This window comes from Wyeomyia smithii, chromosome 3 (assembly GCF_029784165.1).
Source record: "Wyeomyia smithii strain HCP4-BCI-WySm-NY-G18 chromosome 3, ASM2978416v1, whole genome shotgun sequence".
NCBI classification, from domain to species: Eukaryota; Metazoa; Arthropoda; class Insecta; order Diptera; family Culicidae; genus Wyeomyia; species Wyeomyia smithii.
The window spans coordinates 134146948-134219036 of NC_073696.1; the positions used below are offsets into that span (position 1 = coordinate 134146948).

The 72089-nt window shown below is 37.4% G+C and overlaps 2 protein-coding genes and 1 long non-coding RNA gene across 4 annotated transcripts in view; 1 reads left to right on the forward strand and 2 right to left on the reverse strand.

Moving 5' to 3' along the window:
* Positions 1 to 12132: 12132 nt before the first annotated feature.
* Positions 12133 to 37051, reverse strand: LOC129731401 (complement component 1 Q subcomponent-binding protein, mitochondrial). 2 transcript variants are annotated; one of them, XM_055691380.1, is made up of 5 exons: positions 36720 to 37051; positions 12795 to 12945; positions 12546 to 12739; positions 12401 to 12489; positions 12133 to 12337 (listed from the first exon to the last, which is right to left on the reverse strand). In XM_055691380.1, exons 1-5 carry the CDS (start codon positions 36925 to 36927, stop codon positions 12182 to 12184), a joined length of 798 nt encoding a protein of 265 aa, XP_055547355.1. In that variant the 5' UTR covers positions 36928 to 37051; the 3' UTR covers positions 12133 to 12181. The 2 variants fall into 2 exon arrangements, with proteins under 2 accessions (XP_055547355.1, XP_055547356.1); XM_055691381.1 differs by lacking the exon at positions 36720 to 37051 and adding an exon at positions 36020 to 36162.
* Positions 37052 to 40961: 3910 nt separating this feature from the next.
* Positions 40962 to 42169, reverse strand: LOC129731403 (uncharacterized). The gene is made up of 3 exons (XR_008729005.1): positions 41949 to 42169; positions 41735 to 41864; positions 40962 to 41064 (listed from the first exon to the last, which is right to left on the reverse strand). It is a non-coding gene; the product is annotated as an uncharacterized LOC129731403 (long non-coding RNA).
* Positions 42170 to 66588: 24419 nt separating this feature from the next.
* LOC129731404 (centromere/kinetochore protein zw10) overlaps positions 66589 to 72089 on the forward strand; it is a 25816-nt gene continuing 20315 nt past the window's right edge. Inside the window, exons 1-2 of the mRNA XM_055691384.1 lie at positions 66589 to 66749; positions 66842 to 68453. Coding sequence (XP_055547359.1) covers positions 66854 to 68453 — 1600 coding nt within the window. The 5' untranslated portion in view covers positions 66589 to 66749; positions 66842 to 66853. The remainder of the gene's footprint in view (positions 66750 to 66841; positions 68454 to 72089) is intronic.

Sequence of the window (72089 nt, forward strand, 5' to 3'; positions counted from 1 at the left end):
TATTTAACTGAACAGAACATATTCTAAGCAGCTTTAGGAACCGCCTGTGTATTCAGACGAAATACTCGAAATGTATTGGGTGAAACTCAAACAGTAGTATACCAGTCTGTTCTCTATCGTTTTCTCTGTCAGAACTTGTTTCCAGATTGTAAAACTAAGTTAGCAAACTTTAACAATCATCAATCAAATTTACCAATCGAGGGATACTATTCCAATCACCCCTAACCTATTTTAAGCAGTTTCCATCTGTTTTGCAGTCGTTTTTTTTCAGCACCCGGTGGCTCCTGAATGGCTGCAATATAGGTCGATTTGTTTCAATTGCAATTGTTCGCAGATTTCTTTGTGACAGTCATCTTTGTTTGTGATTATTGGTATTTCTTATATTCGTAAGACAGATAGACAATCAGAGTTTTCGTTTCCATTATTGAAAGTCGATATTGATCAAAATGCAGGAGTTTGAGGCCTGTTTTCCTCGACTGATTAGAATAGGCGCTACTGCTTAAGCCTTTCCCTATTCTATATTTTTTTTACATATGACACTAAGAGCGCCAAGCCGTTCAAGGTCGTATTGAAAGGTCTCACCAACGATCAAACCGTTGATAAGATCAAACTTACTTTAACAGAATTACTTGGCATAGCCCCTACCCAAGTAATTCTAATGAAACAAAAATCACGAGGCGACAGAGTCAGAGAGCTGGAATTTCCCTTGTTAATTATTTAATTCATTTTAACCGCACTGAGGTTAACAATTTGAAATTTTTTGACAAAGCACATGCTATCTATAATGTGCGAGTGAAATGGGAATTGTATCGAAAGTTTGGCGGAGGTGAAAAGCATAACACCCAATGCCGTATTTGCCGACGTTATAACCATGGTTCAAAATTCTGTAACATGAACCAAAAATGCATTTGTGGAGACTCTTCTCACAAAAAGGACACATGTCCTGTGAAAGACAGTAAAAATTTTCGCTGTGCGAATTGTAACGGCAACCATATGTCAAATTTTTATCAATGCCCAGTCCGTTTAGCAATTGTTAAGGCAAGGCAAGGTAAACAAAATTCAATTTCCCATTCAAAACAAACTTCAAAACAAAATTCTCCAAGCGTACCAGTACCGCCCACTTCTTCTACTCCTTTGCATACTCGTTTAACATATACACAGGTTACAGGTAGTTCGAACATTCTACCGCCTAATGTTGGTAGTTCGAAAATAACCGTTAATATAGGAGGTAAGCAAAACACGGTGGAAAATAAATGTACACCTATTACCTAGCTAATATTACTACCGAAAATATTTTTTCTAATGTCAACTGCCTGGGGCCTATTACGGCAGGTAAACTTTCTTTTCTGCAACAAGCAATGTTCGATCTTATGAACGCCATGTTGCAGGCAAAATCAATGTTAGAAGCCATCCAAATAGGTACAAATTTTACAATTAAAATTGTTTCTAATTCAAAATTTAGCAATGATTTTAAATAAACCAATCAAAATTTTAAATTGGAATGCTCGCTCATTGAAGGCCAATGAGAATGAGTTCTTAATTTTTTAACAGTAAATAATGTGCATATTGCAATTATTACTGGAACATTTTTGAAACCTAACATCAAATTAAAATATGATCCCAATTACGTGGTTCATAGATATGATAGGATTCAGGGTTCCGGCGGTGGAGTTGCAATTGTTATTCATCGCCGAATCAAACATCGTGCTCTTCTCCATCTTGAGACGAAAGTTATTGAAACTTTGGGAATTGAAGTTCAAACTGGACTTGGGATTTTATTCATTGCCGCAGCATATTTACCATTCTAATGCACACGCGAGCACAAAAATTATCCTAAAGGTGATTTACAAAAACTCACCAGAAATCGTTCGAAATTTTTTATAATCGGCGATTTTAACGCTAAGCATCGATCATGGAATAATTCTCAAAGTAATTCCAATGGAAAAATTTTATTCAATGATTGTTCTTCAGAATACTATTCTATTTTGTCTCCGAATAGTCTTACATGCTTTTCTTCTGTAAGAAACCCTTCAACAATTGATTTGGTGCTAACAGATCAAAGTCATGTATGTAGTGATTTGATCACACATGCTGACTTTGATTTTGACCATCATCCAATAACTTTTTCTTTATCACATGAATCAGTTTTAAACCCTATGAGCTCTGTTTTTAATTATAACAAGGCTAATTGGGAAAGATACAAAACTCATATTGAGAGAAATTTCGATAATGAGCTTGATTTGCAAAACGAAGTGAATATTGATTCCGCTTTGGAAGCATTAAAATGTGCAATTGTTGATGCCAGGAATTATTCTGTTCCAAAGGCTCAAGTGAAATTTGGTTCACCAATAATTGACGAAAATCTTCAACTTCTAATTCGTTTGAAAAATGTCCGCAGACGTCAATATCAACGGTCTCGTGACCCTGTTTTTAAAACTATTTATAAAGATTTACAGAAAAAGATTAAACATAGATTTACTCTTCTGAGAAATCAAAATTTTGAGACTAAAGTAGAAAAATTGAAACCATATTCAAAACCTGTTTGAAGCTGTCGAAGATTCTCAAGAAACCTTCAAAGCCTATTCCAGTTTTAAAAGATGGTGAACGTTTTCTTGTATCCAATGAACAAAAGGCTCAAAAATTTGCTCAGCAGTTTGAGAGTGTTCATAATTCAAATTTGAATTTTGTGAGTCCAATTGAAAATGAAGTCACACGTCAATTTGATTAAATTTCTTCCCAGAGTTTTTTGCCTGCAGAAATAATTGAAACTAACTTGAATGAGATTAAATCAATTATTAAAAATTTCAAAAATATGAAAGCTCCTGGTGACGATGGAATCTTTAACATAGTAATCAAACATCTCCCTGAGAGCACAATGGAATTTCTGGTAAAAATTTTCAATTGCTGCTTCAAAATTGCATATTTTCCCAAATTATGGAAGAATGCAAAAATTACTCCAATTTTAAAACCGGATAAGAATCCAGCTGAAGTTTCAAGTTATCGACCAATCAGTTTGCTTTCTTCAATAAGTAAACTGTTTGAGAGAATTATTCTTAACAGAATGATGTCACACATCAACGAAAATTCAATTTTTGCAGATGAACAGTTTTTGCAGATGAAATTCAAATTTCGCCATGGGCATTCCACAACTCATCAATTGCTCAGAGTTACTTATATGATACGAGCTAACAAATCTGAAGGTTATTCCTCTGGAGCTGCTCTTTTAGACATAGAAAAAGCATTCGACAGTGTTTGGCATAAAGGTTTGATTGCAAAATTGCAAACATTTAATTTTCCTAATCAAAATTTCGAAAAATTATCTTACTGATCGAACTCTGCAGGTTGTCTATCAGTATTAAAAATCTGATAGATTTCCTGTCAGAGCGGGTGTGCCTCAAGGTTCTGTCTTGGGCCCAGTCCTGTACAACATATTCACTTCAGATCTTCCTGATTTGCCTCCAGGATGCACAAAGTCATTGTTCTGCGATGACACAAGCATTTCCATAAAAGGAAAAAGTCTTCGTGTCATATGCAGTCGATTGCAGAAAAGTTTAGATATATTTTCTTCCTACTTGCAAAAGTGGAAAATCTCTCCCAATGCTTCTAAAACTCAAATGATAATTTTTCCGCATAAGACTAGGGCTTCTTCCCTCAAGCCAAACAATAATCACGTTGTCAAGATGAATGGGGTTATTTTAAGTTGGTCTGACAAGGTACTTGGAACCAATTTACGATAAATAACTTATTTTCAAAGAGCACATTGAAAGTATACAAGCCAAGTGCATCAAATATACGTATCAAATCTAAACTTTGTTGAGAGAACAAGCTTTTGATTTACAAACAAATTTTTAGACCAGCAATGCTTTATGGTGTACCGATCTGGTCAAGTTGCTGTTCAACAAGGAAGAAAACGCTCCAAAGGATTCAGAATAAAATTCTGAAAATGATTTTGAAGCGTCCTCCTTGGTTTGGTACACTCGAATTACATAGACCTACTGGTGTTGAACCATTAGAAGCTATGTCAAATAAAATTATTAACAATTTTCGACAAAAAACGATGCAATCCTCAATTGCTACGATAAGCTCTCTTTATAGCCAATAAGTTAGCAATTAAGTTAGTTGTAAGTTTACTTCCCCTTTTCTGACAAGTAGGTTTAAATCCCTACGAATGATAAATCCTAATTGCGAAAGCAAACAAATTCCTAACAATTAAAATTACAAATTTCTAACAGTCACCATTTGTGATTGGACACACATACTCATTATTTACTAATATTTATCATAAATATTTGAGCTACTAACAAATCCCCCCCCCCCCCTTAAAATAAAGTATCACAAAAGTATGATCAGATCGCCACTCAAGAATTTCTTCCTGAAGAGGTACTGGAAAAAAACTTGAATGAAATACGATCTGTTATCAAGAACGTCAAAAACATTAATGCTCCAGGAGATGATGGGATTTTTATATCCTAAAAAGACTTCTCAAAAGCTCCTTAAATTTCTTGGTGAGAATTTTTAACACATGCTTTAAATTAGCATATTTTCCCTCAAAATGGAAAAATGCCAGTCATTTCAATTTCAAAACCTGAAAAAATCTAGCTGAAGTATCAAGTTATCGTCCAATTAGTTTACTCTCTTCTATAAGCAAACTTTATGAAAGAATGATTCTTAATAGAATGACGACACATATCAATGAAAATTCAATTTTTGCAAATGAGCAGTTTGGATTTCGCCATGGGCATTCGACTACTCACCAGTTACTTAGAGTAACTAATATGATTCGTACTAATAAACCTGAAGGTTATTCCACTGGAGCTGCTCTTCTAGACATAGAAAAAGCATTCGACAGTGTTTGGCATAAAGGTTTGATAGCTAAAATTTATTAGCGCTCCAATATAGCGGAGTAATGATTTTTCGTCGACTAGTTTGAAACGTTTGTATCAGCAAATAATTGTCAGGGTTACGTATGTCTTGAGTATGTGCCGATTTTCAATATTTTAGCAGTTTTAGAAAGAGGACAAATAGAGCTTTCAAAATATATACAGGTTTTTACTAATATCAATAAAATATGTTGAGTTATTTGAGTTTAAATCTAAATTTTTTAGATATTTTCACGCAATTTTTCAATTTAATTTGAAATTTGCCGTCTATTTTTGTAAGAAACATACCACAAATATACTATACTATAATTTTGAAAGTATATTCAATTTCGAATCAAACGAAAGTAGTTTTGTGAAAATCGGTTGATATTTGGCTAAGTTATATATTTTTTAAGAAAACCAGAATTTTTGGCTTCTATCGCACAGTTATTTCACGGTGCTAAAAATGATGCAAAAATGCAAGAATTTTTGATGTGGCTTAGTGTGGGTTGTAGCTTTAGTCAAGTGTTACTTGCGCGTTTACTTGAAGTTTTTCAAATGCCCCGAAAATTATAAGCTATAGTCAAAACCCTGTTTTTGCCTTAGCTCACATTGTTATGTTTATTACGGTTATTTTTCAACCGATTTTTATATTTTGGCTTTTTTGGAAAGACGAAAAATAGAGCTTTTGAAACATATAAATATGTCTAAAAAGTTTACCTATATATGATGAATAGATTTAAAATAAATAGGATGGTTTATGTTATTTTCAATTTTTTTCAAATTCATTCGCAATTTTTCACACATTTTTGTAATGAAGGAGCTTCAATTGCTGTAAAATTTGGAAAGTTCTTCTTAGTACCAAACGAAAATAATAGGTGTTGTTAATGAAAATCTGTTATAATTTGGCTGAGAAATGATTTGATGACATCTAAGTATGTGGTGGAAAACATCAAGTCATATCTCAGCGAAATTATAACAGATTTTCATAAACAACACTTACTGTTATCGTATAACTATATAACCGATTTCCACAAAACTACTTTCGTTTGATTCGAAATTGAATATACTTTCAAAATTATAGTATATTTGTGGTATGTTTCTTACAAAAATAGCCGGCAAATTTCAAATTAAATTGAAAAATTGCGTGAAAATATCTAAAAAATTAGATTTGAACTCAAATAACTCAACATATTTTATTGATATTAAAAAAAACCTGTATATATTTTGAAAGCTCTATTTGTTCCCTTTCTAAAACTGCTTAAATATTGAAAATCGGTTGATAAATGACTGAGTTAAAAAATATTATATGCGCTGAGGTCCAAAAAACCGTATTTTGACCATAACTTCAGATTTTGGGGGTGTTTGGAAAATTTCTAGTATGAGCGAATGTTACACTCAACAAGACCTACAACTAGGGATACCATCTGGTCGAAGTTAGAAATCAGGACACCTTTCCACGGCACAAATTTGACTTAGCCATTCTATTCTTCGATGTATGAGCAAATATAACACGTAATATATGATTTACCCTTTAAAATACAATAGAAAACTCTTTTATTTACTGTAAATTCAGTAAATTAGTTTTTTATTCAGTTTTTTTTACGCGTTGATACGTCCCTCGTGGAAAGACGCGGTAATTAAAAAATCCCTCGATTTAAAAATCCGCGTGAAAAACCCGTTAATTCGAGAATCCGTGTAGAAAAATACATAGTAAAAAAGCTGAGTGTATCTCTGACGAGTCACTTTCATCAAACCACTTTAAATTGTTACGCATTAGTAGATATTTTAAAAATTCAACACATGTAAACTGTTTCAACTTCAACTTAACAAATACCAGATGCTTAATGGTAACGGTCAACGCGTGAAAGATTCTTCTTATTACTCTTCTAAGATTCAACAAATGAAAAAAATTCGATCGCAGTGAGCGTTGCGACCTTGAATCGAAAACATTTCGAGAGAAACGATCTTTTGATCGATCACTTTCATTTAATCATCACAACTTATTAAACACCTTTTATGACACGCTATTTGCACGGGTCGATAGCGGAGGGATCACTCTAGCCTTCTGAACGAAAACCACGCTTGGGAGAGTTACTAAAGCTGAACCATTACCAAAATGAAAAGACGCTCCGGAAAAACGATGAAAGCAGATAGGACCTTTTGTAAAGTTTATCTAGATTTATTGAGCAATTTTCAAAAATTCTGCTCATTACCACACAACAAAATTAAATATCTTTAGAAAATCAGGACAAATGCTAAAATATAAAAAATAAATCAGGACGCTAAAATAGAACTTCAAAATCAGGACACGTCCTGCTAAATCAGGACGGATGGTATCCCTACCTACAACCTACACTTGGTCACTTCAGAAGTTCTAAATCGCTGTAGCACAGTGTAATCATTGCTATCTTGTATCACATTCCAGAAATAATAAAGCAAAACGTAACCAGTATTATCAAATGGTGTAAATTTTTAGGTATAATCCTTCAACAATTTTTCCAAGTTGATAAAACAGTGTATTCTATCTCCTGTGCATTATAGCCACGGACGGTGTTATAACCAGACTTCCCGTGCACGCGTTTTTTTTTTCAAGCGACGAGAGAAATCTTAGCGACGAGAGAAAGATAGCTTTTCGAATAATGAATGATTTGGGATGAAAAAACCCATATTCGAAAGAATAACACTTACGTCACGGTAGTATAGCCACAGAGAACAGACGTTCATCTTATTTTCAAAAGATGTGTAAAAACATGCAACCGTCATTTAACAGTAAGTGGTAATGCTCCCGCTATGTGGTGCTCGTGTCACTTAAAAACCAAGCACATATATCGATAAAACATCGATACAGCGATATTTATGCAGTGCAACTGGGGCACCACAAGACAGATGTCGTTAGTGTATTAATGTATTCGGATTCAAATTTTTACACACGATTTTCAAATTTCTTTATATGAACATGAATGTCTGTTCTCTGTGGTATAGCTATCACTCAACAGTTTGGTAGATTTTTTGGCAGAAATTTGTAAATAAGTATGTGAAAATTTATGCAGTTACAAAAAATCCGTTTTTAGATTAGTTATTGCACATATAACAGATTTCCAAGCTAGAACAAAAAACTCCAGAGATCGTGTGTAAGATTTTAAATTCTTACTCGTTTGGAATGCTAAGGACATCTTTCTGCAACTTGCGACTTTAACCACTTTAGTGATGGCAGCGCTGGATTATAGTCAAAGCTGCCAGACGCATGAAAATTCTCACAGATTATAGAGTCGCTGTTTTTGCATATAACACTATTTTGTGAGGTTTGTGTATTTTTTTCATATCAACACTAAAACAAACAAATTTATCGCAAATATAAACTGGGATTCAATAAAATTGTCGATTATGTACAAATTACGACTGCTCAAAATTTTTACATTAAAAAACGGCAACCCTTCTTATTGCAATAATATCGATAAGAGCTGGAAAACTATCGATTTTATCGAATCATTGACCACTAAGTGTTCTTAGCGCCACCATACTGCGTATTGCGACATGATAAAAAACCGTTGCGTCTTTTTACACATGAAGCAAAATTAGCTGGATGTCTGTTATCTGTGATTATCGTATATTTGAGCTGTACTGCATCAGTTTTTTTTGACTTCTAGCAGCAGGTGTACGAACTGTTTAAGAAAAAGGACTGTTCAAACTTTTCTAAAAACCTTTACCTTCGAGACATCAAATTAATCTTAGTTCATGGTAGATAGCAAACATCAATTGACCAGTTGGGACGAGGAGACTGTCATTTTCGTTATACCACAGATAACAGATATCCAAGCTAGAACAAACAACTCCAGAAACCGCGTGTAAGATTACAAAATCGAGTAATCGTTTGGAATGCTAACATCTTTCTGCAACTTGCGACTTTAACCACTTTAGTGCTGGCAGCGCTGGATTATAGTCAAAGCTGCCAGACGTATGAAAATTCTCACAGATTATAGTCGCTGTTTTTGCATATAACACTGTTTTTGTGAGGCTTGTGTATTTGTTTTTTCATATCAACACTAAAACAAACAAATTTACCGCATATATAAACTGGGATTGAATAGAATTGTCGATTATGTTCAAATTACGACTGCTCAAAATTTCTACATTGAAAAACGGCAACCCTTCTTTTTGCAATAATGGTGCTTATTACGGGAGTCACTTCACGGTGAAATATATTTCACGCTCACTTCACTTTTTTAGACCTATTCCCGATTCCACCTCAAGTGAAGTGACGAAAATTACCTCCATGAAGTGAGATTGAGAATAGAAAAAGTGAAATGAGATTGTATCCCAGCTCAAAAATTCCCAGAAGGTCGATTTTCCTCTTTTTAGATAACACCGGATCTTGACGTTTCCTGCAGTTTCAAGACATAAGACATCAAATCCAATATTTACCATTAGATCAAAAATCAATCAATTTTTCTGACTTATCTCATCTTCGGGGAATCATTTCACCGTTCAAAAATGTCGCGAAATAATTCCACGCGAAACGTCGCTTATTCCGTTTTCACTTCAGTGATATGACACTCACAATAACCCAGATTTCACGACAGATGTGACTTTGCGACGATTTTCTCACTTACGTGAGTCCAGTAATAGGACTGAATTCACGTTACTCTGATTCCACAGTGAAGTGACTCCCGTAATAAGTACCAATATCGATAAGAGATGGAAAACTATCGATTTTGTCGAATCATTGCCGCTAAGTGTTCTTAGCGCCACCATACTGCGTTTTGCGACATGCTGAAAAACCGTTGGGTCTTTTTACACATGAAGCAACATTAGCTTGGATGTCTGTTATCTGTGGTCATGGGCGCAACTACGGGGGGCTAGGGGGGCTTCAGCCCCTTCTAGAAAGTGTTTAGCCCCCCCTAGAATTTTCCAGAGAATGATTGTATTCAATATAAATACATTCCATACTACTTATCAGAGCATCAAAATCAACACAAATTGAGATGTCGTCATTCATTGGCTAAGAACTAGTTCTGCACCCAGGATCGTTTCTCAAGCCTAGCTCTCTTACTCATCTTACCAGTCAGACAATAGCTGTAGTAACTCGTGCTGTATCAAGAAGTTGTCGCCATTTTACTCGGTTTTGGGCTGTGTTTCACCAATTCCTGCGCCCCTTACTTTTTGGTGCCGGTAGGGTTTGCTGAAGAGAAGTGATTCCACAGGGTTGTCGTCCGGCATCCTTACGACGTGACCGGCCCACTGCAACCTATTGTCTTTCACCAGGTGCGCAATGGGGTTCTCTCCAAGCAGCGCTTGTAGCTAATGGTTCATGCGCTGTCGCCGTTATCCGTCGTCTGTTTGTACTCCACCGTAGATAGTCCACAGCACCTTTCGTTCGGAAACACCAAGAGGACTTCCGTAGAGGACTACCGGTTATATCAGGGTTTTGTAGTTTTTTGTATTGTATTTGTATTGTCATGTCCCATCAGCACTGTGATTGATGCGTACGTATGTAATGTCTGTGAAGAACGGGCCGTCGATGAGAACGTGGTCAATTGTTTTGCTGTACGTTGGTCGAGGAAAAAAGGGACTTTGGACTGCCAGCCCGTGGGAAGCTACGAAGTTGGTGCATAGCTGGCCGTTGTCGTTCGTCACGGTGTACAGGCTGTGCGGGCCGATCACCGGCTTATATAAGTCTTTCCTTCCGTTCATGTCCCCAATGACGATCTTGATGTCTCTACGCGAGCAGCTATCGTAAAGATTCTCCAGCGTGTGCGTAGAACGTTTCTTTTTCTGCATCAGGTCTTCCTTTGTGAGGGCAGTGCACATTGGGAATAGTGTAGTTGTAGAACCAGCCTTTTATTCTCAACAAACACAACCTGTCGCTGATTGCCTGCCACTGCATCACACGACTCTGCATCCTGCACAGCACTATAAAACCGCTACCAAGCTCATTGGTTGTGCCACCGCTTTGGTGGTACTGCCTTGCGGTCACAAATCCACCGTACCTTCTCTCCTTTCAAGCAAAGCTCCTGGACGATGTCGAAGTGGCGGGATTCTAGCTGATCCAGCGGAATCCAGTCGACATCCGGAGCGTTGAGCGATCTACTGTTACATGTACCGAGCTTCTAATCGTCGTCTTTATTTCGTCGGCTGGGTCATTGCCTATTGTTCTGGTTCGTTTTGAATTCTTGATTCTTCGTAGTATATTTATTTTAGTATGCTGCCTTACTAGGGCTGCGATGCCTAGTCTCGCGACGGGGCTGCCGCCATAGGTGTAGCTGGCGAGACACCGCATTTCATAGTTAAGCCGTTCGGTCCGGATCAGTCGCTGTTTGAGCCGCCCCTAGCCTGTGGGGTTCAGACAAGCTGCTCTCTAAGGAGAACAACTACCCCTTTCCTGTCAGCATACGACCAAGTTCCCACCTGTTCACCGGTTTTCCCTTGGCTGCTCGTATCACAGTCGGTAACACGTGGAGGTAGGAATAGGGCATTATGCCTTGAACCACACTGGGGTCTATTTTATTTCAGCTAGTACGGGTGTGCTGTTAAAAAGCACTGCCCAGCCATTTACCAAACCTGGCTCTCCTCAATATCAAATCAGTGTTGCTGAAAGAGGTTGGCGTTGACGCTGTGTTCAAGATATTTAGTACATCTTCGGAGATTCTATCCCGAAGTGATTTTTTCTGCAGTTACGACACTATTTTAAGCGTTATTAAATAAGCATATTAAAACTCTTTTTTCCGTTTTTTTTTCAAATTACATGAAAACTAGCCCCCCCTAGAAATTTTTCTTAGTTGCGCCCATGTCTGTGGTTATACTGATATAGAGAATGTCACAGGAAATAGGTCATGCCGTCTATGCTAGGCATGCTCGGATGTAATTGGTTGTGTTCGCGTAAATTTGTTCATGAAACTTTTTATCAATTTTTACCGCTGAGTAAAGAAATAATAATAACAAAAATTGTCCAACATTTTGTCAATCCAACAACATATTGGTTATTGTTATCCATCATGAGGTTATGTGTTATCGTTGGAAATCTGACGGAACAATTGCCAGTTTCATTTCCAATTTTATAGAATGTACCCCAGAGCATAGTCTCACGTCGAAAATCACAGATAAAAAACTACTCGAAAACACGATAATTTTTTCAGGGATTTTAACCGTGGTGGTCATTCGTCGCTAAGGAAAACACGATAATGTAAACAATACACTATCAAACACTTCTGGCGAACACTGGTTTCTAGATAAAATTATATAGGCGATGATGTCGAACTAAATAAAATAAATCTTACATTAAACTACTCCTTTATTTTATGATTACTACTTTCTCACGTCGCTTATTTATTTTCAGTGATAGTAAATTTCGAAATACCCTCCAGTAGCTGAATATACGAAGAATGTTCATAGTGAGTGCTAAAATCAGAAATTTTTTCAACAAAGTCATTGCTAATACCCTTTTCTTCTAAAAGATTCATCAACAGATCGTAGAGGTACTGAAAAAAAAACAACATATTATTGAGAAACTTTGATAGAATTTGACTAGACTGCATACATACTCCATCTAAAACGTCCCCTGCTACGGCATAAGTTTTATCGTTCCATTCTCCTTCGAATAACGTAATTTCGTCAATACCAAACACATCATCTATATTATGAAAAATTAGCATTTCATATAAGAACTATTGTACAAAATGAACTTACTGTATTCGCCTTCCTGAGCCTCTCCACGAAGAAATGAGCATGTAAAACTAAGCGTTCGAGAACCTCTCACAATATCAACTTCAAATTGTGGTTTACTTTTCATTTCGGCGAATTCTGGCTTATCTGCAGCGGGATTGATTTCCGCTTCATCTTCCGCATCAACCGTATGGTTAATGTTAAAAGAAATTATAATCCTTAAAATATTAAAAGCTACAAAAACGTTATAAAATTTTAACAATAAATAATCACTTTTCTTTTGAAGTTGTCTTTTGCATTTCTACGTCCGCCCCATTCAGTTTAATTTGAAATCCTTCAATTTCTGTAGGTATTTTCACTTTCTGTTGTACTTTTTTCTCAGCAACAATTTCTTCGGTTAAAAATTCCACAAGCTCTCGTTCACCTGTAAGTGTAGTAACAAGTGTGCTTAATGTTATCAACAGCTATCAACAAGAGAATATTTTGTTTATTCGTTATTAAACTCTCGTCTTTTGAAGACGAATGTTTTTTCCCAATTCAAACAACTTATAATTATACCACATATCAAGAAAAATATTAAGTTGTTTTTTTTGGATTTTTTTTCTTTCAGAAAATCAAAGTACCGTGGAATGGGGTGCAATTGATCAGTGGTGTGAAATTGATCACCTCAAAATTCGTGATAAAAAATACTAATCAAAAGATATTGCTCTTACAACACTAGGCAATGTTAACGTGTCCTTAAACGCAAGTTTTGCATGATTCACATACCTGTCAAACTTAACCCTTGCATGCCCGGTGCAATTTTTCATATTTTCGAAAAATTCTTCTAACTCAGTCAAAACACAATCAAATTTGATCAAACAGATTTCCAAATAACATAAAAAAGTATTGAATTTACTTAAAGTACTCTTAGTTGAAGGTTAATTACGTTAAATTTGGAGAAGTGAGTAAAGTTTGATAAAAGCTCAAAAAATGAAATTTTCAAAAATGATCATTCCATACCATTAAAGAAATATTGATGAATTCGCAGGAAACCACAAAGATTTTAATTTCAGAGCTAGTTTTTGAGCTTTTGCAACAAACCGAATTGAAATCGGTCTAACGACGATCAAATAAGAGCATATTTAGCAACAAGCAGCTCGTGAACCAAAATAAACAAATTTTAACCTGAAATATCGTTATTTACGTTTCCAAACTAGCTGTAAATGATATTTTTCAGTACAGAAATCATCATTTATCTTTAGTATATCGAAATAAAGCACATTGCCAAAAGAATGTATGGAATTCAATGGTGATTAATTTCACTTCAATTTACCTCATAGTACCTTATAGAATCATCGAATTTATTTCATGAAGATATTTCACCAATAGCCATAGAGGTTTAGTAGAGCACATACCAGTACTTTTTAAAATTATGTTATTTCGGGAAAAAATGTACATGAAGCTAGTTAATTGGAAATTGTTAAAAAAATTGATCAATTTCACCCCGTTCCATGTATTCTTAGTGTAGTTAGTGATAATGTTGATTAATTATTGTTAAGCGTGTTTTGCCATTGAACGAAAAGTTTTGATCGGTTGCCGTATGGATGCCGCAGTAAAGGGCCAAACACAATGAATACGTTGCGGCTGCGTTTGCGGCAACTTGACAGTTAGCCCATACAATTTCTGATAAATCAATGTTAACGCAACGCAAACGTATTTATTGTGCTTGGGCCTTAACTGTGTGAAGCAGTGCGACGAATTTGTTTTCCGAAGTAGGAGATTGAGAATATTGAATTTTTGAATGACATAAGATTTCTTCCCCCTATTCAAACTATTGTACTATTAAAAATTGTCAAGCCTTGTCACAACGCGAAATTCGACCTCTGATTGGTCGTTATGTGATTGCTTTCCAAGCAGGGTCGACAGAATTATAGACCTAGTAATTTGAATGTGCTATTTGTCCTATATAAGAGCCTGTTTCAACCGAAACCGCTCTCATAACATTATCATCATTCTCTGCTAGCTTGTTGAGCAGTACAGTAGTTTATTTTCGCTCCGTATGTTTTGTACGTTCGTTCGTAAGTTTGTGTGTTCGCGTTGGAAGCCGACGCTACGGTGAACCCTAATATGGGTAAATCAAAAACCAGTTCCAGTACGGGGAAAAGGCCCCGGCCTGACAATACGCCTGATCCTGCGGCTGAAAAGCTTTTGGCCAACAACAGATTCGCTGTCCTAGAAAACGCCACGGATCCCGAAGTAGTGAAGAAGGAGAAAATCCCGCTTTTCTATGTGAAAGGCTTCCCGGAAGGACTACGTGAAGCAATCGTGTTTTATATCGCCAAAGGACTGAAATGCACCATCCGCATGTGCACTGAGGGATACAAACTGATGGTTCCGTCGTTGAATCATTACAAGGCGGTGCAAGTGATACTGCAGAAACACGAGGTGGAATATTTCTCCTATGACATCGAAGCAGAAAAACCCCTCAAGGTTGTTCTCCGCGGTCTTCCTGACATGGAAGTTGACACCCTGTTGGAGGAACTGAAGTCAAATGGACTCAAACCAATCCAGATCCACAAGATGACGCGGCACAACAAAACTCGGAAGTACCGTGATCAATTATATCTCGTAAACCTGGAGAAAAATTCAACGTGCCTGGCGGACCTGCAGTCTATTCGAGCACTTTTTCACATCATCGTAGCCTGGGAGCGCTACAAACCAGTGCATCGTGACGTCACCCAATGCTCTAGCTGCCTGCTGTTTGGACACGGGATTAAAAATTGCCATATGGCGTACCGTTGCATCAAGTGTGGCCAAACGCACGCCCCCGATGCCTGCCAGCTGATGGAGACCGCCGATCCGGTGTGCGCCAACTGTGGGGCTGCCCACAAAGCAACCAGTAGAACGTGCCCGAAACGCGCAGAGTTCATCGAGATTCGTAAGCGGGCCTCAACCAGCAATCAACCAGGTCGCCGAAAGGTGCCCCCAAACAACACAAAGGAGTTCCCTGCCATTGGCTCCCGGCACCTCATACCTCTGCTCGCCCCGCTACCGCTGAAACCAACCACCAAACCAGTCACAGCTGCCTCTACGTATGCTGAAGCAACGAAATCCGGTAGCCGTTCACCGCCACCAGGTCTCCAAGGGAACTCGTCCGCGATGACTTCCTCCCAAGCTGCAACTGGCACAACTGGAAACGAACCAATGCTCACCATGGAGCAATACGTTTCACTGGTCGTGGAATGCATCAACACTTTTTGCAATTGCAAAAGTAGAGCTGAACAACTGCAGTCTGCGGTGATGATCGCTTCCAAATATGGACCGTGAAATCATCAAGTTTGCTAATTGGAACGCTTGCTCCATCAGGAACAAGAATTACGAGCTTGTTGACTTCCTCAACGTACACAAAATAGACATTGCAGTCATCACGGAGACGCATCTCAAACCTGAGGTGAACATCTTTCTTCCCGATTTCCGATTGATACGGCTGGATCGAGCATATTCTTCTGGAGGAGGTGTGGCTATTGCTCTTTGGCGTGAAATAAGCTGTCATCTGCTACCAAGTTTCCAACTCAAAGTCATCGAGGCCGTGGGATTGGAAGTAACCACTGGAGTCGGTCCCATTAACATCATCGCAGCCTACTGTCCCAAGCAAGTCAACGTAAGGGACGGGACGGCAACGAACCTAAGAAGCGACATCATCAAACTGACTCGGAGGCAGGGACAGTTCATCATTGCGGGTGACCTCAACGCAAAACACCAAGCCTGGGGCAACAGTCGACGCAACCAAAACGGCCTGATCCTCTTCAACGATCTACAAGTAGGCCACTACAACATCCTAGGTCCGGCCGCTCCCACCCGGTTGAGCAGATCCGGAGTACACGCAACCATCAACCTGTTCATCTCCAATATGGGCAACATCACTGACCCGGTTGTACACCAAGAACTCAGCTCAGACCATTTCCCAGTGGTAGTCGAAGTTGGATCCTCTGCTAATCGATTCCAAGTCTCTCGGCGTAACTACCATCGAGTCGATTGGGCGCGGTTCCAGCGATGTGTGGACAACGCAATAGACTACAGCGTCCAGCTTGAGTCCTCAGAAAACATCGACCAGTGTCTTCAGTCCATCGATGAGGCGTTATCCCAGGCTCTGGATCTACATGTGCCGGCTTCCAGTCTGGTGAGTAACTCTCCTAGACAACACAACCAAACGATATATCCAATTCCGTAATACTATTAGACGACAGTACCAGCGCTCTGGCCTGCCTCACCTGAAGACCAACAATATCAATCGTCTCAACAAAACAAAATCATCAAAGCCAGGCTGGTGGATCTAAGAAACAAACATTTTTTCTCAACATCTTCGCTCCCTCCCAGTCCGTGGAAAGCCGTTCTGGAGACTTACCAAAATTTAGAAAACCAAACCAAGACCTATTCCCCCTCTATCACCCCCAACACCAATCCCCGGTCATTTCCTTGGGTCATGCCATGGTTAGCCAGCATGAATCTAAAACATCTGCTGATGAGGTGTTAGCTGCCATCAAGCGCACCAAGAACATGAAGGCCGCCGGCGTCGATGAGGTCTTCAACCTTGAGTTGAAAAACTTGAGTCGAGAATTTTTCGAACACCTGGCAGCGATCTTTAATAAGTGTCTGGAGCTCAGCTACTTACCGTCTCGCTGGAAGTTAGCGAAAGTGAACCCCATCCACAAACCCGGTAAGGACCCTACCAACGCTAAAAACTATCGTCCCATCAGCCTATTATCGTGCATCTCGAAGTTGTTCGAAAAATTGATTCTTAGCCGCTTACTAGAATTCATCTTCCTTCCAGAATAACATCTTCCTCCCAGAACAGTTCGGGTTTAGACAGGGTCACTCCACCGTTCACCAACTGACTAGAGTTACTCAGATCCTAAGGCGAAACAAGTTCGTTATTAAAACATCTGCTATGGCATTGTTGGACATCGAAAAGGCGTTCGATAATGTCTGGCATGATGGCCTGGTGTTTAAGATGCAGCGATTCAACTTCCCGATCTTCCTCGTGAAGATCATCAAGAATTATCTGTCGAATAGGTCATTCCAGGTTTTCCTCAACAACATTCCCTCGGATACGTTTAACGTAGATGCTGGGGTACCACAGGGTAGCCTTCTTGGTCCCATCCTCTTCAACATATTTACCTCAGATGCTCCTCCCCTTCCGGGTGGTGGTATCCTGTCTATGTTTGCAGACGACACTGCCATTATCTACAAAGGTCGAGTGATTAGAGCTTTGACGCGTAGACTACAAGAGGGTCTGGATGTTTTATCCGACTATTTTAACAGCTGGAAGAGCTGCATAAATGCAGCTAAGACCCAGGCTATTATATTTCCGCATTCAAAATCAACTCGACTTGTTCCACCTGCAAATGTGAGAATCCATCCTAATAACACTACCATCGAATGGTCGAGTGAGGTTGTCTATCTTGGTCTCTCCCTGGACCAAAAGGTTCTATTTCGCTCACACGTAGAGAAAACTGTTACCAAGTGCAACATACTGACCAAATCCCTCTATCCTCTCATTAATAGAAAATCCACCCTTTCCCTCATCAACAAGCTTGCCGTTCACAAGCAAATAATTTTACCGGTCATAGAGTACGCTTTGCCTGTCTGGGAGGGCTGCGCTAAAACCTACCATCACACACTTCAGATTGTTCAGAATAAAATATTACGTATGATCCTAAACACCCCTCCGAGGACACGAAACTCTGAGATCCATCGCCTGGCTGGTCTTCAGGTGCTGGAAGAACGGAGAACAACATCGTTGACTATGTTCAGAGTCCTGCGCCAGGTCACCTCACCAGATCATTCGTGAGCTGGTACCTTAGTTTTAAGTTATTTTAAGTTAGTTATTCGTAGTTAAGTAGGTTATAAAAATTTATTTTTCAATTAAAAACAAGTCCTATAAAGGAAGAACTGTAAAATTCTACACAAATAATGTAAATCTATAGAAATAAGTAGCCAGCAAACCTCAGAACAAAGATGCAGAGCCTTGAAAGGCTTAACAATTATTATGTAAACCATATGTAACCATATGAAAATATGAATAAATATACTTTAAGTTAAAAAAAAAAGAAACCGCTCATATTAGTTCTAGACAGCAGTCCTCTCTTAAAAGCACCAGCTGTGCCAGCGGATAGCATCAGCAGCAGCAGTGGTATCAGCAGCGATATTGGGGCCAGCGTGCAGCGGAGCTTCCTCTAGTAAAAGCTGCCTTTGCGCAGTAGCGAGCAGCAGCAGTAGTAGGTACATTAGCAGGCACTTCCTCTAATGTGTATTCATATCACAAACCTTCTGTGTATTCATTCCGTCAATTAGAAGTAGACAATATACAATATTCTAATATTCTAATACAATGTTTACTTACAAACTATTTTTTTTAATAAGCGTTGCGATTGCAAAAAGCAAAGCCTTAGTGCTACATTCCGTATCGGAATTCGACCTTCTGTTTTACTATACACAGACTTCGCAGCCGACTGTTAAGTGTACAGGACAATTGCGGGGCTAGCGCTACGATCCTACTGACACTAACAGTCTCTCCCGAGCCGGGACTCGAACATACGACGACTGGCTTGTTAGGCCAGCATCGTACCTCGAGACCAGCTGGGAGATTATAAGCGTTGCGATTGCGTATTGAGCTAAAAAAGTGTTTAAGTTCATGCCGAGACATTGTAAAGTCAATGGTTTCGCAGTATTGGTTGTAAGTGGCCATCATACGATTCAAGGGTCCGAATTTTGCATAATTTGTGCGGTAATGATTGGTGGCAAACGTGTTTCCATTTCGAAATTGTCTAAGAGGTGCGTAGAAATTTAGCTTAGATAAAAGTGTAGCTGAATCAATGCGCTGCGAAACGATGTCGTTTACAAATGACACACGCGAATTCACGACGCTCTTTCAATGATTGTATGTTTATGAGCATGCAACGAGCTCCATATGATGGAAGAGGAAATGATGTCCAACCTAATTTACGAAGAGCATACAATAGAAATTGCTTTTGTACTGATTCTATTCTTTCTTCGTGTGTGATTGTATAGGGTGACCATACAATGCTGCAGTATTCCAGTATCGATCTTACATAGGCTATATACAATGTTTTGATGGTATACGGATCCTGAAAGTTGTAACAAAAGCGCTTTATAAATCCTAGCATGTTATTGTGCAGTAAGCTTTGTGGATTATTGTGTTGTAGTGGTCAATGAAGGTTAGTTTGGAGTCTAAGACAACTCCTAAGTCCCTAACTCTTTCACGATTTGCTACGGTTTGGTTTCCCAATGATATTGTAATGTTTGATGTTATTCTTTTTCGACAGAATTTTTTACACCATGTGTAGAATATGTATATTTCATTCTGGAATGTATTGATGTCTTCTTCATTTCTTATTTCCAAAAAGAGAGAAGAGGTCCTAAATGAGAGCCGTGGGGAACACCAGAAGTGACTAGAATCAGATTTGGGTTTTGTCCGTTAAATTTAACTATTTTTTGGCGATTGGTTAAATATGATTCGAGCCACTTCAGGAGTTCTGGCTCAAGTCCCATTTTTGCAATTTGAAAAGTAGCATTGGTATGTCTATGCGATCAAATGCCTTACTGAAATCTGTGTAAAGAGCTTCTACATGGTTTCCATTATCCATTGCATTCAATGAATAATTTATAAATTCAAGTAAATTGGTCGATGTTGAACGGCCCTTGAAGAAGCCATGTTGCTTCTCAGTTATTCGGTTTTTAATTTGGGAAAATAGTTTTTCTTTTACAATTGCTTCGAATAGTTTAGGAATGCAAGAAATTAGGGCTATTCCACGATAATTACGTATGTCGGATTTCCGGCCTGATTTGAAAATAGGCACTAGAAACGAGCTTTTCCATTTTGACGGGAAGCATCCATATTCCAGTGACATGTTGAAGAGCCAGAACAATGGAGCTGTAAGTTCCGTTACAAGATTTTTCATAAATACTGGCGGAATTCCGTCAGGTCCAGGACCTTTTGAGGCATTTAAGCTATTCAACGCCTGAAAAACTGAAAAATTCAACGCCTTTTGAGTTATCATCGGGAATCGACTAAACTGTTATCATATTTTATGTAGAAAAATTGAAATTGATACTTTTGTATGGAAAAACATGGAAAAAATACCAAGTTGTTTTTGTCCCATATTGAAAGTACCCGCATTACAGTCCCACTACATATTGGTAAAAAACGGCAAACATATAATTTTGCTCCAGATTAGTGTACATCGGATTATTTTAGGCATAGAAGTATGTCATTTAATTAACTAGACTTATGTTGTTTTTCTGTAGTACAATCTACGTTGCCAATGATACTGCCGGTTGCTGGTTGAATTTATATGTAATGGGACAAAATATGCGAGTACTTTTGAAATGTACCCGCATATTTTGTCCCATTTTGTCTTTTTTTCAAGTTATATAACGTTAAACCAATTCCATCCATGTTTTTTTGTTCTCAACGATAAACTTGTGCTGCCATGAAACTGTTATGGTCATTGGTTCTGGATGTAATTGCTGGAAATCCGAAAATTCACGGATAATAATAAATCGTCGTTTTCTCAACATGTTGTTTTTCATTATGGGACAGTCATCCGGGTACCGGCAGTATCCCTCGAGAAGTTTGGATAAAATGCAAAATAATCGTGGTCGCGATCCTCTTCAGAAAATGTTGCATAGATTTCCTGGAAAAATTTCGCAAAAAGATTGCAAATCCTTTCCGAGTTATCGCCGACGTTTTCGTCAAGATGCATTATAGAGGGAAAATTGTCAGATTTTAGTTTAGTTTTCACGTAACTATAGAAGTTCTTCTGACAGGATTTTATTTCAAGTTTAGTTTTTGCATTATATTCATCAAACGCATTACTGATGGCAAGATTCAGTTGATCACATATATCCAAATAGATTGCCAATTTTTCACTACTGTTGTGTCTTTTATAGATTTTATGTGCTTTTTGTTTACGGTTTTGCAAATTTTTAATATGACTATTATACCAGACAGGATTTTTTGTATTTCCAGTACGTCTCCTTGTCTTCAGGAGTATTTCCTGTTTAATATGATTAAACAAATAAAACTTCATAAAAAGTATCCACCGCCACGTCAACATTTCCTCTATTCTTAAGAATAAATTGCCAGTTAACATTGTTTAATCTATTGCGAATATTTTCATAATTTGCCTTTCCATATTCAAAGACTTCCTCGTTTTCATAGTCGTTGGGTTTTTGGTGCGCATGTATAAATAAAGAGTATTCGATTGCCGTGTGATACGCCTCATTTTTCCATAGAGGATTCAATGATTCAGTCACACAGAAATCATCTTAAATGTTCGTAAATAAAAAGTCTAAGTAACAGTTCTGTTGATTTTTGATGTGGTTGATTTGGTTCAGTCCAAAATTTGCGGTTTTGTCAAAAATAAGTTGCAGTGTTTCAGCTGCCGTATTTTGACAACACACAATCGTTTTGGAATGTTGGCTTTCAAAGTATATGGGCCGTCAAATTTTCAGTGTGAAAAGAGCTTTCAACTGTGTTATCAGAAGAATGCCTTAATCTCCTCTGTCGGGGTAGCACACATGCACATGCGATTAACATTATATCCGATATGAAATTGAACAACAGTCCTTATAAGGACAACAATAAAATTATTGAAAATATTTCTCGTTTTGCGCTGGAATTAAAAATGAAATGTTAATTTAATCTGCAAGCACTTTGACTGTTGAACCATGTTCAGTTGTTCAGTGACGTACCTATGTGCAAACTAAAATTCGGTAGCACTTCAACTCCTCTTTTGCACAAAATTTTAAACATATTCAATACAAGTAATGCAACAAACAACCTTATGTAGTTTTTCGTCATCCTTGCGGTCGTATTTCGTTAAGCGGTAGGGCTCAAAGGTTTCGTCTTCTCGAAAAAAATATCCTCATACAAAATTTCAGCTCAATGGACTTCTGAGACTGGGACTGGGAAATTTGGGACCTGAGAAACTCCCTCATTTCACTTGTCCTATTCTCATTTTCACTTCACTGTCAATCTCATTTCACGGAGCTAATTTTTGTCACCTCACTTCAAGTGGAATCTTGAATAAGTCTCAAAAAGTGAAATGAGCGTGAGAGTTAAATATATTTCACAGTGAAGTGACTCACGCAATAGGTACCATTATTATGCTCAAAAGAAAAAGGCTGACGTGTGTTGAACATGGCAGTATCATTCAGTGATTACGGATCATCTAACTACAAGTTTTTACGTGGTTTTAAAAACGATTGCACTTAGGTATTAGATTTTTTTATTCAACCTCCTGGTCTAGCTCATTACCCAGTAGCAAGCAGAGACTTTATTTGATTTTTTCGGATGCTGTGAATATGACAATGTTTCGAAATGTTGATTTTTAACGTAGAACTACGTGTCTCAGGAAGTTCGGCTGCATAGGGATGTGAAATGAAAATCTAAAACCGGAGAGTGAAAAGTAAGTCCAATTTCAAATGCTAATGAATCGGTTAGTTTTCGATGGATTTTCTTCGTTTTTGCAGCAATAGATTGGAAAATCTTCTACGATTCTTCTCAAATGCAGAAAATTGTAATTTTATTATTCAAACTATTGTACTATTGAAAATTGTCAAACCTTGTTAAAACGAAAAATTCGACCTTTGGTTGGTCGTTATATGATTGCTTCCCAAACACGGTCGACAGAATCAGAGACCTAGTTATTTGAAATGTACTATTTGGTCTATGTAAGGCAGCGATGCCAACCATTTTTTAAAAAAAGCTGGAAGAATTCAAAATAAAAAACTGGAGAAAACTGGATGTATAAATTTGAAGCTTTTACGGAAATTTATTTGATTTTCGGTTCAAAAATGCTGCACCGTATAATTGCATGTAACCAAAAAGGCTGAAAGAAAAGTTTTTACTGATGGAGATTATAGTCACTAGCATACTTGAAATTGAGTGGATTTCGATTAAAATCTTACAACCGAGGGGCATGAATGCACAAAATACTGAAAAGGCCATACATGTAATGGAATTGAGTTCAAAAAATGTGGTGATGAACAGAAAACTGGATAAAACTGGAACAATTTTCAAAAAACTGGAAATATTCAACCTTCAGCTGATTCGCTGGCGATTTCTAAAAAAACTGGAGATATCCAGGAAAAACTGGAGGGTTGGCAACGCTGATGTAAGGCGTTATATATATATATATATATATATATATATATATATAATCGCTTTAGTTAAACAGTTTGATAAGACCAGTAATTAATTTATGTAAGTCTAAAATGACAGAAAATTGTTCCAAAGAACGTTCAAAATAAATTAAAAATGTATGTGAAAACAATCTGAAACATAAACCACAAATTGATTCTAAGTTTTATCTCGATTTTAGCTGAGTGAAATTTTTAAAATTTTGAGAGAATGACATTTTCTGCACGTTACACGTTTCGAAAAGTCCAAGTGTGCCCTTTGTACTAGACACAAGATAATACAAGATAATACCTCGTTTAGGATTTACACAATTAGCCGAGTTGCATTCCTCAGGCATAAAAATTCTTTTACAAATTTATTTTGTCAATGAATAAACGTGGTTGAACTTATATGTTTATGCGTTTAAAAACCATGAAAAACATCAATTTCTAGCAGGAAAAAAACCGGGAATTTAAAATTGAAAATCGGCTGGCCACCCTGCAACTGCTATCCGTTGCCGTTGCCATATATTTATATATATATACATATATTTATACACAAATTTGGAATTTATTCAAAATTATTTTGGCTGCTGTTGAGCTTCGGAAACGACAAATCTTTGAAATCAGTTTTCTATCATTTCAAGCCTTGAGAAATTACGTCAATTGTTTTTAAGCAATTTTTTAGCTAGATTCTCCATTGCTGACATCATTTTCTCATTAGTGATGGGAAACTTATCGATACTTATCGATAATATCGATAAATGCTGGTCATCGATATTATCGTTAATTTTTTGACGTTAACGATAATTATCGATATTATAAGGGTGAGCACAAGTCAGTGCGGCTGGTTACTGGAGGAGACCCAAAAGAACCTACCCTACCCCAGGAGTTGCTTTTGCCGCTAGGTATTTGTTGGGTGCTGCTATTCGACAAGATTTAGCATTGTTGGGGGTGGTGTAAAGGTTCGCCCCGGGTGTCACTGAGTTTCTGAGAAATAATGGTGACTAAAAAGGTATTTATAGTTTTTAGTTTCCTAAGAACAGGTGAATTCGACAACTCAGCACTGGAGAACTTTAAAAAAAAATATCCAAACTTTTTGCACCATCTCATCAAAAGCAATGATACGAAATTGTAATAAAATGCATTTTCTTTGGCTTGCCAACTCTTATAATATGATGGACATGCATAGCGGCAGTCTATTGGCAATTCTCTGGTAATTGTTTAGTTTAACTTGGAATTGTTTAAGTTTAAAGTATCTGTTACCCAACAAATAATTTTTAGTTCCACTAAAAATCCAAATCAACGAAATTGTTGCGCCAAAAAAGCATCTTGATTTATACATGGGATAGACAAGATAATTGGGATAAATAAAATTCTCTCTAAGTTTAAATGGCCAGAACTTTACGAAAAATGAATCAATTTTGATAACCGGTTTCATTTCACTGGAAAACAGTATTATATTAGTATTACTTGGGAACTTGGTGTGACCAACCTACACCGAAAGTGTTTCGGATTTCAAGAGTGTGTGTCAAAGTGTACATTTTTGCAACGCATAGAACGTTTTAGGCAACTAAATTGTCTATCTAAAATACTTCATTAAAAAAAAACTGAGATCACCGATATTTTCTAAAATCATTTTTTGTTTTTAAAATAATATTTTTTTCAGAGTAGGATCTTTAACTCATTTTTTTATATTCTTGAAGGAAAGTTCAGATAATTTTTACAAAGATATATTGATTCATAAGAAAAAGGTTCAAATACAGTTAGGTTTTCTTACGCGGGGGTTACATGCCTCGTGAAAAAAACCATGTTATTCTTGATAAGCCGCTTTAATTCATAAATTCGCGTAAAAAACCACGTTAATTTGAAAATCTGCATAAATAACCTTTCAGAGAAAATCCGCGTGAAAATAATCTGACCTTTTTAAATGTTAATCCAGATAAATTTTCAAACGCAAATTCGCAAAGTTGCTTGGTTTAATAAGACCTACACACCCACAATGTTCGATTGAATTCTGCTAGAGTGCTGCATGCTCAAAGAAAACTAGTACCCAACAGGGAAAAAACCGCCAAAATCAACACCCATACTTAATAAATTCATACCTCATTGATTCCTTGGCGAATTTTCAATCTTCGGCTACCAATGAACCCGAAACAAATTCTGATTTATTGACAACATATAAACCTAAGTGAAACAGAATGTCAGAAAAAGTTCTACGCGTTGCAAAAATGTACACTTTGGCACACACTCCGGAAATCCGAAACATTTCCAGTGACCCTTGGTCACGTTCAGTTCTCTAGTAATACTGGGAAACTAGGGCAGTTTTCCAGTAAAATGAAACCTGTTTTGTCAGAATTGATTCATTTTTCGTGAAGTTTTGGACGTTTAAATTTTTGACAGAATTTTGCCTGCTTCAATTATTTCCCTTATTATACAACCTTCAAAGTGAACTTCGGCTTGAAACTACTCCATAGAAAGCACTCCCGGCGTAAAACCCGAAGACTTTCTAAAACAAACTGTTTAACTCGTCCGGTTGTTTGAATTTTCATTTGTTGTATCGTAAGATTTGTCATTCAAGGCCTTAACACAATGGATACGTTGCGGATGCGTTTGCGGCAATTTGACAGTTAGCTCATACATTCACTGTCACATTGACGTCAAAGCAACGCAAACGTATCCATTCTGTTTGAGCCCTCACTGTTTCTGTTTTAAACAAATTTATATAGCAAAATTGCATTTTTCGAATAACGTTTGCGGTAAAAAAATAGGCAAAAATTGCCAATTTTTCATGGGTTTCATGGCACTGACGAAACTACTCATGCATCATAAATCATAGTAACCCATGAGTTAGCGAAAAAAATTTGACAGCTCTATCAGTCAAACTCTAACTGTGATGGCGAAAAAAGTGAAGCTACTCCGTTCAGAAGTGTGCGCGTTCATAGAATGGTACCCCGCCGCGTCAAAAACGGACATCGTGCGGCACTTTGTGGACGCCGGGTATGCCGGTTCTGGCATCTACAACATCTTGACACTATTGGACAACGATCAGAGCATCGAAAGAAAGCCCGGTTCCGGACGGCCAACGACCCTGAGCGACAAGAAGCTTCAAAGGATGCTGAAGAGGAAGACCGAGGGAAAAGTGGCTAAATCGCAGCGTGCACTTGGCCGAGAGGTTGGTGCATGCTCTAAAACAGTGAAAAAGCATTTGGAGACGTGGACATACATGCAGGAAGCGGCAGTCCCGTCCACTGGTCTCGGAGCTGCAGGCAATGACGCAGCGACAGCGGTTGGATAAGATGGTCAAGTCGATTTTCCCGGCGAATCGCGACGCGGCAGTGGTATTGGACGACTAGACCTATCTCACCCTGGATGGCAACGACTAGCAGGGCTCTTCGTATTTTACCTCCCCCACGAAGGAAGTGAGCACCGAGGTAAAGTTTATTTCACAGACCAAGTTCCCCAAAAAATGTCAAAGTTGCTCTTCTTTCGCTCCGGGCTGGCCGTGAACGGGGAAATTTATAGTACGAAGTGCCTGACAGAAGTTGCGTCGTTCATCAAGAAATACCATAAGCGCGAAGATACGGTGTCCTGGCCAGATTTAACGTCGATCAACTACTCGAAGCGATCGTTGGAGGATGTGGTACCGAAGTCGGCGAATCTGCCCATTGTCCCCCACCTGCTTCCCATCGAGAATTTCTGGGCAAACTTGAAGCGCAAGATCTATTCCAAAAATTTTGTCGCGAAAACGGAGGAGGAATTAATAAAAAAAACGAAGAAAGAGCTTAAAAACATGGCTACACGCATGTTTTCGTCCGCCATGGCGAATGTTTCGGTTAACTGCCGGAAGACTGCACGCAAGGACGTAATATTTTTTTGTGAGGAAGCTAACATGGTAACCTTCCATGGGAAATTTATCCAACTCAACTATCTGTCATAGTTTTTTTTTCATCACCATCTGAAAACTTTTTTTTACCGCAAACGTTAGCTGTCAAATTATCGATACTTATCGATAATATCGATAGAAGCCCCGGATTTGTTATTATTGGCTTTAGTTTTTGCCGCACAAATAGATCACGTTTGCTCAGCCTACCCAAAGGCGTTTCATTCTTGTGCATTCAGACCGCATTAAAACATACTGTTTGTTTTGACTTTCTACCGATACTGATACCGATACCGTTATGGAGAAGAAACTGTGTGGTGAATGCAAACTCGAAATCAACGACATCGAGCCGGTTCAGTGTGGCTTTTGTGAGGCTTGCTTTCACATAAACCAGCAATGCTGCGGTTTTAACAACAGGATTTGCAAAGAACTGTTCGCACAGGGCAAAATATTGTAATAAATTAAACGGCCGATCGATTAACGCCTATGTAGCCGACGCACAAAACAGCCAATCTGCTCAGTCACTTCAGCTGATCGATCTACCTTCCCAAGTACAAAAATTATATTAAATGGTAGATGGATTGAACAGAAAAGTCGAAAATATGTCGCAGAAGTCGCTAAATTGTGATGGGTACGCTGGAACTCCCACTACTTTGGCAAGCACCGCTGCTTTGTCCACCACACCGATATGGCCCACTAGAAATCTAAAACGGCGCCGTGCGGACCATATGCCGGTTGAAATCGCTACCGATCGTGGCACTAATACTGTCGATCTAAGTGATCTTTCTGTGCCAACGGTTGCTTCTATAGTAGCAAAAAAATGCTTTTGGCTCTACCTATCTGGTTTGAATCCAGAAGTGACCGATACTGATTTGCAAAAAATTGTTTCACGCTGCCTGAATGAAACTGAACCTGTCGCTGTTATACGGCTCGTTCAAAAGGGTATCGATACGTCGAACTACTCTTACATCTCGTACAAAATTGGCTTGGATCCTGAAGTGAAATCTATTGCTTTAGACCCTGCTTCTTGGCCTTCTGGAGTTTTATTTAGAGAATTCATCGAACGTCCAAAAAACTAGGGGCCGGAGCCCACGACCAGACTACTACTTCATGTGCTGTTTTTGAAAATTCATCTCAATTGCGATCATTTCTTGACGGTGGGAGCCCACGGGTTCCCACCAAAGGCGAGTATTTTAAAGATTCTTTGGTGTCTCCTGTGCTGTACCACTCATCTTTTCAGCGTGATGATCGTGACAGGACCGGCGTGTGGGTGTATCAACAGAACGTGCGTGGACTTAGGACTAAAATTGACGAGATTTACCTGGCTACAAATGACTGCAACTACGATATCATTATGTTAACCGAAACCGGACTAGACGACAGCATTCTTTTTCTCCAGTTATTCGGCACTTCATTCAACGTCTTTCGATGCGATCGGAGTCCACTGAACAGTCAGAAACGCTCTTTCGGTGGTGTTTTAATCGCCGTCACACAACAACATGCAAGCACGATTTTCGAGACCGCTCACGGAGGGAATTTGGAGCAGGTATGCGTTAAAGTCACGATCAATGGTTTAAAGCTGCTGTTGTGTGCTATATATATTCCTCCTGACAAGAGCAATGATGTTGCTACTATAGATGCTCATATCGCTTCCATCCGTGATTTTTGTAATGACAGCTCTGCTGATAGTTTGGATAGTTTGGGTTAGTAGTAACGGCATTACTCAACATGATAACACTATTCAACTCTCTACTGCAAGTGCCACACTCGTTGACGGCATGGACTATTTGAACTTAAACCAGGCTAATTTACATCGCAACCATCTCGGTCGAGTGTTAGATTGAGTGTTTCACTCTTCGGGCACTATGTTGTCTGTTGACCGATGTGTTGCCCCGATACTGCCAGTTGATTCGCATCATCCGCCTTTGACGATTTGTATTTCCGCTAATCAGGAGGCAGTTTGTTCCTGTGATGATTTGGGATCCGCGATGCGGGAATTGAATTACCGAAAAATGGATTTCGCAGCATTCTCAGCTCATGTATCCAGTATTGATTGGGCGACTTTTTTGGACATGTCTGATGTGGATTTGATGGCCGAAAGGTTTTGTTCAGTGATCCGTTCTTGGCTTACCAAAAAATTTACCGTTTTCTAAACGACCTTCTTACCCTGCATGGACTTCTCGCCAATTAAGTGATCTGAAACGGAAACGAAACGCTTGCCTACGTAAACTGCGTCGCAGGCGATCAGCTGACACGATACATAATTTCAAACGTGCTAGCGATGCATATCGAAAGTTGAACTCAAGCCTCTATAAATCATACGTTATGAAGGTTCAAACTGACTTGCGGAGAAATCCAAAAAAGTTTTGGCGTTTCGTAAATTCAAAACGAAAGGGGACCTCAATACCTTCGAAGACCTGCCTTGATGATGTTGAATCCAACTCGATGACAGAGTCTTGCGAGCTATTCGCAAAGTTGTTCTCATCGGTATTTGCTTCAGATTCTGTTTCCAATGAACAAGCATGTCGCGCCGCTAACAACGTTCCTGCTGATCTCATTGATCTCGACATTTTCGAAATTACACCGCAAATGATTTACACTGCTGCAAAAAACCTTAATCCTCATTCTCCGCTGGTCCCGATGGAGTTCCGGCTGTACTTTTATGTCGTTGTGCAGAGATTCTAGCTACACCACTCTGCTGCATATTTAATCGATCGTTGGTGCAAGGAAAATTCCCCAAGGTTTGGAAGCACTCTTATATGTTTCCAGTATTCAAGAGTGGCGAACGTCGAAATATACGGAACTATCGTGGAATAACCAATTTGTGTGCGTCATCAAAATTGTTCGAGATTATTGTTAGCACTGTGGTTCTGAGCTGCACAAAAAATTACATTTCCTCTGATCAGCATGGATTTGTACCTGGTCGTTCCGTAGCAACGAATCTCATGGACTTCGCTTCAAATTGTATCGCTGACATTGAGCGTAAAGCGCAAGTTGATGTTATTTATACTGATCTGAAAGCCGCATTTGATCGTATCGACCATCGTATTCTTCTAAAGAAAATATCTCGATTAGGAGCTTCACCACGTTTCGTCACGTGGTTGAAATCTTTTTTGTGTGATAGAACGTTGCAAGTTAAGCTGGGTTCTGTTATCTCAGCTTCCTTTACGAACAAATCTGGTGTACCGCAGGGCAGTAATCTCGGGCCGCTACTTTTCATAATTTTTTTCAACGACGCTGCTAGTGCCCTAGGAATAGGCTGCAGACTTGTTCATGCCGATGATTTAAAAATTTATCTGACGATTCGTAATATCGAAGATTGCTACCGTTTACAGTCACTACTGGACTGCTTTGTGACGTGGTGTAAACTAAATGCCTTGACACTGAGCACAGCAAAATGTGAAGTGATCACATTTCACCGGACTCATTCACCGATAATTTTTACGTACGCCATTGACGGGCATCAACTGAAAAGAGTCGATCACGTAAACGATCTTGGCGTTATCTTGGACCAAAGACTGACTTTTGAGAGTCATCGTACGGCGATAGTTTCTAAAGCCACTAGACAACTCGGTTTTATCGCAAAAATTGGACGTGATTTCAAGGACCCCCATTGCTTGAAAGCGTTATATTGCTCGTTAGTACGTCCCATACTAGAAAATGCAAGCGTGGTTTGGACCCCGTATCAGCTGTCTTGGAATTTAAGATTGGAGCGTGTGCAGAAAAGATTTATCCGTTTGGCCTTAAAAGATTTACCCTGGCGTGATCCAGTTAATCTCCCTCCTTATCCGGATCGCTGTCGTTTGCTTGGACTTGATACGCTTGAACGTCGCCGCAAGATACAGCAGGCATTATTCGTTGCTATGATTTTAAATGGCGAAATAGATTCTCCGAAATTGCTGTCTACAATTAATTTTCGAGCTTCACAACGCATGCTGAGGTCTACTTCAATGCTACAAAATCCGTTCCACCGTACGAACTACGGTTACTTCGAGCCTGCTGCGTACATGATCAGAACTTTCACAAGTATTGAACAAGTTTTTAACTTCGGCGAACCGGCGCATATTTTTAAGCAGAAAATTGCTAGGCTAAGTTCTTTTTAACATTCAATTCATTAAGACAACTGTCAGATGATGTAAATTATTAAATAAATAAACCCATTTTCTAGTGTTCACACACTTTTCTAGATTCAGTTTTGAAATTGATTTTAAATTGATGTTGTTAGTTTCTTTCAGGCTTCAATACAATTTTATTGCTACTTAGAAACAAATTTTGCCTTTTTGAGCTAAATAAGAAGCATGTTTTGTTGTTTTCTGAATCCGCGTTCTAAATTTAAGAAATTTTCAACAAAAATCTATTTAAAGGAATTGAATTTATTGTTTTTGGTGCATTTCTGATTTCAAATCAAAATCTGATCGCTGACTTTTATCGAAAAACTTTAGAAACATTTGAACATATTTTTTATCTTCTTCTAGTCTCTGTAAACGTTTCATGGAATTGTGAGCTGAATTATGAACAATTGTGTGTATTTCTATCGTTCAAAATATTTCTTCCGTTTTCTTAAGAATCTCTTGAGGCTCAGTTATTGCCTCGATAATATAGAAAGGACTAATTTGATTTCGCTATAGAGCAAGACCGCGCCAAATGACCTATGGTCGAATATCGACCATTTTTGATTTGAATGAAACTTTGCACACGTATTTGGCTTAGTTTGCTAAGCATTTTTCACAGATGGAGAGATTTTTTACACCCATGAGTTACATTCTATGCCTTTTGGCATAGGTTTTATTCGAATCATTGTAGCCCAGAAACCGTTGGTTGTATAGAAAAACTGTCTGAGAATGAGTTGTAGCGAATCGAAAATGCATTATAAAAAAATATACACTGTAAAAAAAATGTTTTCTGACCAAAAAAAAAATTAAAAATAAACATTAAATTTCAATTAAAAAAAGAGTTGAATTTTTTTTTTAATTTTTTTCAAAGAAACTTGACGTTAATACGCAACTGTTTGAAAAAAGTCCAGGATGGAGAAATGAAAAATAATTTTTTTATGGTAGATTAATTTTTTTATAAAAATTCTAATTTAAACATTTTTCAAAATATTTGTATTCTGATAATTTTAAAAGATGCAGAGAGTCATTTTGAATCAAAAAGCTATGGGTAGTAAACATTCTTAAGGCATTGGTTTTCGAGCTATTTCTAATTTAAGCTCAAAAAATTATAATTATTTAGGAAAATACACGTTTTTCTTAATTTGTCCATGGTTCTCCAGCAAAAACCATACGTTCATTGGAATGCTTGATCAAAAATATACAATTCATTCTTTGACAACAAAACGATTGGATAAATAACTCAAGCGCTAAACCCTACGCTAAAGCCTACCTACACGTTCCCTTCTTGCCGAATGTTTTATAAAAAAAATATGTTTGTCGTGCAACACTACCTACTTGTTTACTAATAATAACTGTTTGTAAAGTACGCAACCAATAACTACTGGGTTACCTATAATATCTGTTTTCGTATATAAATACGATTGCACTACTCCAGATGTGTAAGTAACAGTTTGCATTTTGTGAAGATGAATAAAGTGAAAATGGAATACACCAAGCCCAAATGCTGTAAACCCTTTCCTGATCATCGGTGCTCATCAAGCTTATGCAAATTCAACGAAAACGTTATTGTAAAATTAAAAATATTGAACAGTCAAGCTCATTTTAATACGTCTTCAGCAATTTGTGATTCGTGTAGTTATTGGAATGATAGTCAAGCCACCATTCATCCTTTCGTTGTTTACTATCAGAATCTGGAACACTTAAGAATATCAGCTTCATCATAATATCGGAAGTACTCCATCATGGTACTGTTGCGGTTCAGGTGTTCATTGCCAAATTAATGAGTTTTTTGAAAACAACAATAGAGTTGAAAAAAGCGATATGAATGTCTGATGGAGCTGCCTCACAATATGAAAATAGAAAAAACTTTGCAAGTCTTTGCAACTTCAAAACAAAATATAACGTCGATGCAGAGTGGCATTTTTAGCGACTTTTGCGGTGGCATATTAAAACGAATGGCAGGAAATGCAAGTTTAGTTAAAGAACATGAACATCCCATCACAAGTGCAAAAGAATCGTATGATTGGTCTATTCAGAAAAGTAATAAAAATTCATCAAAAATGTCATTTAGTTGGGTATCATATGAAGAATATGAACAAGGAGTAACAGAATGGAGCAATATTTTCAAAAAATCTTTAATAATAGCTGCCACACAAAAGTATTACTCTTTTGTTTCGATTTCAGAAAATAAGATACAAACGAAGCTGTTTTCAAAAGATGACGAATCATTTACTTATGATGTATAGAAAATATAAGGTGAAACTAGTTCTGTAAAGTATCTATGTCATAAAAAAATATGTTCCTAAGTTAATAAAACTCGAAAATAAATATTTATTTTTATATATATTTATATCACTTAGAACATTTAATTCTTTTCTTGAGAACCGTTCGCCCAATCGCTTCGTTGTCAAAGAATGAATTGCATATTTTTGATCAAGCATTCCAATGAACGTATGGTTTTTGCTGGAGAACCATGGACAAATTAAGAAAAACGTGTATTTTCCAAAATAATTATAATTTTTCGAGCCTAAATTAGAAATAACTCGAAAACCAATGCCTTTAGAATGTTTACTACCAAGAGCTTTTTGATTCAAAATGACTCTATGCATCTTTTAAAATCATCAGAATACAAATGTTTTGAAAAATGTTTGAATTAGAATTTTCATAAAAAAATTAATCTACCATAAAAAAATTATTTTTGATTTCTCCATCCTGGACTTTTTTTTAAAGTTGCGTATTAACGTCAAGTTTCTTTAAAAAAAAATAAAAAATAAATTCAACTCTTTTTTTTTTAATTGAAATTTAATGTTTATTTTTATTTTTTTTTTGGTCATAAATTTTTTTTTTGTGCAGTGTATATTTTTTTTTATAATGCATTTTCGATTCGCTACAACTCATTCTCAGACAGTTTTTCTATACAACCAACGGTTCTGGGCTACAATGCTTCGAATAAAACCTATGCCAAAAGGCATACACCCTTTTAGAATGTAACTCATGGGTGTAAAAAATCTCTCCACCTGTGAAAAATGCTAAGTTTGCTAAGCCAAATACGTGTGCAAAGTTTCATTCAAATAAAAAATGGTCGATTAAATTTTCGCGTATTTCCAGGCAATTTGAAATGATTTTGCTCTATAATTTGGGCTTTGTAAGCTTTGGGCTTTGTCATTTGGGCTTTGTAAGTTTTTGTTGGCGATTTGTAACCTAAGAATAAAATCTTGTTTTTTTTAAATGAATATTTTTACATCAATTATGAATGATTCGGTACATAACTTTGAAATAAACTCAGACATAAATGACATTAGACGTTGATCCTGTAAAGTGGTGATTGTTTTGATGTTTGATCGCCACTTACTGTTAAAGCCCTAATCAGTGCGGATGAGAAGGAAGATAAATTAGAGAAAGACAATCGCAGCCAACTGTTAGTGGACAGAACAAATGCGGGGCTAGCGCTAGGATCCTATTGATTCTAACGGTCGTATCTCTTAGCCGAAATTCTAACATATGACGACTGGCTTGTTAAATGGTTTCTTGAGTCTTCCGGTGTTTGTGAAATGGCAGAAAATGTATAACACGTTGAACTAATACAACAGATCCCGAGCATGTAGTGAATGAAAAATAATGTTCAAAATAAACATGATAAATTTTTCCGGTTTAGTATTGAAATTCCCGGCTTTTTCCCGATTTTTCTGGTTCATTTTCGACTTCCCGGCTTTTTCCCGGTACGCTGGCCACCCTCCAGTTGCAGCGAGTATCATCATCGATAGTGGCATGGTCAGCCGATGCAGCGGCACTCCCTTTAATAAAATGCTGTCTTTGTGCGGTAGCGGACAGCATCAGTAGTAGATGCATCCAAACATTGGCCGGCACTTCTTTTAATGAAAAATTGACGTATTTTGACAACACACAAAAGTTTGGGATGCTAGCATTCAAAATGTATGCACACAGATGTGATCAACATTATATCTTATATGAAATTGAAAAGCAATTTTCCTTATAAGGACAGCAAAGAAATGATTGAAGATTTAATATTTTCTCGTTTTGCGGTAAAATGTAAGTAAAATGTTATTTTAATCTGCATGCACTCTGACTGTTGAACACGTTGTATAGTGTTTGTTCCATTCCTGTTCAGTGATGTATGTGCAAACTGAAATTCGGTAGCACAACTTCTCTTTTGCACAATATTTCAAACATTCAATACAAGTAATGTAACAAACAACCTTATGTAGTTCTACGTCAACCTTGCGGTCGTGACTTTGCATACAACCCTTGTGAATTTTTCCATTTTTAGCCAAGAACTATACAGCTCTGTTTCTCACCATGCATTAGTGAATATCATTTTTATAGATTTTTCACAAGGTACACAGTTTTAAAATATTACACCGATGATGATGTACAGGTTTAATGTTGGAATTCAAATGTGTAGTTGAAACTTCGAAAAAAAAACTCATTTTCTATTTTACACTTAATTACAACACTTTTCATCCACCCCTTACATCACCTTGTTTATTTACATTGCTCGATTGGTACCCCTGTTTGACGTTAATTTGGTTTCTCTGGTTTCAACTCTGCGCGACTCTATATTATAAACATAGACTCTAGTCTGCAGATGTTAAGCATCTAAAATACCTACTATACTTTGACGTAATCTAGTGCATTGATAATGCACTACTGAGCTCTAGAAAGCGAAATGCAAAAAAGTTGGTTCCACAGGGTTCTACCACACAAATTTTCACTCAAATTTGAAATACAATTCGCCAAGCGAAGACAAAACCAACTTCGTGTAAGTTTGGGGCCCCAAAAGAAACAAGAAAAACTTGGTTATGGAAAATCGACCTCTACCACATCACTTTGCGAGGTTAGGGTACGGTACGATCACTGACACTGACAACCTCCGCAGTTATTATTGCATACATACATATTGCAGCATACGACTAGCTCGTTAGACCAACTGGGAGTTGTTCAACCAAATATACTAACCGGTAACAGGTTACGCATTGAACAAGTTATTTCATTTACCTTTCGTGTGAACATGTTGCAGTCCAGAGCATCCACAAGAGCAGCTTACGGGCTTCAATAAATGTTGGTAGTATTTTGTATTAATTGTGTTTCCCATGCGGCACATGTTTCGGAACGTCCGGATAGACTCCAACTTACAAGCCATGCGATTCGTTAATGTTCCTATAACCGAGTGCGTCACTCGTAAAATATTTCCAGAGCGAAGCATGTTCTTATGATAGTTATTTAGTAGCGAATCACTCTTCTTATTGATTAAAATATATTTATTCTACATCAGCGTATTGCCGATAATCAATTGACAGTTCAAGTTCAAAGTAGCAATCAGAGCTGCCAGATGTTTTTGAAAAATGTCTACAACTGCTCGAAGAACCGGAAAAATCTGCTTAAAACAGAGATGCCCCATGTTTTTCAAAATGTCTGCAACTGCTCGAAAAATCTGCTTGAAATCTGAAAAAAATATCTATCATTTTTGGAAAACATTTTGCTCGCGCAGGCAAAGGTTTGCAAAAATCTGAACACATTTTGAAAAGTCTGCGCAAATACAAGAAGACTCTGACAAAAATCTCAAAAACTATGGAAAAACTGCAAATATATGCGATTCAATAAAACTCTGCACACGAACTTGAAAAATCAGCGTTTTGCAGACAAATCTGCACGTCTGATATCCCTGGCTTGGATACCAATACGGTAAGAAAGAAAACCCTATTCGCGTTGACGGTGTTGCTGATTTTTGTTCGTGTTTGATTTTTGCGTGCGAAAAAGAAGGAAGGAATTATTTTTGCTTTTGTCATCAGCATCACTCACATTTTGACTATTGGATTGTTTACAGCACCTCCCTGATACCGTAATCTCATTACCTATAGTTTGACAGCACCCCCATTATGCCGAACCCCTCGATGCCGAGCAGAGATGCCAGACTTTTTTTTGGCAAGTCTGTATAATCCATAAAAATGTCTGTATAAGTCTGTATACCGCTGCGAAAAAAAGTTACCGATACATTGATACCTAATTATTTGTCGACCTGTCAGATTGTTTTGTTTTATTGCTTGTTTTGATTGTTCTTTTTCGAGTCTATCATAGTTGGTCGATCAATCGATAGCTAATTTATCTTTTAAATCTAAGTAACACATAGAAGTAAGAGTCTTTCCCGTGATAAAATTCGTCGTTCGTCGTAATGTAGCTAAACTGATACATGATGGCAGAAGTCTCGCGGTTATAAAAATAGTACCTACAAGGTTTGGGACATTTTAAGCAATTCTTCAACGTTGGATATTGCTCCGAATAGAACAAACGGTCTTTTCACCAATATAACCTGCATGGCAATCGATCGAGACAATCAGCTGTTTGTTACTGGGGGCGAAACAGGCAGATTAGTGCCCACGGGGCCGATAAAAACCCCGATAGCCTGACTCGATTCCCGTTGTCATGATTTCACTCTCAAAAACGCAAGATTAATATGTTCAGCAAAGTGTTCAGTTCCTAGTTCACTTTTTCCAGCAACGGCTACAGTGACTTTTGGTTTTTGTGTTCGTTTTTTTGTGTATACTGGTAAAACCATTATGTAGAATATCAGATATCTGTGTAATATCTGTATTATACTAAATGTCTGTATAAAATCTGTAGGCTTATGCGTGTCTGTATCGCAACACAGAAAGTCTGTATAATACAGATTTGTCTGTATATCTGGCATCTCTGATGCCGAGCCCCAAACAACAATGGCCGCAAGGGAAGACATCTGACGTGCTCTTCACTCCTGTTCAGTGTTGCCTAATCTATCGAAGTTGCTGATTATAGCAGTGTGAAGCCAAAAACATCATATCAAGAAGACTGGGAACTATGCCTGAGATTGAGCGACAGTTTTAGCAGCGCAGTCTTTCGAGTAAAAGTGGCACTGACGCATGCTAGTGTGCGTGCTGGCGATGCGAATGCGAGCCGAACGCACAGGTTGGACCACCACATACGCCCACTCTGTCTTCGCAGCGATGCAAACCTCCACCTTTAATAGAGGGAGTGCGCTGTTTGATTTGACGCTTGTCATTTGTATGGGATCGATCCAAAGATGCCAGTCTTCTTGATATGATGTTTTTGGTGAAGTACAACAGTGTCACATGCCATCTCATTCCCGCGTATACAAAAGCACAGGCTACGAACGTGTCAGGGAGGTGGTTTACAGTAGAGTGCCTCCAAATTCCCGAAACCAGATTCAGCAATCTTTACTGAAATTCAACAATAAAAACCATATACTGAAATTCCAGCAATTTTAAAGTGTACTGAAAATTCAGCAATTTGTGTTGCTTTACTGACATTTAGCAATCTTTCCTTTGATTACTGAATATACGGCAATATACTGTCAAAATGAAAAACAAATGGTGCCTGTTGTCAATATTTTTAGTCCGCGCGCCTCAAAAAGACTTGTGCGCACGTAAAAAAGCGTAAAAAAGGCTTGTAAGCCTTGAACGCCGACCGTTGAGACGTGAAGGAAGTGTTTGGTGAGTGGAAAAATTAATTAATCTCGTTTTTCTTCAGTTCAGGGGAGGAAAATGGCGAAAGGACATCGGATTAACGGATCGGACTTGGGCGACACATTACTCGAGGATCAATTTTATCTTTGTGACATGGTTAGGGGTTAATAAATAATTATTAAATAATAAGCAAAAAATCGACTTCCAACGTGTTTTAAAATCTACATGAAGAATTCCCACTGAACTGATATTTCATTTCGGACGTTCGCTGGAAATTCAGTAATAGTCCGTCAAACATGATAACATTTCACATTGCTGAAAATTCAGCAAAGTACCGTCAAAAAGAATGACATTTCACATTGCTGAAACATTCAGTAATATTTCATTGCTGAAATGATTACTGAAGTTTCAGCGTGGCAAAATTCAGTAAAAGTTTAATTAATTTCAGTAAAAAAAATTTGGTGTGTATATATAACTATCACCTTAGATTATTGAAACATAGATATCCAACTCAACCAACAATACGGGCAACAAAAATGTGGCGCCCCTCCGAGTATGATGGCGGTTGGGTGAACTACATTTAATGAGCACACACAGAAAAATATTAAGGTAATTGCTATCTTTTTAGGCTTGGTCAGATTTGTGCGGTGTTTTTTACAGACTAATCTATATGGTCTAGATAATAACAATAATTCATTACAACAGGACTAAAATAAATGTCAATGTGTGAGATGACCATGATATAAATTATTTATTTTGATGATAGTATGACTAATCGTTCATAGTCGTTTCAACAATATGTTTTTAAGCATAACCAAAGATGACTAGTACACAATACGTTACTCTTGCAGTATGCAACGGACACGAGTTTCGCTACGCGTGAACGAAAATTGAACTAATTTGTATACTGTTAATTTGGTGATGACGACAAGGTGGTGAAAGGTGAAGCATGTTTTTCAATATCATTGTATGGTCCTATCATCTAATTTTCAATATCCTTATACGATATTGCCATCTTGTTTTTGTTTTCATCTAGCGGAATGAGCATGATAAATCGATTTTGCTAATAATCACAGTTTTAAGGTCATCAGATGGCACCGTTATAAAGGTGTTGCAAACAAAATGTATGAAGTCAGGTATCTTGCTCTAGTCATCATTAGCATAACTCATTTGTTGTTTGTACCAATTTTAATAATCGATTGAGAACCAAATCATCTAGATTATATTGTAAAGTCGATTGAAAACCGCCGTACAAATCTGATTGAAAGTAACATGATATTTTTCTGGGTGTGAGAATCTGGTCAAGCTCACTACTGAAATGATAAGGAATACCATGATATTTTTCCGAGTGGATATGCTTTAGTTCACCCAACGGCCTACAGATGGCAAGTTCAGAGTGTTGCCTTGAGATTATATGCAGCGAAGCCCAACTTGGATATCTATGTCTCTTTAGTCTATGCTATCACGCACATTTTTTTTACTCTAAAGTGAGTTAGATATCACCCACTTTTGAAAATAGTGGAGGTACCCTAATTAGGGTAATTTTACGGCTACTCACTTCTGAGTAAGGGCATCATACGTCAAAAACTGAGTAGAATCTACTCTGTTCATGCAAACCAGAAATTAACGAAAATGAGTACAAGTTACCCATTTTGCCTAAATACGGAAATTTAATGATTTCTGGTTTTTGTAAATCTGACTCAATAAATAAAATAAATTCAGAACAATAAAAAACACAGATTTATTTTTCATCGAAACATTAGAAAATTTACTAAATCATTCCCGTGTCTTCATTGAATGCGGCCTCCAACCGGTTGACAGCTGCCCGTGAACTGTGACTTACATTTTGTGCCAGATAATCCGTCATCATTCGTCACCTAATACTGCGAAGGATTTAAATTGCATCCATTGTTGGGCACTGTACTGCCGGTACCCGCATAACTGTCCCATACTGATTTTGGTCACTTTTGAGTTATCTTTGGGAATCGACTTAATTGTTATCATATTTTCTGGAACAAATTTAAAATTGATACTTTTATATGGAAAAACATGGAAAAAATTCCAAGTTGTTTTTGTCCCATATTGAAAGTACCCGCATTACAGTCCCACTGCATAGTGGTACAAACTGCAAACATATAATTTTGCTTCAGATTAGTGTATATCGGATTATTTTAGGCATATAGAAGTATGTCATTTAATTAATTATACTAATGTTGTTTTTCTGTAGTACAATCTACGTTGCCAATGATACTGCCGGTTGCTGGTTGAATTTATATGTGATGGGACAAAATATGCGAGTACTTTTGAAATGTACCCGCATATTTTGTCCCATTTTGTCTTTTTTTCAAATTATATAACGTAAAACCAATTCCATCCATGGTTTTCTGTTCTCAACGATAAATTTGTGGTGCCATGAAACTGTTATGGTCATTGGTTCTGGATGTAATTGCTGAAAATACGAAAATTCACGGAAAATATTAAATCGCCGTTTTCTCAACATGTTGTTTTTCATTATGGGACAGTTATCCGGGTACCGGCAGTGTACATCAATACAAATGTTTTCCTTTGTTATCACGAATAAAAGTCCGGCTTTAAACGGCATCGTAGAACACACAACATGCGGTTGTTCATTTTGAAGAGATCTTTTAGGTGTTTTCAAATCCTCTGCAATACTGATGTTGGGCTGAAATTATTATGGAATATTATACGTTGTTTGTAATGTAATTGATTAAGAAATTATTGATTTGATGAAAGATCAGATACTTACTGCTAGCCAACGATAAAAAAGCGACACCAATTGTTCTTCGGAAACCGATAACATTGCTGTTGAAAACTTTTGACATATACATATACTCAGGGTGAGTAAACATCATGAATAATAATACAGAACTGAGTAGACATGGTAATTATGAAAATTTGGGTTAATGTTACTCAATTGTCCAGTACTCGATTACTCACTTTTTGACATTTTGCATAAGAATACCAAACTGAGTAGATCCTAATCAGAATAGAGTTAAATTAAAGCAGCGTGAGAGTGGCGCCGTGTCATCCAAAGTAACGCTGGTAACACTGGTAACACTGAACATCCTTTCTCTTTTCCCCACACGTGTTTAATAGGTTGTTTGCTCAATTGGGTTGTTTAGCTATATCAGCTTTTTATATCATCTGAAAGATCTTCATTTTCTAAGAGCAAGCCCACCAGTGGCTAAATTGAAGTTTCTAAAGCTAGTTTGGCAACTCCCACCATAACGCGGCAACCGCACCGGGCGTTGCTATGTTGGTTTGGGAAATAGCAATTCCCACCTCGGGTAGTAGCGAGTTATTAAATTTGGCAACGCGATAGCAACGTGCCGCACCGTTGCTATTTGATGAATAATGTCAAACTGTTGTTTGTTTTGTTGTGCTCGATAGTAAATGTTCGTAACAATATTATGCAAATAATGAGTATTTCGAACATAATTGGTCGGCCCCGGAAGACGAAACGCTTTGCCTTGGTTAAACACGTCGTAGGACGCAAGTATCGGCGTGAACCAGTCTATTTTAATTTCGATTGAGCTGAAATTTTACACAGGGTGTTTTTTCAGGCGGATGAACGTTCACAGTTTTTTGGTCAACCATGTCATTATTTCAATAAACCTGGAAGGTTTGAGCGAATTGCTCGGGAGAATAACCGAATATTGCTGCTGACTCTTTTGAAGGCATGTTAGTCTCAGTTTCCCGTTGCGTCCGGTTGTTGAATAAAAAACCATTTTTCGCACCTACAGCTGTTTTAATCTTCGAAAACAACGTAAGACGATTTCGAAAGCAGCGTTGGAAATGGTCATCGGTATAGACAGGTGTTTCCAAAAAATAAAAACATTGTTAAAACGCTGGATGGCAAACTTCCTCAGCATAGCGGTCAATATTTTACCGTTTTCCAAGCTGAGAGGCACCCCGAATCTTTCCAAAAATCCTTTTCATACTCGCGTATAAAAAGATTTGTTTCGCGAAATCATTTTCTTCGTCACTAGAATCAACCAAATACTCGAGAACAATTTCCGCGTTCTACATTTAAATTTTGTTTGGCTGCAAATTTGCAAATATTAATAGCAAATTGTAGGAATCGAGACAGCACAAAGTACAAAATACAATTAATGACACTTCGCCAATTTTGAGTATAATAGTTATTGAAGGCAACGTTGCGAAACATTCCACGGTCTAACGCAATTACTTTAATTAAACATACAAGGATAAAAAAACCCATGCACGCACAAACGAAGAAACCTGCAACAGAATTGTGTTATCGAGTATTTGGGAGAGCGCAAACAAGGTTAAAACAGAGTTGCTTGAAATAAAGGGAATATTTCATGAAGCTGAAAGAACGCAGATCATTCCGGAAACAATTGACGGACAGATAAATTGGTTATTACTAGATGCGCAGAGCTTTTGGGAAATTCGACACACACAAACATTTTGCTAATGCTAGCTAGTGACGGTCTTTATAAATTAGCAACTGCCGGCGTTGAAAAAAATAAATGAATTGGTAATCCCCAATAGCAACGACCGGTGCGAACATCGGTTGCTATCCAAAATAGCAACGGCCAGCGTTGTTAAAATAGCAACTCAAATGGCAACTCACCGGTGCGCTTGCTCTAAGTAAAACGTAATTGAAAAAAATTTCTATCGTTGTCCTTCGCTTTTCAAATCACGATTTAAAACTGCTCGAAATCTGCTCGAAATTGCTACAATGACAGTTCGCCCATATACCAACTGTCATTGTAGCGATTTAGAGCGAATTTTTATTCTTCATTTAAAAATCTAAGGATGATGATATGAAGTTTTTAAAAATCATGTTTTGCTCAGAAAATTACACTCTTTCAGATGATATATGAAAATCGGAAATCCGTGAATAGCTAAACAACCCAATTGGAATGACACTGACAGATAATTTTCATTCCAATTTTGACAGTGTCGCCACTCTATATATATTTACAGGCCTCTAGTTTACAGCTAGCTGGCATCCCGCCATGTTTTGAGGACTAACATCTCAGCGTGTGTGTAAACGAGATAGCATATCAATGAGGTATACAAAGGTGAGGAAGAAGAAGACATTTGTCTGTATTAGTAACGAAAAAGAGGTAAACAGAAGCACGTGTTGGGGTAGTGACGTAGATCTCCAAAAACAAGAAAAAGCTATTCGGAATTGTGTTCTGCATTGTTTAACGGCGCAGGTAGGCATTTTCAGCCGTAAACTGTCATAACTTGTGAAAATTTCTTGAAAAAAATGTATCGAACACTGATTTTTGGGTATTGTTTTTTGACTTCTACGTCATCACTGTTAACAAAAAAGAAGCCCTTTAAACCCGAGACTCAAACCATCTCCGTACCTTTCTATATTCCATTGATAGCATATCACCGCCACTTTTCATACGCATAACATAGCATCTGTCAATGGGGCCCGCAAATCGCGGATCCGCTGCGATGTTAGCTGCGATGAAACAAAGCAAATAAAATAGATGCCAGCTAGCTGGTTGTTTAGCTATAAGGGCATCTTAACAGTGCGGTACCATTTTAGTTGTTATGGCGGGTGTGTACAGCGCGGCTATTTTGCTCACTCACCCGTTTTCACACCGGTCGTTGCTATCGTTTCAGTTTGACGTTTCATCCAGCAAAAACCGTTAGCAGCGCTGTTATCGGGCTGCCAATTTTGAGAGCGCGATGCTTCCCGGAAGGTCGGCTACTATTTCTCTACCGCGTTTAGCAGCGACCGGTACGGTGTGAAGTGATGATAGAGCGCTACCAAACGGGGTATAGAAGCGCACCGTTAAGGATGCCTTAAGGCAATCCACCCCGATCAACCACTCTTTATGCACCTTTATGAAACGACAACAACTGGAATCAATCGATATAGGTTCAAAACTAATCGATAGCGATCGTTCTCGTTTCATAAAGAAACTTAAAGAGTGGTTGGTCGGGACGAGACAGTTGCGATTAGTGATGGGAAATATCGCCCAGAACGGACATCGATAACAATCGATAATTTCGGGACTTTTATCGATATTATCGATAGGTATCGATAATTTGACAGCTAACGTTTGCGGTGAAAAAATTTTTTTGAGATGATGAAAAAAAACTATTTCAGATAATTGATAGATAATTGAGTTGGATAAATTTCCCATGGAAAGTTGTCATGTTAGCTTCCTCACAAAAAATATTACGTCCTTGCGTGCAGCCTTTCGACAGTTAACCGGAACATTCGCCATGGCGGACGAAAACATGCGTGTAGCCATGTTTTTAAGCTCTTTCTGCGTTTTTTTCAATTCCTCCTCCGTTTTCGAGACAAAATTGTTGGAATAGATCTTGCGCTTCAAACTTGCCCAGAAATTCTCGATGGGAAGCAGCTGGGGGACATTGAGCGGATTCGCCGACTTCGGTACCACATCAATATTCAGCCGCTCCATCTTCTCCAACGATCGCTACGAATAGTTGGCCGACGTCAAATCTGGCCAGAACACCGTGTCTTCGCGCTTATGGTATTTCTTGATGAACGACGCAACTTCTGTCAGGCACTTCGTACTCAGGGATGCCACATGTACAGATTAATCTGTATTTTACAGATTTTTGGCCGAAGTAACGGTACAGAATCTGTATATACAGATATACAGATTTTCGTCGAAAAGTACAGATTTACAGATTTTTCGAAATTGACATTAATTTTAAAAATCAATCCAAATTTTATTTCATCAAATATTGAGCAAATTGAACATATTTTCAACTCCTCACACGTTTTAAGCTAAAAATTTCGTTTATGTACCATAAAAACTCAAAAAATACAAAGTTCTTTGTGTTTAAACAACACAGATTTTTTTTACAGATATTTTTGTTCCAGATACACATGTTCAGATTTTTTCAAGGGAAAACAGACAGATTTAAATGTGGCAACCCTGTTCGTACTATAAATTTCCCCGTTCACGGCCAGCCCGGAGCGAAAGAAGAGCAATTTTGACATCCCTTTCTCGCTGATTGACAGCAACAGCCGCACCTTCTTGGGGAACTTGGTCTGTGAAATAAACCTTACCTCGATGCTCACTTCCTTCGTGGGAGAGGTAAAATACGGAGAGCCCTGCTAGTCGTTGCCATCCAGGGTGAGATAGGTCTAGTCGTCCAATACCACTGCCGCGTCGCGATTCGCCGGGAAAATTGACTTGACCATCTTCAACCGCTGTCGCTGCGTCATTGCCTGCAGCTCCAAGACCAGTGGACGGGACTGCCGCTTCCTACATGTATGTCCATGTTCTCCAGATGCTTTTTCACTGTTTTAGAGCAATCTCTCTGCCAAGTGCACGCAGCGATTTAGCCACTTTTCCCTCGGTCTTCCTCTTCAGCATCCTTGGAAGCTTCTTGTCGCTCAGGGTCGTTGGCCGTCCGGAATCGGGCTTTCTTTCGATGCTCTGATCGTTGTCCAATAGTGTCAAGATGTTGTAGATGCCAAAACCGACATACCCGGGGTCCACAAAGTGCCGCACGATGTCCGTTTTTGACGCGGCGGGGTACCGTTCTTTGAACGCGCACACTTCTGAACGGAGTAGCTTCACTTTTTTCGCCATCACAGTTAGAGTTTGACTGATAGGGCTGTCAATTTTTTTTGCTAACTCATGGGTTACTATGATTCATTTTTTTTACCGCAAACGTTATTCGACAAATGCAATTTTGCTATATGAATTTGTTAAAAACAGAGACAGTGATGGCCCAAACAGAATGGATACGTTGCGTTGCGTTGACGTCAATGTGACAGTAAATGTATGGGCTAACTGTCAAATTGCCGCAAACGCAGCCGCAACGTATCCATTGTGTTAAGGCCTTGAATGACAAATCTTACGATACTGCAAATGAAAATTCAAACAACCGGACGAGTTAAACAGTTTGTTTTGGAAAGTCTTCGGGTTTTACGCCGAGAGTGCTTTCTACGGAGTAGTTTCAAGCCGAAGTTTATTTTGAAGGTTGTATAATAAGGGAAATAATTGAAGCAGGCAAAATTCTGCAAATTTTTAAATGGCCAAAACTACACGAAAAATGAATCAATTCTGACAAAACAGGTTTCATTTCTCTGGAAAACTGTCCTAGTTTCCTAGTGTTACTTGAGAACTGGACGTGATCAAGGTTCACTGGAAATGTTTCGGATTTCCGGAGTGTGTGCCAAAGTGTACATTTTTGCAACGCGTAGAACTTTTTATGATATTCTGTTTCACTTAGGTTTATATGTTGTCAATAAATAAGAACTTATTTCAATTATTTTGTCTACCTCCTGTATACATCAGGATATTTTTTTGGCGCAACAATTTCGTTGATTTGGATTTTTAGTGGAACTAAAAATTGTTTGTTGGGTAACAGATACTTTAAACTTAAACAGTTCCAAGTTAAACTAAACAATTACCAATAGACTGCCGCTATGCATGTCCATCATATTATAAGAGTTGACGAGCCAAAGAAAATGCATTTTATTATAATTTCGTATCAATGCTTCAAAGTTCTCCAGTACTAAGTTGTCGAATTCATCTGTTCTTAGGAAACTAAAAACTATCAATACCTTTTTAGTTACCTATATTTCTCAGAAACTCAGTGACACCCGGGGCGAACCGTTACACCACCCCCAACAATGCTAAATCTTGTCGAATAGCAGCACCCAACAAATACCTAGCGGCAAAAGCAACTCCTGGGGTAGGGTAGGTGAGGTCTCCTTCTTTTGGGTCTCCTCCAGTAACCAGCCGCACTGACTTGTGCTCACCCTTATAATATCGATAATTATCGTTAACGTCAAAAAATTAACGATAATATCGATGACCAGCACTTATCGATATTATCGATAAGTATCGATAAGTTTCCCATCACTAGTTGCGATCCCAAGTATAGATGACAGTTCTACAAGGTATGCTACATTACATTTTTGTCTATCCACGCACACAAACAAATCTCGTTATGAAAAATTTCGCGTTTTGTATGGAATTCGAAACATTTTTGGAAATTTCTCGTTTTATGTTGTTTTATACTTGATTTTTTTGATTGAAGAGTGAATCTCCAGTTGAAATACACTAGAAATTGGTATTTTTTTTAGATTTAGTGTGAACATTTGCGAAAATATGTCGAAATAAAATCAATAAAAATGCTATATTTCTAATAGTTGGAGCATAATCTTATTCATTGTCATAGCTCATGACTTTTGTTACTGTATGAAAACGACTGCCACCCAACTAGCGAATCTTGATCGTTAGTTGGGTGAATTGACAGCTGGGTATTTTTTTCACAGGGGATCGCCGATTGTTTGTTTTCTTTCTGCTTTAAAAAGATTTCCTAATTTCATAGCGGTAAAACCACAGAGAGCAGACATTCATGTTCATATAAAGAAATTTGAAAATCGTGTGTAAAAAGTTGAATCCAAATACATTAATACACTTACGACATCTGTCTTGTGGTGCCCCAGTTGCACTGCATAAATATCGCTGTATCGATATGTTATCGATATATGTGCTTGGTTTTTAGGTGACACGAGCGCCATATAGCGGGAGCATTACCATTTACTGTTAAATGACGGTTGCATGTTTTTACACATCTTTTGAAAATAAGATGAACGTCTGTTCTCTGTGGTAGAACTATGTCAGAAAAAATACACTATGCTCTTCTGTCTAGCTGTCCTTACTAACACGCAGGGAATCCTGAGTAAGAATCCCCAGGATACCTTTAACTCGGTGACGGAATCGTGAAAGGAATCGCAAACACGATCCGGAGGATTCCCACTCAGGATTCATATTCAAGGATCCTAGAGCCATATACAGGGCATTCCTGAGGATTCTTTTTTCAGGAATCCTTTTCAAGGACGCTCACGAATCAAATGTGAGGAATCCTAGAGAATCTATGCGAATCGTATGTGTTCGTCCGGGTGCTGCGGTAAATACTTGAAGTAATTGGTAAATACTTTTGTATAAAAAAAATGGACATTCCCATGAGAAGCAAAGGTATAAAGGGCAAGTACACCTTCTGCTTATTGTCTAAAAAATGGAGGATCGAAGTGAAGGCGTTGCAGAAATAAAAGAACAAACAACCGAACAATAAACCTCTAAATTTCACACAAAATGTTGTAGATGTATAGATGTCCTTTCTTTATTACACGATTGATTATGTCAGAGATGATCTGCATGAATTGTCCAGTTAGTAGTGCTGAGGTACAAACTTATGAATGCTAAATGGAATAAGCGTAATTACTCAACATGTTTATAAATTTTTCACAACAATAAGTAATATAATTTTATTTAAGTGATATTTTTTTCACTTTTCTGACCCCTAATATGCATTAGAATGACGTTCAATTCTGCCATTAGAGTGCTTTTTTGGTGGGAGTGCCCAACTAATCAACACCCAACCAACGTACGCTCGACTAACGAACGCCCAACGAGCGAATCATCACTGTACTCACTTTTGAGTTAAGCTTCTCTACGTCAAAACCGAGTAAAAACTACTCTGCTTATGCAAGCCACAAATTAATAAAATAGGTAGAAGTTACCCAGTTTGAGTAAAATGATAAAATTTTATGTCTGGGTTTTTTGCAACTCTGACCCAATGATCAATTGGGTTATTTAACATTATTAGTTTTTAATGACATCTGAAAGAGCTGCATTTTCTACGCAAAACGTGATTTTCAAAAATTTTCTATCGTTCTTCAATTTTTAAATCACGAAATAAAACTGCTCGAAATCGCTACAATGACAGTTTGCCCATATACCAACATGTCATTGTCATTTTCATTTAAAAATCGAAAGACAATGTTATATTATCCATTTAGTTGAAAATTGTATTTGTCGACTGGCGACAATCGATTTTACTCTCATGTCGCACATTATTACGTCGCAAATAGTGCGCTGAACACAGAAAAATAAAACTACCCAAATATGCGTATTTTTGACGCAAATCAGCCCTTCTGTGCGGGAAGGTACTTTCAGGTAAAAGTGATTTACCTACACACCAAATTTTCATTGCTGGAAACCAGCAAAATTTTGCTGATTTTTGGTGTGCTGTGTTTCCAGCAATCTGTTCAGCAAAATGAAATTTTCTGATTAGTCAGTAATGCTCAATTGCATAAAAGTGACAGATCGTTTGCTGCATATTCAGTAAAACAAAATACAACTTGCTGGTTGTCAGCTATGACAATTTGCTGTACATTCAGCAAAGCATAAATCAATTTGCTGGTCAACCAGTTAGTTCAAGGGAACCATGTTTCCCTCAGGCACCAGCTTCCATCCGCCCATCGGATCATAGCCAAATTATTGTTGAACTAGAGATGTATGATTATCATTTCAACTTTTAGGTTCATCTAGCCTAACAGTGACTTAGCTATAGTCCCATATCCGCTATCAGGAGCTTAGTGATGATCGCGTACCAGCTGCACAGCGATTTGGCGCGTTTTACTAATGACAGCTAGACGTAAAATTTTTTGAAATATCAATTCTTTCGCTGGATTCCAGCAAACATTCATTTACTGTTTTCGGTTCAGCAAATAGTTTTGCTGATTTTCGCGGATCACTGAATCGATTACTGGTTTTCAGTAAATTTATCAATGAAATACTGGTTTACAGCAAAAATAAAATTACTGAACGAAATTCAGTAAATTGTAGAGCTGAATAGCAGTAAACTTTTGAAAAAAATGCTGTGATTCAGTAAACAAGTGGTTTGCTGATACACTTTCAGCAATGTACTTTGCTGAACCATAAAGAGAAATTTTGGTGTGTTGAGTACCTGCACGGTAGTCATTGTAATATCCCGGACATTATTCGTGCTTTCTTCTTAAATAACAACAGTCACATGTATGTTCAACTTATCCATTTATTTGCTCTCTCTACACTGACTCAAAACCATCTGTAGGATCCCACATCTTCCCAGTATACAAGAATATGCCATATCACTTCAAAACGAGACGATAAAGACTCAGTCTTCAACCTCTATATTATCAAGGTATCGCTTTTGTTACTCTTTGATTGCCTGGCGTCACTCTTTTTTACAGGGTCGGCAAAATGCGCTCAAGGAGACTTACCTTCCAATGTAGCTTCAGATCGGTCACAACCTAAAATCGAAATTTCGGCTGACGTAAAACCCAAGAAACTAATCGTTTGGCAACCACATCATTTATTGAATTTTAAAGGAAAACTTTTATATTAAAGTCAAAGTTCAAGGGAAAATCTACGGAATTTAGAACTACGTTTTACTTTAGGATACCACACAGGGATACAAACTGAAAAATTGGGACGAAATTTGTCCCTTTTCAAATGCTTATAGGTCGGTTGGTTTTCAACCGATTTTCTTCATTCTTGCAGCAACCGATTGGAAAATTATCACGCATCTGCCCAAATGCAGAAATATGTTATTTGAATCTAAGAACTATTGCACTATTGAAAATTGTCAAGTCTCGCTTGCTTGCTGTCGCTGAGCGTGCACGCTCGTAAATATTAACTAATGAACTGAGCAACTCTGACTCAGTTTAGAACGATGTTCGTAGACGTCAAAAAACGAGTAGGAGTCCTTTTTGATTTTGAGTAACTTTGACTCACTTTTTGGGTTCCCTTCGTATAACTTCTTTCTGAGTAACGTCGCATATGACGACGTCCATTTTGAAAGGTGATTATGATGTGCTTCAGTTTGTAACATATGTTTTTTAATTGTGTGCGCCTCAGAAGGCATTCTAACTGTTTACTTTTATTACAAGGTAATTATTGCTGAACATGTGGTGTCGTTTATTGGCCGTGGCGGATTTCTAGCCAGTAATAAAACTGAACTGTACCCAAAAAAATGAGTAATGTCGTACTCAAATTTTGAGTAATAATGACTCATTTTAAAGACGCCTAGTGTTACTCAGTTTTGAGTATTTGTGGAGTTACTCAATTTAAGGGTTGTTCCACTTTTTACGAAACTGCGTCAAATGTTACTCATTTTAGAGTTATTATTTACGAGCGTGTATACCAACATGTCATTGTCATTTTCATTTAAAAATCGAAAGACAATGTTATATTATCCATTCAGTTGAAAATTGTAGTTGTCGACTGGCAACAATCGATTTTACTCTCATGTAGCACATTATTACGTCGCGAATAGTGCGCTGAACACAGAAAAATAAAACTACCCAAATATGCGTATTTTTGACGCAAATCAGCCCTTCTGTGCGGAAAGGTACTTTCAGGTAAAAGTGATTTACCTACTTTTGAGTACCTGCACGGTAGTCATTGTAATATCCCGGACATTATTCGTGCCTTCTTCTCAAATAACAACAGTCACATGTATGTTCAACTTATCCATTTATTTGCTCTCTCTACACTGACTCAAAACCATCTGTAGAATCCCACATCTTCCCAGTATACAAGAATATGCCATATCACTTCAAAACGAGACGATAAAGACTCAGTCTTCAACCTCTATATTATCAAGGTATCGCTTTTGTTACTCTTTGATTGCCTGGCGTCACTCTTTTTTACAGGGTCGGCAAAATGCACTCAAGGAGACTTACCTTCCAATGCTTCAGATCGGTCACAACCTAAAATCGAAATTTCGGCTGACGTAAAACCCAAGAAACTAATCGTTTGGCAACCACATCATTTATTGAATTTTAAAGGAAAACTTTTATATTAAAGTCAAAGTTCAAGGGAAAATCTACGGAATTTATTTATAGCGAATTTCTTTATTCCACCAGCTCACCTCGTTTTGACCTGGAAGCGCATTAACTGCTGTCAAAGCCCTTCTTTATTCGCTCGATTTTTACCCAGTTTTGACCTGGTTTGCTGCCCGAAGCGCACTGTAAAATTTGTCAGCTCCAACCCACTACCGCACGTGCTTAGTTCGTAAACAATTATCTGGCATCTCTTTCTTACTTGCGTCGTAAATCGCAATGCCGTTGTTTTATTGCTCAGCAGATTTGCCCAGACGCAGTGGAATCCGTTATTGCCGCCGCTTAAAGCTGTCACTGTCGAGTTGCTCTCTCGTACCGTTGTCTTGAAGAATCACACCGGCGCGTGGTGAAACAGCAGAGTCCCCTCACATCTCTCTACGCATACCAGATTCAACCCTGCCTAACTCCTGTTAGACGTACGGAGATGTAATTTGTCTCCATTTGGTAGTACAGCGGGTCTTTTTGCTACGCTGTCCATATTTTGAAATGATTTTTTTTTTAACTGACTTGGAAACCGGTTACCGCTACGCCCATGGGCGTAGCCAGAGTTTCGAATAGGGGGGCAAGTTCTTCAAAATTTTAGAGGTAAAAAATGGTATTTTGAAAAATACAAATAAATACTAGTGTTTAGTGGTTGTTACATCAAGGCAACCAGTGAAAAGTTGTCCTTGACATCAGAGTGGAAAATTTGATTATTCTTTATCCAACCTCGAATATAAATAGATGTTCTTCGGTAAAAACTCTTAAGTTTATTTAAACCTTTGTACATATCATTTTGGCGACGAGGATCTCAAGAATCCACGAACATGGCAGAAGATAGAGTTGATCAGCAGCCGCAACCGGTAATTCAAGATATTCAAGATCAGCAGATGGCGGTCCAGCAGCAGCAGCCTCAGTATCAGCAGATTTTGGAGTCCCTCTCATCGAACATCACCGAGTTTGTCTTCGACGAAGAACTCGGAGTTACGTTCGAATGCTGGTTTAACCGCTACCAGGACCTCTTCGTGAACTTTGCAGGCCAGCAGAATGATGCGGCTAAGGTACGTCTACTTCTCTGGAAGGTGGACACCCATTTGCACAGCCGCTATCTCAACTACATCCTGCGAAAGCTTCCCAAGGACGTGAAGTATTAAGGCACAGTCAAGATTCTCAATAAAATCTTCGGGCATCAAACGTCAACGTTCCGGAAGCGGTTCATGTGTCTGCAGTTAGTGAAATACGAATCTGAAGATATAATCAGCTACGGCGGCAACGTCAATCGAGTCTGTGAAGATTTTCAGTTCCAGAATCTAACACCGGACCATTTCGAGTGCCTCATTTTACACTCATTCACAGCAGAGAGCACTCAACCGCTGTTCAACCATTGTTGACCTCAGCCAGGTTTTTACTCGACGTTATGTGCTGAACGAGCGTTCGATCGTGCATGTTTCACATGGTAGAGAAGGTACAATTTTAATTGCTTTCTCAATCGGAGGGAAGAAAGAACGGGCTTCAACTAGCAAGTCTCTAAGGTCCAGCTCTGCCAAGTTCTTACGGTCTGCTCTCATGCTGCTGCAATTTTGATACCAAACTTCCACCTCTCTAACAAAATTGTCAACTTCGTAAAAAATTACGAAAGCTTCGGTTTTGCCCTTGAACTCGTATGCGTATTACGTTAGCGGGATGCAGCAATGACAACGCGTAGGCAGTTGCACTATCTTCACCGAACCGTGTTTTTAGTGAGATTACAAAAGAATAGAGGTAAGGAATTATCACAGCTCGGTTCCAATACTCCAAGCTAGTTGATGTAGGTGGATTTGCCTGGTACTTTTGTCGCTGAAATTTCCTTGGAGGATCAACTGAAAAACCTGTTAAATCAATTATTTTTGTTCTGGTTGATACTTCACACAGATTTTTCTATGGGGTAAAGATGTCGTTTTGTCCTATTATACCCCGTCCACACTACACCGCATATCACCTGATATCAAGCGATTCGTGCTATTGAGGCCATATCACCATCCATATTACCTGATATCCCATACAATCGAGCTGTCAACGAATATCACCTCGGCTACATGCTATCGCGGATATCATGTTCGAAAACCAATAATAACCACATTTCAAGCAGTTGGCAACACGGCCAACAGACATTTGACACAACCCTACAAATTTCGCAATTCGTTGCATGCGAGAAAAAGGAAGGAAATATTTTTTCTTTTTTCATCCCGCACATGTTGACAATTGCATATGAGAGTTCCGATGGTGCGAGCCAACTAACTGACATCTCTATCCTAATCCCATTGCTCTTGTTGTCTTGTTTTAGCTTTGACCTGTTTTTTTCTTCTCTTTTCGATTACCAAAGCAAATGTCAAATCATATCATCTCACTGAAGTGTGAACGCTCGAGGTGATATCCGATATCATCTGGTGATATCAGGTGATATCCAGCGTAGTCTGAACAAGGCATTAGAGTTATTGAATACAAAATTCTGCACCAATGTCATCAACTAGGGGGGGAGGGGTGCAACGCCCCCCCCTACCCCCCTCTGGCTACGCCGGGCCAAAACATGCTTGCCATTTTATTAATTCTGGTATACTGAAATTTAATTAACTATGTATATAATGCAACAAAGGCTATTTTGCGTGAATATTTATATTTATCCACAGAATCTCTCTTTCTCTTGTTCGATCTTTTTATTAGCAACCTCCAACCAAAACTTCAACTTTACGATTGGGTTACACTTTGGACGCCTTATTTATCGTGGATTCCGGCGCCTAGGTGATTCGCTCTCTTGGATCAGTTTCTCAAGTTCATTGCGATATTTGTTCGTTACTTCTTCTCCTGAGATATCCGAAGGTGGCTGATGCTCACGTGGGAGAGGACCTGTGGAAAGTCAATACATATTATAACTAAGAATGATTGAGAATAAATGATGTGCATGTAGATTACTCAATTGGATTGTTTAGCTACTCACGGATTTCTGGTTTTTATATATCTAATAAAAGAGTGTAATTTTCTAAGCAAAACGTGATATTTTTAAAATTTTATATCATTGTCCGTTAATTTTTAAATGAAGAATAAAAATCTCTAAATCGCTACAATAACAGTTGGTACACGCTCGTAAATGATAACTCAAAAATGAGTAACATTTGACGCATTTTCGTAAAAAGTGGAACAACTCTTAAATTGAGTAACTCCACAAATACTCAAAACTGAGTAACACTAGGCGTCTTTAAAATGAGTCATTATTACTCAAAATTTGAAGTAACAATTCTATAGCTACTTGGTTTTCTAACGGTTTCATCACAGCAATGAATATCACCAACGATTTTATGGCGGTTAAACCCGTTGCCAAAAATAGCAAGTCGTAATGAACACTGATAGCTGTCAATAAAACTCTAATAAAACTTCCAATAAAACCGGCAACAGTCAATGCGATTTTGCTTTATTATTGGTTTTATTATTACTATCTATTGCCCCATAAAACCACTCCAGCTTGCTGTCATATAACATAGAAACCAGTTTTATTGCGGTCATTCAAATGCCCAGTTTTAACCTGTCAAACTTGTAAACAAATATATGCCAATGATATACATAAAGGTGAGACAAAAGCGGCTGAGTTGGTTTAGTGTGATGCAGAATTCTGTCGCAGTCTCCGTAAGATGTGTGTACAATGCTTTAAAGCATCTTGCAGCGCATTTGTAAACATTGATGACGTAGAACTAGAATCTAATAAAGTAACACAGCAAACTTAGTACTTTTCGGTAGTTTTTTTTTTTAATTTTATCGCCAGTTTGGCTTGTTTTGGTTGAAAATAATTTCCTATGTCGTTAAATTATGCGTCCTTAAAAATAAGGTAGGGGCAAGACACTATTGATATATTTCGAAATATATTCAATATTCAATTAAACTAAGTATGTATCGTTGCATTTTTCGTGCACCTCTCTATTTATATCAAAGTTTGTTGATTCCTCATTATCGTCGATGTGATGTCAGATTTTTCATAAAAATAAAGTTGTCTAGGCCCCAGGGATTTACCATATTTTTCTCTAATAATACAGGCATCCAACCTTTGCCGCACCTTACAACATATATGTCATTGAACTAGGCTTATTGCGGCTACGATGAATGCCAACTAATTACCAACCGCGCCATATTGATATTTTTGAAACTTTTTGTAATCTTGAAACGAAAATCGAATCGTCGTCTGACTAACAAATAAATTGAATCTCCTAAGTTGATTTTGATCTATCTCTGTATTGATTGGCTAGATTTTTTTTCTGGAAAACTGAGCAGAAACAATCCAATTCATTTTTGCTAACAATGAGATCATTTTTGTAAGCCCGTACTCTTTTGATGGCGCATAAATTTTAAGCGCCTATGAAATCAAAATGCACGACAAAATTTCATGCGCATATGCTTGGGAGCTACAAAACCTACCAAAAACCCCTCCTTATTCCTTATCTCTCTACAATACCACCATCAAATAAAATCGATTGCACGATGATAACCAACACAGGTAAAACATTTCTCCCGCGACGAGAGATTTCCTTATTAAAAAAAGTGGCGTGATGTTCTGGTGTGTGTGCAGGAACGGCACAACAAATCAACTTATTACGGTTGCTGTCAAGCAATGAAAAGTACAATTGGACTTATTGTGGCAAGTAGCAGGGCGCAATAATGCAACCAAACTTATTGCGCTCTTAAAGAGGTAATGCCAGCTGCTTATAGTATGCGGTACTCTTTCCATGTGGTTTCAAAGTAGTTTTATTGCCATTCTTATAATTGATTCAATAAGCTTGGCAAGGGTGGGCCACCTGGATGTAAAGCAAACCTATAGCGGTTATCAGGAGGTTCTGATAGTATTTTTAGTTTTAACAGCAATTTTGCGAAATTGGTCATGAAAACCGCTAAAAGAATGCAATACGACTTAAACTGTTACTTGGGATTACTCATTTTTTGGGTACAGTTCAGTTTCATTACTGGCTAGAAATCCGCCACGGCCAATAAACGACACCACATCATTCATCAATAATAACCTTGTAATAAAAGTAAACAGTTATAATGTCATCTGAGGCGCACACAATTAAAAAAACATTTGTCACAAACTGAAGCACATCGTAATCATCTTTCAAAATGGACGTCGTTACATGCGACGTTACTCAGAAAGAAGTTATATGAAGGGAACCCAAAAAGTGAGTCAAAGTTACTCAAAATCCAAAAGGACTTCTACTCATTTTTTGACGTCTACGAACATCGTTCTAAACTGAGTCAGAGTTGCTCAGTTCATGAGTTATTATTTACGAGCGTGTATATGGGCGAACTGTCATTGTAGCGATTTCGAGCAGATTTCGAGCAGTTTCAATTCGTGATTTAAAAATTGAATGACAATGATAGAAAATTTTTGAAAATCACATATTGGTCAAAAAACGCAGCTCTTTCAGATGATACAAAAACCTGATATAGCTAAACAACCCAATTGTTTTAATACATCATCCCTAGTATCCGGCTGAGACAGAATTCCTCCAATATCTTCTTTAACCTCCTCTGCCGCACGCTCACCCTCCCCCACCCCCACCCTCCCCTGTAAGACAGCGTAAGAAAATTGCACATTGGAAAATTCTATCTCTGAACCTGATAAATTTATAAGGTTTCAAAGTAAAGAACCCCCTTAAAATGTGTTTTTGCGTGATAACACTCTTAGGAACCATTCAAATATTATATAACGCGGAATTTGACAATTTTCAATACCCACCCACCCCCATGTAACGCAATTTTACATGTTTGCCACATGCAATATAACGCTCCGCTGAATACCCCCCCCCCAACCCCTTGAGCGTTATGCATTATTTGAATGATCCCTCATCTTAATTTTGCCATTGTTCAAGTGTTCTACAAACTTCAAACTAAGATTAATTGTCACATTTTTTCAGAAGAAAGTGTATAGTTATCTCTGAATTTGGAGGAGTTATATTTGTTTTTGCACTTTTATGGTACAATTTTTGAGAGAACATATCTTGTGGAAAGGCAGATGTTGGCAGCTACTTTCAGTTTCATTTTATTTGGATACTAATTCCCTCCAATTGTGTATATATATCGTACTGGAATCGTAGGGTAATTAGTATTTTTTTCGGAAATTAGGTTGTAACTTTTTTGGATTTTGATTATTTTTCAATCAACTTTTTTTTTAAATCGGACAACCAGTGCCCGTAAATGAGTAAGCCATGGACGTTTGGTGATTTAACAGGTGCTCGGAAATTTTAGCAAAGTGTTGAAATGTGTAACTTTAAAAAAATCTTTAAAAAAAATTTATAACATTTCAATTTCGTACCAGCGATTCTGACTTAAACCAGACGTCAAACAACTCGGATGATGTAGTTCACCCAACCGCCATTATACTTGGAGGTGCGCCACATTTTTGTTGCCCGTATTGTTCGTTGAGTTGGATATCTGTATGTACATTTTTTTCGAAATTCGAGTAGCTTTGATTCAAACAATTCGCTCTGATGGAGTTATGGTGCTGCCACCTTCAATTTGTTAACTCTCTGAGTGCAGGGGATAGGAATTTCTTCAAGGGTGAATGTGCAGCTAGCTGGCATCTCTATCTTATTTGCTTTGCTCCGTTAGGAGCTAACATCACCGCGGATCCGCAATTTGCGGGCCCCATTGACAGATGCTATGTTATGCGTATGAAAAGTGGCGGTGATATGCTATCTCGTTTACACACACGCTGAGATGTTAGTCCTCGAAACATGGCGGGATGCCAGCTAGCTGTGAATGTGATTGCAACCATTTCGGTAAATTTCCCTAAAATTCTCATACGGGCAGTTCAATGTGTGTGAAGGAGATGATTTAATTCCGTCAGGACGAATTTTTGCCGGTTTTCGAGCCAGGGAAACCAGATGTGCAGATTTGTCTGAAAAATCGCTGGAATCCGTGCGCAGAGTTTTTTAATTCACAGATATTTTACGCAGACTTTCTCAAAATGTCTGCAGATTTTTGCAGACTTCTGCCTGCGTAAACGAGTTTTTTTCGAATCACGCATAGATATTTTTCAGATTTCTCCGGTTTTTCGAGCATTGTAGACAATTTTCAGAAACATCTGGCACCTCTGCTTCAAGCAGCTATTGATTACCCCAAGTATGATGACAGTTCTACAAGGTATGCTATTCACGTCGATGCATTAGTATTAGTGATCGTTATGAACTTGTTCCAATTTTGTATGAAATTTGAAATGGTTTTGCATTTTAAACTAAACTTATAAAACATACTTTCCTGGAAAGTTATAGAAATGATGTTGAAACATGTTTTATTTGTGGGGAATACATAAACATGCTGCGGTTTAGGTAAAATATGCTGTTTTTCATCAATTTGCCGGTAACCTTTGCCGGTAATGACGAAGTTTTAACAAACGGATTTATTTTAGATTAACTATTTGTTTTGGTTTCTATTCATATATTGATTGTTCTATTGAAGCTTGTAAATGACGAAGTTTTATACGAACGGATCTGATTGTGTTGTAAAATTTTATTTATATGTTTATATTAAATTGGACTTTTCTAAATTTATAACAACAAAACTACTGTGTTCGTCACGGTGATGATGGATTTTTTTTTCTTTTCATTATTGTTGTAGCTTTAAAAATAATAGAAAGAGACTACAAAAGCTTGAGCCTCGCGCGCGTTTTTCAGATATAAATGATTTCTTTTAGCAAATTAAAATTGTTATTTGAATGCTTAGAGAAAATCATGAAATAGTTGTGGTTGGTCTGGCTGAAGGTCATGAAAACCCTGTACAGCACTCGTTCGCTAATTGCACGCGATTTAGTTGCACTGCGTTTTAATTGCACGTCCGCTAGTTGCACGAAAGTGCAATTAAAAAGCAGTTTTGCGTCTAACTACACGTGGTTTTCAAAGGTAACGTCTCTCTGTCAAGTTTTGCGAGGGGATACTGAATGCACGAAATATTTAATTAATTGGAAAAGAAATTAATATCTTTTAATTTTGTTATTTTAGAACTAGATTGTATGTACTAAATAACAAATATAAATAATCACATTGCACATTTGTCCCATTTGTTTTCAATTGTAGTCGATATAATTGATTTCAATTTGATCGCTTGTATCGGATCCTCACAGAAATGTCGCATTAAGCTGTCCACACACTGAACAGCTTCTGAAAACGTGGGATTCTCTGAAATACAGTTATGTTCGTTACACTTCAACTAAGTTGCAATGTATGAAAAAATCTGACTGGCTCAAAATTGGTTCGTAAACGGATACACGAAAACAAAACATTAGCGCACCCCCTAACAATTTTTGACAGTTTTGGGTTCATGCAATTAAAAAGCCCATCCGATAATCGCACTGCAACTTTCGTGCAATTAGCGCACGAGTGCTGTACTAGTTTTGTGTGCTCTATGAATCAAGTATACAGTTTTTGAAGAAGTTTATATCTGGAGGTAAAATCAGTTCGTTTTTTTTTTATTTTGTATAACTGATTAAAATGTGATCACATTAATTATCTATAGATAAATCGTCCAGCTCAAACCTTTGTAGGGGTATGTGGCGGGACCATCATCATCAACCTTTTTGCACTTTTCGTTTTGACGTTGGACTAACGTCTATATCGGAGTTAGGCACCTGAATTTGAAAATCTAGTAATTCAACCGGGGAAAACCTGGGAAAAGTGGTCAGGTTTTGTGCGCTTATATATCAGTCATTTCTTTTCAGAATTTCGAGGTTTTGGCATCAACCGATCAGAAATTCTTTTACGGTTGAATTTATGTAACAAAAATAACCTATTGTTCGAGATACACTATTGAAAAATTGATAAATCACATCGATTGTCTAAATCATACCGAGCAACCAATCACCACCTCTCTTCACAAGCACAGTCGACACTAACGGATACAACCGATCTGACTTTGTAAACAGTCTCACAGCTTTCAACCAATAACGAGCTCGCTTTCGGTAGCTGCAACAGGTGTTTCAACACCGTTTTAAAATGCTTCTTTTATCATTACCACTGAACAGATTCTAAACACCAATGGCTTGATTGATAGGGGAAATATTGCGCAAGATTGTCATATAATAATTTAAATATGTTTTCGATACTAAACTAGTTAAAAGTTGTGTTAAAAGTCGTGCACATTCAACCAATCACAAGCTCGCTTCTTGTTTGCTCGCGGATGGATTTTTGCTTTGGGCTATATAATAGCCTGTGTCGTCTCATAGCAGTCATCAGTTAACAAGTGAAAGGCCACCGGGCCGGTCTTGTATAATCAGCAGCGGTGGCTGATTCCAGCGGCCAAACTGAGCTGCAGCAGAACCAGAGCGGTGGTATCAGGCAGCAGCGGCGGAGGTAGTGGGAAGCTGCATTTCTTCATTCAGTTCGGTTCTCCTTCGATCTGAGTTGGATCCCACCAGCGGTAATCGTTGAGTGAAAACAGCTAGAAACTGCACGAGCCAGCACCGCCACTAGGACAGCTACCGCCATTTAGTGTGTGTGCAGTGTGCACATATAGCGTATGTGCATCTGTATTGCTATGACATTTGCGATGATAGGGATGGCGCTGTTGCGTGTGTATGGCTAGCTATTGCGTGTGTAAGACACTAGCATGTGTAGCATATTATGGCTATTGCGTGTATATCTTCAGCGTATGTACGGATAGTTATAGCTTGTGTGTGGATAGCTGCTGCGTGTGTAATGATTAGTTATAGCGTATGTATGGATAGTAATAGCACATGGTTGGATAGCTTATGCGTGTGTATAGATAGTTGTATCGGATGTATGGAAAGGAATAGCGTGTGTATGGATAGCTATAGCTACAGCGTGTGTATGAATAGTTTTAACGCGTGTTTAGATAGTTATAGCATGTGTGTGAATAACTATAGCGGGTGTTTATCGAAGATTATTATTGTCATTGAAAATATTAAAACGTCTTAACGAACACAGTTGTGAATTTGATTTTACAGCAGCGATTTTAACTTCTTCAGCCAGTCTTTATTCATCGAGGAAAAATTACTACCTATGAATGATCAACACTTATTTACTAGAAATTTGATTTAGATCAAAACGGGTTCTTTTGAGTATCATAAATTATTGGTAAAAAGAGTTGCAAGTTTTCTCAATGAGCATTCATTAAATTTTCGTTTTTGTTTCTCGGTGCGCGGTTTTTATTTTGTTTCTCGCACACAGAGAAAGAAACAAACTTGTCGCTATCGTGAAAAATAACAAAACAATTAGAAATGCTCTAAATCACAGCTGAAGAAGTTAAGATATTTTCCTGTCACTCGCCCAAACCTTGATAACAACTACCGAAAAACGTGTGATTGAGCTCTTGCTATATTGAGTTATTGAACCAAACGTTTTGCCTTTCTCCTAGAAAGGTATAGCAATCACTGGAAAAACCGAAGGTATAAAAGTGGTCCCAATGGCCGAATGTCATATACCACTCGACTTCTTTCAACGAACTGAGCATTTTATGTATGTATGTATGTATGTGTGTATGTGTGTGTGTGTGTGTGTGTGTGTGTGTGTGTGTATGTGCAACTTTTTTTTCTCACTCACTTTTCTCAGAAATGGCTGGACCGATTTTCATGAAATTAATTGCAAATGAAAGGTCTAGTTGCGCCATAGGTTGCTATTGAATTTCATTGTAATCGTATTTTTAGTTTAGAGGTTATGTATCAAAATGTAAAAATCACTAAACATCAATATCTTAGAAACCACACAACCGATTCCAATAAAACTGGTTCCAAATGATTGGGCTGTCCCCAGAACTCTTAACTTTTGAATTTCGTTATGATTGAACATATGGTTCAAAAGTTATGTAAGGAAAAGTTATCCTGAGGTTGTTTAAACTCACTCATTTTTCTCAGAGATGGCTGGACCGATTTTCACAAAATTAGTGTCAAATGAAAGGTCTAGTTGCCTCATAGGTTGCTATTGAATTTCATTGTAATCGGATTGTAACTTTGACCGTTGTTCATAAAAATGTGGAATCACATAATGAAAGTAAACATATTGACTTTCTCCCAACTATCATTGGCTAATAAAAAGGTAGAAAAGTGATCCAAATGGCCGAATGTCATATACTACTCGACTCAGTTCAACGAATCGAGCATTTTCTGCATGTATGCATGTATAGGTGTATATGTTTGTGTGTGGGTGTGTACGTGTGTATGTGCACCTTTATTTCGCACTCACTATTCTCAGAGATGGTCTGACCGATTCTTTCTATCTTGATGTCAAATGAAGGGTCTATTTGCCGCTTAAGTTGCTATTGAATTTCGAATTGTAATCAAACTTTTAGTTTTGGCGCTGCGTCAGAATGTAAAAATCGCTCTGATATCTCAGAAGCTATGAACATAGTTGAATTCAAATTAATGGGCTTTTAAAACCTTAAACATAATATTTAAACATGTGGTTTGAAGTTATAGAAAGAAACGTAACGCGCAGACTGTTTAAAACTATAGCTACGATCAAAATATGTGACCTCAACATCATTTAAATTTGATATTGTACTATTTCAATGTTTGCGGCCTTGCTCAGGATTGAAGTTGAAATAAAAATACATTTCTATCATTTCACTTTTTGCCTTTCTCCTAGAAAGGTATAGCAATCTCTGCAAAAACCAAAGGTATAAAAGTGCTCAAAAGGGCCGAATGTCGTGTATCAAAAGGGCCGAATGTCGTGATTTCAATAAAATTAATTGTGAAAATGAAAGATCTAGTTGCCCTATAAGACTCTATTGAATTTTATTGTAATCTGATTTATAGTTTAGAAGTTATGTATCAAAATGTAAAAATCACGAAACATCAATATCTCAGAAACTACAAAATGGTTTCAAATGAACGGGCTACCTAAAAAACCCTTAACTTTTGAATTTTATGAAGATTGAACGTGTGGTTCAGAAGTTATGGAAAGAAACGTGTTCTGGAGACTATTTAATCTCACTCATGTTTCTCAGAAATGGCTGGACCGATTTTCATAAAATTAGTGTCATATGGAAGGTCTTGTTGTCCCATAAGAACCTATCGACTTTTTTGCAAACGGATAATTACTTTGCCTGTTATGTTTAAAAATGTGAAATCCAGCTATGGAAAGAAACATATTCCGAAGACTACTTGGACTCACTCACTTTTCTCAGAGATGGTTGAACCGATTTCCACAAAATTAGTGTCACATGAAATTTCTAGTTGCCTCATAACACCCTATTGAATTTTGCTGTAATCGGACCGTAACTTCGTCTGTAATGTATCGAAATGTGAAAATCACGAAACTTCATTATCTTAGAATAATATTGATATCAGATGAATGGGCTAGTTGAGGGTTTACTGATGAATTATGATTGAACACGTGGTTTCAAAGTTTGGCTGCCCTATACGTTCCCTTTTCATTTGATTGTAATCCAACTTAAGCAACCGTTATGTATTAAATTGTTAAAACAACGAAAGTCTATTATCTCAAGTATTACACGACTCATTTGAACTTAACTAGTGTCATACAAACGAGTCATATCTTAAGCCTATACCACAAAAGATCAAAATAATGGTCGCAGTGGTCCAAATCTTACAAAAAAAAATCTCAAACGTTCAAATAACATACTTCATAACAATTTGATATGCTGTTCAAAAGTTTTGGAAAGAAAAGAAATTCAAAGACTATTCAACACTATACCTGCTTTGATCAATATATATGGGCTCAGCGTTCCCGGTATCGCTCGTGATTAAATTGTTCGAAATTAAGAGCAATTTCTTCAATTTCGCTATTTTTTAAGCACTAACATTACGTCAAATTTCATATACTATACTTCAATTACAACATCAATATTTTAGACCCAATGAGTGAATATAAATACCTTTATTGGATTTGAGCATTCATGTGAATCTATTTTTACAAATAAGTTTGAATGAGAAAGGCTGAGTCTGACCGCTAGGTGGATTAATTTAGGTTTTTTTTTCAAATACATGAAGTTATATGCTGGGCTGGAACTAACCTAGCATGAGTTTTATTGATTAAATGTCAAACAATTTTCAAATTTAAAATTTTCGGTTGAATCGTTCTGGGCTCCAATTTCAGATAGTTTCGTAAAGTTTGCTTTTTGCTTAGATAGGAAAATTTTATCAATTCGCTCAATTAAATGATTGTCTTGGTAGTGCAGCAAACAAAGGGTTGTTTCGAATATGTATGAAATGACAGCGATTAAATAAAAGATATCCATTCTTTTAGTATATATTATTATTTATAACGTTTTAACGTCTCAGCTTTCAGAAATGCACTGTTAGATAAAATTGCAGCAAATACTAGAGTTGCAATTCTCTCTATTATTTGTTTTAATGGAATATAAGAATACCGTAGTCCAACGTCATGCGGTCGTGTCTTGAATACCACCCTCCTACTTTTTTTTTATTGTAGTCTAATAGCGTTTCTAAATAGAGTCGCTTATGTTTCATACAGTAACAAAAGTCATGAGCTATGACAATGACTAAGATTATGCTCCAACTTTTAGAACTATAGCATTTTTATATATTTTATTTCGACATATTGTCGCAATTTTTCACTCTAAATCTAAATTATATCAATTTCTAGTGTGTTTCAACTGGAGATTCACTCTCCAACCAAAAAAATCAGATATAAAACAACATAAAACGAGAAATTTCCAAAAATGTTCTGAATTCCATAAAAAACGCGAAATTTTTCATAACGAGATTTGTTTGTGTGCGTGGATAGACAAAAATGTAGCATACCTTGTAGAACTGTCATCATACTTGGATTGATTACCATCTTTTAAAAATTTCTGACATCTCTGACCGTTTATATTTAACATTATTCTCAAACCTAAAATATATTGTTCAGTGCAAACAAAAATAAGTTGGTAATTTAGGATTAAAACATCTTGCAGGTGAACGTCAGCAGGAGAAAATGAATCAATTGATACTTTTTAAAATGTCGCCTATCAAGGTTCACTTAATAGAATCTCCTATTTTGTTTCAGCATTCGTTCATAATGATGTTGATGGATGAAACAAAAATTGATGCTATAGAAAATGAAATCGACGCAAAGACAGCAATAAATGTTTTAATAGCTAAAATCCGAGATTACCAATTAAAAGTGCAAGAGATAGTTTCTAATTACTATTTAGATTTTTTGCCTAACTGCTACGACAATGTTAAAATCATGAAAAATGGCAAATTGTTGGAGGATGAAATTAACAAAGCCATAACATTAATCAATAAGGATTCTTCCTGGCAGTTGTATATGACTAATGAAAGAATGCAACAACAACAAGAGGAACTCAGTGAATGTATTACTGCTTATAAAACCGCGTATAAGTTACAAACAATTCATGGGTTGTTTGATATGATTCCTCGTTGTGGAGATGATTATCAAAAGTTGATACATATCATTGAAAAGGTTAAAGCGCTTTTGGATGATGGAAGCGATGCTGTGCTGTTAAGATTAGATGGCTATCATAATATACGATCACGCTGTCATGAAGAGTATCAAATATTGCTATTCAATCTAAACAAAAAATTCGAATCACTTGTACAACTTCGCGAGAAACCATTCCAAAATACGAAAGCGATTACAATTAATATCAAAAAAGATGAAGATCAACTACATCAAGTGGTCCTGGCACTGATTCACACCAATTACAACATTCATAAATTATGCAGTTTTTTGATGAATAACGTGTTCGAACCTATCATAACAAGGCCTGTTTTGTTAGTATATAACGAAAATGATGGAGATTTTATATCGCTACAACTGTCATATCAACTAAAATCCAATGAAGATTTGAGACCGAATTACAAGATTATTTTTCAATTAATGATAGATACTTTTTATTGCCTGGGGCACATGAATATAGTAATATCGGATCGTCAGTGTATTTTTTCTATTATTGCAAAACACACGAAAAGCAAAATTTGTCGTTTGCTTATTGATAATTGCTTGCAGAACGATATTCCAGACACTATAGATGAAATGAATGATTCTAACATAGTGCAGGCAGTTCAAGAATTCAATAAATTCCTCAGGGACATGCTATTTTTGGACGGCGAAAGTGATTCCATGCTTGACGAATATGCAAGCAAAATTGAACTATTATTTCAAAAAAAATTCTGTGCCAACATCGTTTCAAACGCATTTGAGATTATGAAAAAAGATTTACATGACATGGTGCTTGTAGAAGATCGTGAGTCAGATTTCTCTTGCGGGAGCGACATGTTCGCGAGTTGTATGGTATCAAAAAGCACAATTGAGCTGAAAAAGTTATTGGATAAAGTTTTGTCTGAAGGATTAAATGGAGAGAGGAAACTGTCAGATCGTTTGATGGAAACGATTGCAACTGTTTTAGAACGTTACACTATAGAAGTTACTCAAATTCACGAAAAGCTGTTACTAAAAATTCCTCAGCAGTCAGCATTGTTTCACAATAATTGCATGTATTTGTCGTTTTGGTTGCAGAAAAATGCTAGTAAGCTTGATGCTAATTATTCTTTCATGTTGATCGGGAATGCTCTCCGCGACCAAGGAAATAAAACTTTTCATATACAGCTACAGAATCAGCGTACATTGCTCATGCAGTCTTTGCGGGAATTTGGTAAGTGTAAATAATTGTATAAAAATATGCTGCATTGTATTACCCCGTAAATTTGCCGATAATCGCCAAGAATTTTAGCTTAGTACTTTCAATATACATACAGCTATGAGTTGTAATTCATCATCTGTGTCAATCATGCGTGTATAGTCAACAATAAGCCACTTATAAACACCTAAACGCAACTTTTAAGGATGAACTATTCATATAAGCATTAGTCGTGGCAATGAGAAGTCTGTATCTGTATTGGTTTGCTAAAAATGGTCACTTAATTGTTCATTAACGTCGGATTCGTGTTTGCGGTATTGCTAACCCAGAACTACACGACAACGGCATGTTTCCTAAATGTGCATAATTTCAAGCATCGTATCTATTAGGTTGTATGTAGTTTGCCCAAACATCAGATTTTCTGCATCATGTTTCTAAAAAATTCTATTTTTTTTTCAAAACTCTAACATATACATTTAAGAAACTAATAGACAGAAATCTTAGTAACTTGACAGAACGTTCGGTTACTAAGTTTATTATTTAAGCCAGGAATAGCTGAAGCATTGTTTACTACCCTTCAATATAGCAATACGTGCGAAAGGATTCAGGTGCCATGCTTAGTTTAGGTAGACTGCCTTTAGTTGCACTCTGTGATTGGTCTAACCAACACAATTGTAAAATGAACCAGATAAATGGTGCTTAGGATGCTCATCGTGTCATTTTCACTGGTTTACAATACTTTTACCCCTGACCAATAACGACTCTGGCCACGACCAAAAGACTGTGTTAATTGGAAAGGAATGGGATGATGATATTCGTTTTGTTTAGAGAACGCATCTCAGGATAGGGATTGTATGAGTGCATAGCTCTGGTAATTTTTTGGTAAATGATGCTATATTTTTTTATAGCACATAGGCTATTGCGCAAACAAAACACTGATAGGGTCAAGCTAACTTGCAAGCAATATCTGATGCATGAAATATTTAAATTCCTATGGCGGCATCCATAAATTACGTAACGCTCATAAGGTAGGAGGGGGGGGGGGTATCCTTGAGCATTACGATTTGTTACATAGAGAAGGGGGGAGGTAAGATCAGCGTTACGTAACAGAAAATCTCTGAAGAAACTCTTAAAAACCGAGCATTTTTATTAAGCAAATTCTTCTACAGCGTTACGTAATTTTTATGTGTGGTAGGTGTTGGCGTTTCGTTTCGGTACACATGGGAGAGTGGGGGTTCGAAAATTGTTTTTTTTTTCATTACGTAATTTATGAATGTCTATCTATATTTAAAGACACTCACCTAAAATTAGGGGATATTCCATGTAAATTTTATTAAAAGTATTTTTGTAAATACTGTATACCTATGCGAGATATCCTTACATCCGAATGTGAATCGTTGAAGATTCGTTTATCTCGCGAGCTATCTCATCGTGTCCTCAATATTTATATACTTATAAGTTATAATAATAATTATGATTTGATACCTACTGAATATATAAACTAGCAAAGTCCCATGCATACAAAGCCTAAACGTCCGGTCAGCATTAATATGTTTTGGCAAACGTTTGTGAAGACTTAAGAGAACTGTTTTTAAATAAAACTCGTACAGTTTTTTATTCATCTGTCCTTTATTATTACCTATTGAATAAAAAAAATTGGCAAAGTTCAGCATCCAAAGCTGAAAAAAAAATGCATGTAAGCATGGATATCAATGTATTATTTCAAATCAGTTGACAAAATGCCCAAACGTTTTTATAGTCAATATTTGAATCCTACCTATTAGACAACATTTTTTTTTTTTTAAGGGGGGATTTGTTAGTAGCTTAAGTATTTATGATAAATATTAGTAAATAATGAGTATGTGTGTCCAATCACAAATGGTGACTTCGTAGGGCTTATCATTCGTAGGGATTTAAACCTACTTGTCAGAAAAGGGGAAGTAAACTTATAACTAACTTAATTGCTAACTAATTGGCTATAAAGAGAGCTTATCGTAGCAATTGAGGATTGCAACGATTTTTGTCGAAAATTGTTAATAATTTTATTTGACATAGCTTCTAATGGTTCAACACCAGTGAGTCTATGTAATTCGGTTGTACCAAACCAAGGAGGACGCTTCAAAATCATTTTCAGAATTTTATTCTGAATCCTTTGGAGCGTTTTCTTTCTTGTTGAACAGCAACTTGACCAGATCGGTACAGCATAAAGCATTGCTGGTCTAAAAATTTGTTTGTAAATCAAAAGTTTGTTCTTTAAACAAAGTTTAGAATTCCTGTTAATGAGAGGATATAAACATCTCGTATATTTGATGCACTTGGCTTGTATACTCTCAATGTGCTCTTTGAAAATAAGTTTTTTATCATAAGTTAGTCCCAAGTACTTAACCTTGTCGGACCAACTTAAAATAACCCCATTCATCTTGACAACGTGATTATTGTTTGGCTTGAGGAAAGAAGCCCTAGGCTTATGCGGAAAAATTATCATTTGAGTTTTAGAAGCATTGGGAGAGATTTTCCACTTTTGCAAGTAGGAAGAAAAAATATCTAAACTTTTCTGCAATCGACTGCATATGACACGAAGACTTTTTCCTTTTACGGAAATGCTTGTGTCATCGCAGAACAATGACTTTGTGCATCCTGGAGGCAAATCAGGAAGATCTGAAGTGAATATGTTGTACAGGACTGGACCCAAGACTGAACCTTGAGGTACACCTGCTCTGACAGGAAATCTATCAGATTTTGAATTCTGATAGACAACCTGCAGAGTTCGATCAGTAAGATAATTTTTTAAAATTTTGATTAGGAAAATTGGAAAATTAAAAGTTTGCAATTTCGCAATCAAACCTTTATGCCAAACACTGTCGAATGCTTTTTCTATGTCTAAAAGAGCAGCTCCAGTGGAATAACCTTCAGATTTGTTAGCTCGTATCATATTAGTAACTCGGAGCAATTGATGAGTTGTGGAATGCCCATGGCGAAATCCAAACTGTTCATTTGCAAAAATTGAATTTTCGTTGATGTGTGACATCATTCTGTTAAGAATAATTCTCTCAAACAGTTTACTTATTGAAGAAAGCAAACTGATTGGTCGATAACTTGAAACTTCAGCTGGGTTCTTATCCGGTTTTAAAATTGGAGTAATTTTTGCATTTTTCCATAATTTGGGAAAATATGCAATTTTGAAGCAGCAATTGAAAATTTTTACTAAAAATTCCATTGTGCTCTCAGGGAGATGTTTGATTAGTATATTAAAGATTCCATCGTCACCAGGTGCTTTCATATTTTTGAAATTTTTAATAATTGATTTAATCTCATTCAAGTTTGTTTCAATTATTTCTGCAGGTAAAAAATTCTGGGAAGAAATTAAATCATATTGACGTGTGACTTCATTTTCAATTGGACTCACAAAATTCAAATTTGAGTCATGAACACTCTCAAACTGCTGAGCAAGTCTTTGAGCCTTTTGTTCATTGGATACAAGAAAACGTTCACCATCTTTTAAAACTGGAATAGGCTTTGAAGGTTTCTTAAGAATCTTCGACAGCTTCCAAAATGGTTTTGAATATGGTTTCAATTTTTCAACTTTAGTCTCAAAATTTTGATTTCTCAGAAGAGTAAATCTATGTTTAATCTCTTTCTGTAAATCTTTAT

Bases quoted from the DNA above. Each gene is read 5' to 3' on its own strand.
- LOC129731401 (XM_055691380.1), bottom strand. From the start codon at position 36,927: ATGCTTCGCTCTGGAAATATTTTACGAGTGACGCACTCGGTTATAGGA. The intron at 12,946-36,719 runs GTAAATGAAATA...CTACACTTACAG, and splicing joins GCAACATGTTCACACGAAAG to GTGAACGAGAGCTTGTGGAA. The intron at 12,490-12,545 runs GTAAGTTCATTT...TTCATAATATAG, and splicing joins GGCTCAGGAAGGCGAATACA to ATGATGTGTTTGGTATTGAC.